The sequence below is a fragment of the Pygocentrus nattereri genome, chromosome 13 (assembly GCF_015220715.1).
Source record: "Pygocentrus nattereri isolate fPygNat1 chromosome 13, fPygNat1.pri, whole genome shotgun sequence".
In the NCBI taxonomy this organism is placed as follows: Eukaryota; Metazoa; Chordata; class Actinopteri; order Characiformes; family Serrasalmidae; genus Pygocentrus; species Pygocentrus nattereri.
This window is the reverse complement of record NC_051223.1, coordinates 34373626-34425448: the sequence shown is the minus strand read 5'-3', so window position 1 is coordinate 34425448 and position 51823 is coordinate 34373626. Positions and strand designations below refer to the sequence as shown.

Genomic DNA, 51823 nt, shown 5'->3' with positions numbered 1-51823 from the left:
TACCCTTCTGGGGACTTTAGCTCTACCCATAATCAACCCCACCAGATTTATCTTATTATTGCCTTCAGCAGTCAGCTCAAGTCTCACAGCATGGCAGAAAACAGTGCAAGTACTGAAACTGAAATAACTCATACATTTTAAAAGTCGGCACAAGACACCACACTTCAAAGTTTAGGGAGAAACAATTATTGTGCTTAATGTGACGAACAACATGAACTGACAAGGTAAAAAATGTCCATTTTTAAATTCAGGTTGGCTTAATAATGGCATAATTGAGAAAACCTCTGTTTTTTGTGTAATGTCTCTTTAACTGCAACTTATATTGACTTTAATATCAGTTAATATAATATTACCCCAGATTAAACGTACACAAGAAAGTGTGATGCGTTGCAACCACTGATTGTGCCACATTGCTGTTGTAGCTACACAGTGTAATGGTTTTAAAATTCAGGACTGAAGGGAGTGATACCGTGCAAGTCAGAGCGTATTTAATTTACAACCACAACAACGGCAAACATACCGATGTCTGAAGAGAGAGTGCTGCTTCACTTGTGAGTGAAAAGGGCGAGGCTAAACAGAAGGTGCTTATGAGTCCCAGTGACGACAGGAAAAGGCAGGCAACTCTCCAACATATACACGCCTCGAACGGACAAATTATTGGGTCAAACAAACTAGGCTTACCCTGCAAAGTTACATTATGGCACATTTTCTAATGATTTAACATTTGCATTGTATGTTTTTGATCTAGGATACTGACCTGAACTAACAAGGTAAGAAATGTAAATTTTGATTTCAGACTTTATTAAACAGTACTCTGCACATTTTGTTGGGGTGCAAATCATCATCATCATCATCCTCATCATCATCATCGTTAACCGCTTAGTCCAGATAGGGTCACGGTAGGGTGTAAATCCTCATATTGAATAAAAAAGTAGCAACTGCACATTTTACAGGTTAATTTTTAAAATGTGATGGAGGAAACCCCAAAACAATTCTTCACTGAACTGGGCTGTGTCCCTGCTGCAGGGAACACAAACAGGCTACTGGTCTGTATGCAGGCTGCGTACCACTGGTGCCAATGATGCCATTAGCAAGTGTACACTTGTTTAACTAACTCATGTTAGTATCAGACGTGCAATCTCATCTGTAAATGATTAACAGGGATCTCAGAAGTTAAATGGGAAACAGTCAGGGCGGTTTCAACATGCATTTTCCACCATTCTCCAATTGTACAGTCCTAAATGTGCCTTCCTGAATGCAGAAATGTGACATAGGCTTTGGTTTAGGAGCATAGCTTACGTTTTTATCATGGGTCAATGTGCAGTCATAGTTAAAGTGTAACTAAAGTGTTTGTGGGATGTTTGATTCAGTCTATGTACATGTCAGTTTTCAGTGTTGACATATAATCAAACAAACCATAAAAAGGAAGTTTTAAAAGCTCAGATTATTCCATTCATTAAGAAAAGAGTCAACATGAACCTCAGCTGACAAATACACTGATCTGGCCCATAATGCTAAATTGATGCTGACCCATGTGGTCAAATAAAACCACATCAGACATGCATAGGTGAGCAAGTGCTTGAGTGTGTGTGTGTGTGTGTGTGTGTGTGTGTGTGTGTGTGTGTGTGTGTGTGTGTGTGTGTGTGTGTGTGTGTGTGTTTAGTGAACCATTACAATGTATTGATTGTTTGTTTTCTTCAGGTGTCCTGAAATAAACAGGTGTCATTAAACCAGGCCTGAACAATTACATGTGAACAAAAATGTGGTCTTATCAGGTACGTTCACTGTTATCAGATAAGTCACATACTTCTGTATGACTGCAGTGCACACTGATAATTCTATGTTGACTTGATACTTTTCATAGAGGATTTTATTACTGCACCAGGTCCAATGTCCACTTCCTGTACTAGTCCACTCTTTGCATGTGTGGTTGTCTGGGAACCATCTTGCCACCTGAAGCTCATTAAAAGAGCAGGGACTTTTCCTCCCTTCCACAAGAACTCAGCAGCTGAAGTCTTTTATTCTACTTTTTTTCATTTTTGGTTGAATACTTATTTTTGTTTACTTTGGAAAGTGATTAGACAATAATTAGAACAAAAACCACAGTACAGAATAGTCTTAGTATTTAAAGCTCATATGTCGGGGATTTGGGCAAGGAGAAAATAGCTATGGCCACAACATCTGTCTACTCTCTACTGTCCCCACTGGAGTTGTGTGTTTCTGGTTATAATGTCATGAAAGTTTTGTCGTGGGTGGGATCTGTGGAAGTGCCAAGCTAAAGGACAGAAAGAATTTGGATGACTACTTCAGTCACTGCTGGTGACCCATTTATTCCTCACTGCAAGTCTCACATGCTGTGGGATGTTGGCACTAGCATCAGCACTGACTTTGCACTCAGTTATTTGTTATCAAGCAGAAATTAGAAGTAAAAAAAATGAAATAACATATTCAGAAGCCCTTTTATGAACTGTGCAGGGAACGACTTTGGAAAAGGAGACAATCTACAGTATTATTATGAGAGTTTTATAGCAGATTCAGACTATTAGTATAGTTTACTAAAATATAGTATTATAGATTATGTTAAGATAATATTACAAAACAGAAACAAAAGATGTGATGATCAGGGTACCCAAATTTTTGCACCTTGCTTATCAAATTAAACAGACTGTTTAAAAAACAAGCTGTTCTTACGGTGCAGTCTCAGAAAACTGTACCTTCCAAGATACAAATGCTGTCACTGGGGTGAAAAGTACGTCTTCAGAGGAAATAATGGCATCATATTCCATTGCAATTTTTTAAGTGCCACTGAATTCATACATCTTGCCTTCACTCCAGGATTTATATGCTATTTTTCTGTTTAAACAGTTATTTAAACCACATGTAAGGTACACAAGTGAACTATAAGATAAGATCTTGTACCTTTGAGGGTACAGTTACATTGCTGTAGTTCTGGGGACCTGTACAGTAGGACTTTTCTGACAATATAATTAAAACCTTTGCATACATTGTAACAGTTGACATTTATAAAACGTTGTTACCTCAAAATAAAGTTAAATTATATGGGCTTCACTGGAATGGACTTGGATCAAAATAAACAGGATTCATTCACTGAAATGTTCTTTCATTGATTTTTGTTCATTTTACAAGTTCATTCATTTAAGTTAACATAGTTTGTAAGTCACACAGCCCTGATGGTTATTTTTTCAGTGTTTGATATTAAAGCATCTTTTAAATACTTCAATACACAGTGAACTGCTTGTCGCAATGAGGGCACCAAATGAGGTACCCCACCAATCTGGGCTGATTTCATAGACTTCAGTCACCTGGATGACTTCATTTGCATTTCAGTTTTACCTCCACAGTGATAGAGGCCACATAAAGGTGTCTGATTCATCTGATTCAGGTCTGGTTCATCACAGCCTGTTTCAGCACAGGTAACAAAAATCAGAGCGTTTATGTTCAAGTTACATTGTACACAGACCAAACATACTGAGTTCATATAAACTCCACTAGACATAAGCATGAGATGAGCATGAATGAGTTTATGCAAGTGTGTGTGTGTGTGTGTGTGTGTGTGTGTGGTGTGCGTGTGCTATCTCAGTAAACAACTAAACTTTACTGACTGTTGTTTGTTGTATTGTTTTTAGATTTTAAACTAGACTGCAATAATAAAACAAGGGAAATTGTGAAATCTGCACCAATGGCCCCACTGCTAATGATACTTTTTGAAATGTGGTTCCCAGCCAATGATTCCTTTTGATTCCAAAACCATCAATGAAAACACACAGTGATGTTTGTTCTTGGTGCAGTCGAAGAGTAAATCTTTTAAAAAGAATCTTTATATACCACAAAGTTGAGTTGAGTCACATACTTTTGTACAATTGCAGTGTACACTGCTTTATTTATCTTAATCTGTCTCTTTTCACGGTGACACAGTGACACGGTGGGTAGCGCTGTCATCTCACAGCAAGAAGGGTCTGGGTTCGATTCTACAGCCAGGTGACCAGCTTCCTTTCTGTGTGGAGTTTGCATGTTCTCCACGTGTTGGTGTGGGTTTCCTCCCACAGTCATGCCAATAGGTCATGCTAAATTGCCTCTAAGTGTGAATGTGTGTGTCTGTCTGCCCTGTGATGGACTGGCCATCTGTCCAGGGTGAATCCTGCCTTCTGCCTGATGACAGCTGGGATAGGCTCCAGAACTCCCCCTCCTCGACCCTGAGGGAGGTGTTTGTGTGTGTTTGTGTGTCTTTTCACCAAGATCAGTGCTCTCATCCTGTCCTGTTTCCGAATTTATGCACCTTATATATCTACATTAGATTAAAATGAACTAATATCTTTCATCAGGACAATCCTTATATCACATCACCAGTGTAACATTTAATAATCCACAGAAAGAGGAAGGTTTTTTGAGCAGAGCAATAAAACCACTGCTGTCCCTCTGCCAAACGCCACAGCTGTATAAGAAGAACAAAAACACATGGCATTTTCTCAGGGCTTAACTCTATGTAGTCACATGGGACTCATGAGCTTTATGTTAGTTGGCACAATGTCTATAACGAACTTGTTCTAAAGGTACATAGTTACGATAAGCAAATAAGCAAGAAGCAAATGTTGTAATAAAAATGAGGTTTTACATAAACGCACCACATACAATCTTTAATTTAAGCTTACTTTGCAAATACAATATCATTGTCTGCTGTCCATTGTCTGCCCATTACATCATACTATATAAGTTGGGTTTTTTATTAGGACAAAATGATGTGTTGGTGAATTTGGTGAGCACCAGTTGACGCAGCTTCATAAAGGAAACCAGTTCCCATGTCAAAGCACTGTACTTTATACTGACCTGACCCAAAAGTACACATTAACCCCTTCAGAAATACACTAGATTTCTAAAGGTATTCTGTCACCCATCCAAATCATTGAATTCAGGTGTTCCAATCACTTCCATGGCCACAGGTGTATAAAGCCAAGCACCTACCCCTGCAGACTGCTTCTACAGTCATTAGTGAAAGAATGGGTCGCTCTTAGGAGCTCAGGGAATTCCAGCGTGGTACAGTGATCAGACGCCACCTGTGCAACAAGTCCAGTCGTGAAATTTCCTCACTACTAAATATTCCACAGTCAACTGTCAGTGGGATTATAACAGTGGAACAACAGCAACTCAGCCATGAAGTGGTAGGCCATGTAAAATGACAGAGTGGGGTCAGCGGATGCTGAATGCGGAGGCACATAATGCTCAGAGGTCGCCAACTTTGTGCAGAGTCAATCGCTACAGACCTCCAAACTTCACGTGGCCTTCAGATTAGCTCAAGAACAGCGTAGAGAGCTTCATGAAATGGGTTTCCATGGCCGAGCAGCTGCATCCAAGCCTTACATCACCAAGCACAATGCACTGGACTCTAGAGCAGTGGAGACGTGTTCTTTGGAGTGTCACACTTCTCTGTCTGGCAATACGATGGACGAGTCTGGGTTTGGCAGTTGCCAGGAGAACGGTACTTGCCTGACTGTATTGTGCCAAGTGTAAAGTTTGGTGGAACCCTTGTGAAAAACCATCCTAGAAGAGTTGAAGCTGTTAGAGCTGCAAAGGGTGGGCTGACATCATATTAAACCCTATGGATTAAGAATGGTATGTCACTCGAGTTCATATGCATGTGAAGGCAGACGAGTGGATATTTATATATGTAGTCTAGGTATACAATAACCATAAGTGAGTTTAACTAAGTCAGCTGTGAGTGTGAAGGGTATAAATGGATGAAAGACGTAAAAAAATGCTTAAATAAGGCACCACTAATAATGACATGTGGATCTGAGTCTCATGACTTGAACTATGAACCCTATGACTACAGAGCAAAATGTGGATAGGTGCCTGGCTGCAGTTTCTCTTCATTAGAAAGGATTTGTTTGCTGGCATCACTGAACCACATGTCAATTTGTTATATGGCAATGCACTGGCATAACCGGGAACAGGGTGGGCAGTTACACTGGAGCCCACAGTGAAAGGGGGAGGCTGTTGGAGTTCCTCCAGGCTAGACTGCCCCTGTGGAGTACCTGGATACTTTCCACAGAGAATCACATTCATCATTATGTGGAAGAACCTCATTCTCCCCCTGATCTTTTGCTCTGTTAGTCCTCTTCAAAGTACCGTCTGCCCACAGTCTAAATGAGACGTGTGGCACAATTAGCTGGCAAGCTAGCTTAGCCAGTAAACTAGCGTGCAGCATCACAGTTCATGTTCGCAGCCGCAAAATGGATAAAAGCAGGGAGAGAAAGGTGGAGCTGAGCGGTAAAGAGAGACCTGTTTCCTCAGAACAACTAATTCAGCAAGACAACCACAGAACCCTCTACTTGCTTCTTTACTTCGCACAGAGAATCACATTCATCAGTATGTGGAAAGAACCTCATTCTCCCCCTGATCTTTTGCTCTGTTAGTCCTCTTAAAAGTACTGTCTGCCGGAACACTTGCTGTTTCTCTTGGAGGCTGTTTCCCTGCATCAGAAAATTCCACATCAACTGCCAGTTTCTACCACTGGCACATTCAGTGCCTGCTTATAAAAACAGTCCTGGTTCTGATTCGCAGAACTTCTTACAACTGATTTTACACAAACAGAAACTACGAACATGTGGGACCTTTTCTTGCATGGACAGTTTCTGCTCAGGTCAATTAAAGGTTTGATTTTAAAATGTTTTTCATTCAGAAGCTGGGCGTCGTGTGAGGCTGTAACTCTTCTCTCCAGTCAAATAGATGGTGATGTCATTTTAAACCCTTATAATAAAAGAAGCTGAACTTACTTTTTTTTTTCTACTGAAAGTCGACCCGTTTTTCCACAAATCTGGGCTATAAACTACAAACAGATGGGGTCTCTTCAGTGGTCTGCTATGTGAAATAATTTTTAGAAAATAATACAAAGAGTATGTAAGATTTTTGGCTTTAAATTGTGAGTACATAGCATAAAACACATTTTCTGTTAATTTGAGGGGAACTTTTACAAATAAAATGTGTGTATATATATATATATTATATATATATATAATAAAAATCTACATTTATTTCATGTAGTTACTGAATAATTTGCCTAGCAATTTAATCACGTAAAGTCAGATGGACAAACCAAAATATACCCTACAAACAAATAAGGCTATTTACTATGACATGATACACATTTTATGGAATGGAATCAGGAATCAGGCTTATTGTAAACAAACAAGAACAGGCATTTTTAGAAATTGATCTGTGAATTTCTGTATCTAGGCAGTGTTTATTTGTTCCAGAAACACTGACATTAGAATACATACAAACTAAATTCACTGTGATTTGATTCACAGTACCATTTTCTAAATCTCGCCTGAGGAAGTCCAGGATTTACAGTATTTACCATCCAATACCGAGTTAAACACGCAGTTCTTCCTTAAATTAAATCAGGTCCTACTGATTTAATATAACAAGCAGAGCTATCACCCCATCAATTCTTTGTGAAGCCTTCCTTTGCAAAGACACTTGGTTTGTTGTTGGTATAGTGTAGTGGGTAGCACCTCTGCCTTCTATGCATTAAACTGAAGTTCAATCCATGCCTGGGTAAACATCCTACACTACACCAATAGGAATCCTTGAGCAAGACTCCTAACACAACCTTCACCTACCTGTGGTAAAATACTCTGGATAAGAGCATCTGCCAAATGCCGTAAATGTAGGTCTGAGTCTTATAATGCTTAATAAGACTATTCCTATGAACAGGACTTCTGTAGAACCTTCAGATTCTGAGGTCCAGATTGTGGACTCTCCTGTTTAGTTCATCCCATAGACAGTTAGGGGACTGGGGTGGCCATGGCAAAACCTAATTCTGTGGTCAGTGAACCATGATTTTGAGGTGTGCTTTGGATCATTGTCCTGCTGGAAGATCCAGTTTAAGTTTCCTGAGTGAAGCACTTTAAATGTTTATTTAGAATTATTTTGAATATTACTGTTGTCAGAAGAGGGGGGCACGGTGGCGCGATGGCGCGATGGGTGGTGCTGTCGCCTCACAGTGAGGAGGGCCTGGGTTCAATTCCCTGGCCGGGTGACCGGGGTCCTCTCTGTGTGGAGTTTGCATGTTCTCCCCGTGTCTGCGTGGGTTTCCTCCGGGTTCTCCGGTTTCCTCCCACAGTCCAAAGACATGCAGTCAGGCCGATTGGACATGCTAAATTGCCCCTAGGTGTGAGTGACTGTCTGTGTCTGTCTGCCCTGCGATGGACTGGCGACCTGTCCAGGGTGTATCCTGCTTTCGGCCCAATGACTGCTGGGATAGGCTCCAGCACCCCCCGCGACCCTCACAGAGAAGCAGCTTGGAAAATGGATGGATGGATGGATGTTGCCAGAAGAAAACTTCACATCTTCATTTTTGATGTTTTTTTCAGTTTTTGACATAATTTGAAATCCTGTTGACCTTGTACACTGTATGTAAATTTTATGATGAATGGGCTAAAAGAAATGACCCAAAATTACCTGGAAAAATTCTGGTTCTTACACTAAAAGTAAAGTAAGTTTTTTTCCATCTGTTGTAAAGTTACCATTTTGGAGATACAAGGTTTTCTTCCAACAAATAGCGATATGCTAATTGTTGTATGTCTTGTCAAGGAATACATTATTCAATACATTTTGGAATATGTATTCCGTAAAATAAATCAGTCATTTTTCAAAATAAGCCAACCATGTCCATTGTTTTTTTTTATTATTTGTTTTAAAAGAGGAATGAAAAACACCTGATATATTACAACATACTACTAACACATTCTTATGAAATTGGCTAAATTACTGTTACCATCATTTTTGGTGTTGAGTGTCAAAATGGCATTAACTTCCATAATGACTTGTTTAGGTAAGTGTAAATGTAGAGTGTAGAACATAGGACCTTGAAATTTATCTGTACTGACTAATTTTCCCTTTTCAGCCTGGAAGTAATATATTTCTTTATGATTGCAGTGCATATTGTTACATTCATCTTAATCTGGCTCTTTTCACAGAGATGTTCTCAACTGCACCAGATACAGTGTTCTCATCCTGTCCTATTTCTCTTTTTATCACACAAGAAAAATAATGGGTCTTACAAATTTACAGTAGGCTATAATCAGGGGAGGGAAGTGAAGAAATAAGTATTGTATAAGTACTGTACTAAAGTAGAAACTTTTTAGAAGTATCTGTTCATTTCAAGTCTATCACTGGATGTGTTTTACTTTTACTTACTACATTTTAAAAGAGAAGTCTGGGGACTTTCTACTGTTTATATATTTCTTCATTCTTTTCCAAGAATGAAGCAGCAGATGAGATAGATAAGTCATGAGATCTAAGAAGTGTGTCAAGCTGGAAAGAACTCCTCCATTTAGGGGAATATTTTGAGATATTTTTAGAATATTTTTTCACTTGACTTAAGGACAAATCTCAAATTAATATAGATTACTTATGTTTTATCAGGACAATTGTATATCATCACAGATGTATCTTTCTGCGAATAAACCACAAAAAGAAAGGGTTTTATTATAGGAGTTGACCACAATCAATGAAATCATGTTACATTTGTTGTGAGCGCTTTGCTTTTTGCTTTGTACGTATAACTATTTGCCTTTTACTGGACAAAATAAGGTTACTTAATCTTGCAGCCATAATTTTCATGTGCGTTGGCATCATTAATGTTTCAGCAGCTTCTGGGCCGTAAAAGGACACAATACAGTTATTCATAATCTCACTATCTGTATGGTGAGTGTTAAAACTGATTGCGTTTGTTTAGTGGAATGTCTGTTGCGAGGCCTGAGGACACAGAGATTAGATGCAGACTGAAAGCTCTGTTTATTCTTACACAACACAAAATCAACAAGCTTTTCAGCCCACATACAAAATAACACGCTCGCTGGGAATTTTCAGGCTTTTCTGTTCCGTTTACTTTCTGCTCTTACGTCTCCACTAGATGGTTATAAGTAGGCTGGCAGAAATGAGGCACAGGGTCATCATGCTCTGCCCTTTCCCCGCCTTCCCCATTAGTATCTTTGCCTGTCTGTAGTCTCTGGCTGCTCCCTCTCCTAGGTGTTCTCCATCTGTTGTAACCTTCATCTAGCCTTTTGTTTCAGTCAGTGTTTGTCTGGTCTACTCATCCCTCTGTCTGATGTGGTTCTTCTTTCCCTGCCTTGTGTTGTGTTTACTCTTTGTGTTTCTTTGTTTAAGCCCTATAGTTATTTTGTATTTTGCTAGTTTGTTTTGTATCACACTTAAGTGATTCTTCTAGAAGCTCACTCAAGACATCAGAATGTTAAAGTCGTTGGCTTACCAGAGAAGATCGAGAGATGACGTCTGGCGGAGTTCCTGACAGAGTTTTTGCTTGAACTGCTGGGTGCTAGAAATTTCCTCAAGCCAATCGTAGTGGATCGAGCTCATCGCCTTGGGAAGCAGCCCTCTGATGGGAATGCTCGACCACGCGTAATGATAGCCCGGATTCATCACTTCCAAATAAAAGAAAAGATACTACAGCTGGCTCATCAGCGGTTTCCACTGAGCTACAGGGGCAAAGCAATTCACATCTTTCCTGACTTCCCAGCGGAGGTTATGAAACAATGACAGGCGTTTGACGACGCTCGAAGGAGGCTTAAAGAGGCTGGCGTGAGGATTGGCTTCGTCTATCCGGCTCGTCTCCGGGTCTCGCTGCATGATTTGGAGAAGATGTTTGCCTCACCACAAGAGGCAATGGCTTTCGTTGAAACTTTAGCTTAAGCAGGTTCATTGCCGGACAAGTTTCGTCTGGTACGTGACTTTTAGCTAATCGCGTTGGTCAGCTCATTTTCATGGCCGTGTTTAATCATCTCGGACTATTGGAGAGGTAGCATCAAGGGCCTTGTGTTAGGGAATTGTATGTTAGTAACTCCTATGGTCCAGCTGCCTCTCTGTGAGTTTGTGGGGATCGTATTCTCACTTTATTTGGGAAAGTGGGACGGGGGGAGGGGGGAAATGTTTCTAATGTTCAGTTTTGAATGTTTTACTTTATATTCTTATGGTCGTTTGGCTGGGCCGATAGGTGTGCAGTTTGTTATTACTTTGATTAGAGATGCATCCTAATATTTCTCCGTGGTGGCATACCATTTGCCAGCTGGAATGTCCATGGACTGGGCCATGTCCTTAAATGAGCAAAAGTTTTTTCCCATTTGAGGTCACTGTCTGCAGACATACACTGTGTGCACAATTATTAGGCAAGTCTTATTTTTGAGGATTATTTGTATTAATGACCAACTACAGTGCTCTTGTTTAATCCAAAATGTTAATAAACCTCAAACATGAATGTTTAAGAAAAATAAAGTGAACTTTTGGCTTTCTTAGGAGAATATCTATATGTGCACATTTATTGTACAACTATAATGGTGCAGAATTATTATGCAGCTAAATGAAAAACAAACATTTTCCCATCTCTCTTTTTTATTTTCATCTGTTCAATTGAGAATTATAAACAAACAACTCAAAGCTTTCCAATGAACATTTCTGAGAAAAAAAATTAAAAAGTGACCAATATAGCCAGCCTTCTTTTCAATAACAGTGATAAGCCTTCCATTCAGTCTGTCAGTTTCTTGATCGGTTGACGATCAACTTTTTGTGCAGCAGCAACCACAGCCTCCCAGACCCTGTTCAGAGAGGTGTACTGTTTTCCTTCACTGTAAATCTCCTGTTTAAGAATTGCCCACAAGTTTTCAGTTGGGTTCAGGTCAGGTGAGGAAGGGAGCCATGTCATAAGTTTTTATCTTCAACGCCTTTACTGGCGAGCCATGCAGAGCAGTACTTGGATGCATGTGATGGAGCATGTCCTGCATAAAAATCATGGTCTTTTTGAAAGATGCAGATTCTTCCTGGACCACTGCTTAAAGAAAGTGTCTTCTAAACACTGGCAGTAGGCTTGGGAGTTGATTTTGAGCCCGTCTTCAACCCAAAAAGGTCCAACCAGCTCATCTTTAATAATACCAGCCCATACCAGTACCCCACCTCCACCTTGCTGGCGTCTGACTCGAAGTGGAGCTCTGTCCCGTTACTGATCCAGCTATGGGTCCATCCATCTGGTCCGTCAAGAGTCACTCTCATTTAATCAGTCCATAAAACCTTTAAAAAATCTGTCTTCAGATTCTTCTCTGACCAGTCTAGACGCTTCAGCTTATGTGTCTTGTTCAGTGGTGGTCAGGTTTCAGCCTTCCTTACCTTGGCCATGTCTCTGAGCGCTGAACATCTTGTACTTCTTGATATTCCAGCTAGGTTGCAGTTCTGGAATGTGACAGAACTGGAAAACAGTGGGTTCCTGGTAGCTTCACGCTTGATTCTTCTCAAATCCTTGGCAGTTAATTTGCGTCTTTTTTTTCTCAGCACGTTTCTTGCGACCCTGTTGACTATTTACAACAAAACGTTTGATGGTTCTGTGACCACGCCCCAATATCGCAGCAATTTCAAGAGTTCTGCATCCCTCTGAGAGACAAGCAGAGATTATTCATCCTTCTCACAAAGACACTCTTCTTTCTCAAGAATTGATTCTTAATTGATTCCAATTTGATATCGAATGTAATTTCCTCCAAATATCATAATATCCGATCATGCTCCTGTCTCATTGGTTCTTAATCTTAACCATAAGCAGCAGCAGTATAGGTGGCGATTTCGCCCTTCACTGCTTTCTGATTTATTATTTGATCAGTTTATATCCTCTAAAATGACGGAGTTTTTGGAATTTAATGACAATGGAGAAGTAACAGACTCCACTTTGTGGGAAATTTTTAAGGCTGTAATCAGGGGACATAACCTCAAGGAAAAAAGAAAAACAAAAAAAGGCTTCTGGAAATTGAAAAGGAGCTAACACAATTGGAAAAAACATACAAATTGGCCATTGACCCGCTCACCTTGCAAAACATTCTCAAGCTGAAATATGAATACAACAGCATTCTATCTGACCAAGTAAGTGACCAATTGTTCAAATTAAGACAAAAATATTTTGAACTTGTGGATAAGCCCCAGAAACTACTTGCCAGACGGCTGAGGGGTTTGCGAGCCAGCAGGGCCATACACCAAATCAAATCAAAAACTGGAGAGATGCTCACTGATCCTAAAGGTATAAATGAACGCTTCAGGGAATACTACCAACAATTATATACATCAAAAGCAAAAGGGAACATCTCCAACTGGATGGCACATCTAGATCTTCCTAAACTGAGCAGAGCAGCTAGAGAAGAGATAGATGCTGATATCACCAGACAGGAGAAGTGCTGGCCCAGATGGCTATGGCATAGAATTGTGTAAAAATATTCAGAACAGTTTGCTCCCCTACTGTTGAGAATGTACTCACTCATTTGAAGACCAGAGATTCCCAAGTTCTTTATATGAGGCCAATATCTCATTGATATTAAAAGAGGGTAGAGATGAGACAGATCCATCGTCTTTCCGCCCTATTGCTTTGTTGAACACAGATATGAAGATTTTTACTAAATTATTAGCAAACAGATTGAATAAAAACATTATCCACACTGATCAGACTGGGTTTATTCCTGGTAGATTTTCTTTTTTTAACGTTAGAAGGCTAATGAACATATTGTATCATAATTATGATAAGGACCATGTAGTAGCTGCACTTTGTTTGGATGCAGAGTGAGCATTTGACCAGCTGGAGTGGCAATATATGTGGAGAGTGTTGGAGGAATTTGGATTTGGCTTACGGTTTACTTCATGGATTAAAACATATGCCCACCCTACCTCTTGCATTTTAACTAATTAAGATAGGTCGATTCCTTTTTCGTTACATAGAGGGACGCGCCAGGGCTGCCCTCTTAGTCGGTTATTGTTTGCAATTGCGATCGAGCCTCTTGCTATTAGTATCAGGCAACACCCTGCTCTCAAACCCGTACATCTTGGGGAGGTGGATCATCTTTCTCTGAAAGCAGATTTGGTTATTGGTAGAAGAGCTTAAAGAGGACAGAGAGGTGGTGCACTCTCCCCCTCTTTAATGCGGTCAAAATGCTCACCCTGCCGAGATTCTTATATCTCTTTCAAAATCTCTGCATTTTTCTAACAAAGTCTTTTTTTTTTTAAACTTTAGATTCCATAATCATTCCCTTTATTTGGAATTTCAAAGCTCACAGAATATCAAAAGCTCATCTATATAAATCAAGAGAGAGGGGTGGGCTGGGTATATTATGCTTCCTGCACTACTATTGGGCGGTAAATCTAAGGGCTCTAGTCTACTGGCAGGATGATTATACAATGGACGTTTCAGAGGATACTCCTGCTTGGGCTGCCACTGAAAAGAGAACCGTCATAAATGGTTTACTTCCAGCACTTCTTTTTTCAGTACCTAGTCTGCCTGCAAACACAAAGCTGCATAACAGAATAATTTTGCATAGTTTGAAAATTCAGCAGCAAATTAGGAAGAACTGTGGACTGTTAGACACCACCATCCATGCTCCAGTTTACCGTAATCATGCATTTCCTCCATCTCTCTCAGATGCAACATTTGATAGCTGGAGGCAAAAAGGCATTGTTGCAATAAAAGAATTATACATTAACAAACAGTTTGCTGCTTTCACCCAATTAAAAGAAAGGTTCTCTATTCCATCAACTATGTCCACCAGAGTATATCAAACTTTGAGCATATCCCTGAGGAAAAAAGGTGTTATTCGGATTATTGTTGGACACAAATTTGACTTGCCCTGCAATGGACTGGCGACCTGTCCAGGGTGTATCCTGCCTTCCGCCCGAAGACTGCTGGGATAGGCTCCAGCACCCCCCCGTGACCCTGACGGAGAAGCGGCTTGGAAAATGGATGGATGGATGGACAAATTTGACTTCCAATTTTGTTAAGATATTTTCTGAACATACTAATTCTGACACACAATCTATTAAGACAGCATGGGAGGAGGAATTGGGGATACAGATCGATGATACTGCTTGGAGGGAGAGTCTCAAAAGAATTCAATCTTGCTCTGTGAATGTCAGACATCAGTTAATTCAATTCAAGGTAATGCATACACTGTAAACCCGAATATGTTCAATGAACCCAAAACATTTGGGGTAACACGTTGCCTCAAAAAAACTGATTTCTTAACCATTGAATAAACATAAAAGTTAAGGTTGACTGTACCATCATTTTAAGGTACACTGCATCGTTTGATTCAGTACAATAAACTATTGTCTCATGTTATACTAATCTATACTTACCGGTATTAGTTAGGTTGAAACTGATTGTTTGTTTACATAATTTAATATTATTTGTTATTTTTTCCAAACCTTTTCATTTGCCTAGTGCTAAATATGCACTTCATTTTACTACTAAACATGGGGTTGGGGTAATATGTGATACTGCTGAAGACTAAAGATTCACTCCTAGATATATTTGTATGTACTTCCACATTTACATAGCATTTTCTTGGTAAAGTTGTGGGTTCAACTCTAAATGGGGAAACCCTGCCAAACTAGAACACGCATACTTAAACAATTCCAAAATAACAGCACATCTATTGCTGTAAGAGCTATGAATAAAAAAAATAAATAAATAAAAAAAAAGATTGACTGGTTTTTGAAGGTTTATTGTAATGCAGTCATGTAAAAACTGACAAACAAGAAAACCATTCTACATTAGGGATATTATATTATATATATATATATATATAACAAAGGGTTTTTATGTTTTATTTATCACATACCCTTTTTTACACAAGACAGTGGTATCAGCTGTGTGTACTTTTCCTTTCAACTCCTCCCTACCCAAAGAGAACCTGCTGAACGAATTGAAGGTTGTGTTTACCATGCACCTTGGGTAGTTTGTGTACAGGTATGGTCATTTGACAGTGTTGGTGCTACTCTATTCACAGAACAAAGTAGCATAGAGTGCATATAAATAAAGTCACTGCCTTCCACAACAGAAACTCCGGCAACGGCACTTTGTAAAAACAACTTTTTCAAACTTTTTTTTTTTCCATTGTTCACACACCAAATGTAACATCACTTTTTTCAACAGCCTTTGTACCTTAAGAGCTCTGAAATGGTTGTTCATGACACTTAAAACAGAATTTAAAATAAAAATTACAAATAAAAAAAGATAGTTAGAAAAAATACAGCTACTCACCAACCACAAAAGGCCCATAATGATTAATTCAATAATGAAATTAACCAAATCGCCATACCCAATAACATCTTCCAAGGTCAAGTTGGGCATTTTACATCTACCACTATATGTTTGGACAGTTTGTTATGGGATAGACTGGTTAAGATTGTAATTTACACACATGCTACTGAATAAAGAATATAAAGAAATACTCTAAACAGTAGCATGTGTGCAAATCTCAATCTTGACCAGTATATTACACACCAAACTATCTGAAAACATGGTGGGAAGTGTAAAATACCAACCTGAAGTAAATCGTTTCTGCCAGCCTGTGAAGGATGTCATGCTTCAACTCTTGAGACCTTAAGGTATGTTCCCTCCTTGAGAAGTCAAATTCCCCTGATGGAGTCTGCACTCAACATCTACGGAGAATTTTGGAATTAAGAAGTCATCGGGCCATGGCTTCCTTGCTTCTGTCGACGAAGTGGAGAGCAGCTCGGTATCTGCTGTAGACACAGTGTCATTCAGATTTTCAGATAAGCTTGATGGAAGGGAGACCAAATGGAGCAATGGAATGATCTTTACTGTTGGCTTCTCCGGCAGTTCTGATAAATCTGTGAGGTTGCAAAGTTCATTATCAAACTCTGGGTCTCGAAACTGTAAGTTGAAGTCACATTCAAGTCCAAGTGAGTCTTTTATATACATAATCAAATCCGCAACTGAGCTAGGCCTTGATGTTAGCTTTAATTTTCGGACATCGGCTTCAGTTAGGATGACTCTCATGGGGGTTGATGATGCCATCTGCGAAGAAAAATAGGCATTCAACAGTGAATAAAATGCCTCACTGTTACCATTAATTTACCCTGTACATTGTAAGGTGAAAGAGGGAAAGGGTCATTCAGATCTGTAAGCTGAAGTACGCAAAATGTTGGATTGTCTGGACTGCAAAGTTCATGTGACCGAAGCTGTTCAGAGTACCAAGCTGTCTTGACCTTGCAAATGAACTTCTGTAAGCCAAAAGACCGGAACGTGCACAAACAGTCCTGGTGAGGGCAAGGAAAGGGTTCATTTCTAGAGTAACCTCCATGCTTTATCCTGTAATGTTTTAAAATCTGCCCCCTTTTGTCACAATTGAACTCGCAGTATTTACACTTCCAAATCATATTTTGTTCTCTGTCCATAAATAGGTCGCCATCGAACCCGTGCACGTGCTCACATTCCTAGCAACTAGCAGCTTAGCTGAAAAGTCTGCCTCTACTTGCTGAATAGCCTAAAACTGTGCGCCGCTAAAATAACCAGCGATACCACTTCACGAAGACTAGAAAATGATTCGCGATAATAACCTCAAATAAACAACAACGTGTTAACCATTGGAGACAAACAAGCAAGATGCAATGAAATGGCTACCTAACATTGCATGGTGGACATGCTCATAGCAGCTAGCAGCTTAGCTGGAAAAAGTTTCTGATCATTTGCAAGTATACCAGAACATATGCAAAGCTGAAAACAATACGCAACCCAATGATAAATACCTAAATACAAGTCATAGAAAATACGTTGTGGTCATAGCATAAACTAAACAATGGCACGATAGCACTCAAGAGACAAGAGTAACACAAACTGAAATGACTGACTGAAAACGGTGAACCGCGTGCACTTACCTCACCGTTCCTTGTCTTCTTTCCCTCCTTTTCTTCCTCCTCTTCTTTCTCTCATTTATCATTGTTATATTTCCCCCTTCCCCCTCGCTCTTCGTCCTCAAAAGCTCACACCTCCGCACCTTCTCGCTTCAGAAACATTGCGGAGCGGGGCAAATGTATTTGGCTTTCAAAATAGCCAATGAAATCTTTCCATTTAGCAATGGTGCAAATTGTTTGATTAATTCAGTCCAAAGATACAGGTTGTATGTACAAAGTGGTCAAAAAGGTTCCGTTAATCTAAAATGTTTGGGTTTCAAACGGGAAATTATATTTCTATATTTCATTATTCAAAAACTAAGTTACATAGAATCTACCCTACTGTCTCTCCCTTATGTGATCGATGTAAGTCTGCTGAGGGCTCTCTTGCCCACCTTTTCTGGACATGTCCAAATCTGTACAATTTTTGGAGTGAAATATTCAAGTGGTTTTCTGAAATGTATGAGACTGAATTTAAACCTGATCCCAACATAGCGCTGTGTGGATATTCCCTGTCCCTTCTGAACCAAAGCCTCTCTGTACGGAAGACCCTTATGTATGGAGTGGAAATTGCTAAGAGGCTGATCTTAAGACTGTGGAAATCAGAAACTGTGCCCACTTTTAAGGATTGGCTGTCAGAACTCACAGGTGTATTACACATGGAGAGACTCAGATATGGCTTATTGAACAAGCTTAAGGTTTTCTATGAGATTTGGTAGCCATTTCTGAACCAACTGGCCCAGAGTGATGGAGACTGACAGTTAACCTAGGTCAATTTATGCTACTCACTTTGTATGTATCTATGATGAGATATGTACTAGCAATGTAATGGTATTATTATTGTCATGTACACCTAGCTCCATTTTTGTTTGCTTGTTTGTTGGTCTGTTTTTTCTTATTTTGACTTATATCTATTGTATGTCTTATACCCTTTGTAAAAATTGAATAAATATACAATTTAAAAAAATAAGCTGATGAACAAGATGTCGACATCAGCCTCATCTCTATCTCTGTGTTAGGAAATGCTTCAAACATTAAACTATAAGTAGGATGTGTTGATAGCCAATCACCCAATTATAAAATGCTGCCAGCATTGATGTGGATAGGTAGGATAATGTGACAGGCTAAATGTCCTTATAAGAGAATGGTACTGGCATTAAAAGAATTATTCAGGTATTTTCACAGCCCAATGGTCTTATCAAGTCGTAAGTACTAATATTAAGCTGGATCTTTCCTGAATTAATATTAGAAACACAAAAAAAAATATTAAGGAACGCTACTTTACTTATGCATGGGACCACTGGATGGGTAGGAAAAGTTGTCCATAGGTTATCCCTAAATTTGCAATCAAAAAATTATCCACCTCACACATTAGTTCAGTGCTTTCTATGAGCATTTTTGCCCGGTGTTCAATAAAAGAGCATTTCTTGCAGCAGGTTCAGGGCCTCCTTTGTGTTTAACGCTACACAGCTGCCAAAATAAGTATGTATTGTATTACTTCTGCTTTGATCTGATTTCTGTGAAATTACAATCACACGCACACACACACACACACACACACACAATGAAGGGTTCTGGAGCCTATCCCAGCTGTCATTGGACTAAACAACCTGTACAACGGAACAACCACATACCGGAGTCTCACTTACTCACTGCGTCCTTTGGAGGCTGGTCTTATGTAACAGGGAGTAGGAGGCGGATGCACGTGCTGAGATAAGACGAAGACCAACAAAGACCAGCCAACACAAGGGGCAAACACGGGGCTTAAATACATGGGGAAAACGAGGGACAAGTGGAAAACAGGTGGAGACAATCAGGGGCGGAGTCATGAAACAAGGGGGCTGAACCAAAACATGAACACATGGACAGGACCGGGAGGAGCCAATCGTGACAGTACCCCCCACCCCCACCCACCACACACACCAAGGCGGGCACACCAAGGCGTGCCAAACAAAAACAGAACAGAACAAAAAACCAAACAGACACAAGGGACAAAAAACAAGGACCAAACTAGACAAGGACAGGAGCCGGGACAGGACACGGGACAGGCACAGACACCGGAACAGAATGCGGAACCATGGGCACAGAAGCAGAGGCAGAAACGGGCACAGAGACAGAACACTAGCGGAAGCCAAAGGCACAGAAACAGGAGACAACACCAGACACAGGAACAGATGAAACAAACAGAACGAGGGCGAAAAACGGAGAGAGGACAAGGAGGCACAACACAAGACGACGCCGAACAAGAGACAACTGGAGAAACAACAGGACGAGGGAAACAAGAATGGACCACAGTCCATGCAAACGAGAGGGGAACAGGAACCAAGACCCAAACAGGAACAGAAACCAACACACAGACAGAAACTGGCACAGAAACAAAAGGAGACACAGGAACGGGTACAGACACAACAGGACAAGATAAAACCAGGAACAGAACAGGGCAGAAACAAAGAAACAGAAACAGGAGACACAGAAGGAACAGGAGGCCCATGGGGAACAGCAGACGAAGGAACAGGAGGCCCACGAGGAACAGCAGACACAGGTGAGTGGCGGGAACAAAGGGCCTGCAACGACGTCCACGGGGGCAGGCGGGCCTGCAATGACGTCTGGAGGCGTGGCAACTGGCGGTGGGTCCGGAGGCGTGGCAGCTGGTGGTGGGTCCGGAGGCGTGGCAGCTGGCGGTGGGTCCGGAGGCTTGACGACTGGCGGCGGAGGCGCGGCGACTGGTGGCGGGTCTGGAGGCGCAGGCTTGCCGCAGGGTGCGGCCACGGGATCAGGCTTGCCACGGGGTGCGGCCACGGGATCAGGAATGCCGCGGGGTGCAGCGACTGGATCAGGAATGCCGCGTGGTGCAGCCACGGGATCAGGAACTTGGGCTGGGGACAGCTGCTCCAACCTGGAGGAACAAACAGACACGGGACCCACTCGGCCGCTTCCAATGCTCACTCGAGCTATTGGCAGCTCACATTGGCTCTTGAAAGGGAGCCAAGTACCATAGTAGGGGTTTTCTGTATGCTCTGTCCATCTAACCACATCTTGCACTGCAGGTCGCTCCTCCCTGCAGCGTTGCTCAAGATGGGCAGACCCAAGGCGCTTACCTGAGCGCTTGTCATCCCACTCGAAGACGGGATGGTCCTTCATCTTCCTTCGGGACCGACGAGACGCTCATATTCCCTCAGCGCCAGGGGATTTGCTGTCTCCGGCTAGGTGGCATTGGGACTGCTTAGAAACAGCCGGAGTTTCGTCCCAACAGAACAACCACATACCGGAGTCTCACTGCGTCCTTTGGAGGCTGGTCTTTATGTAATGGGGAGCGAGGAGGCGGACGCACATGCTGAGATAAGCGAGATTTATTAAGGGCAAATCCAAAATCAGGGTCGAGACAGTGCAGGGTCATAGAGCCAACACGGGTCGCACGAGAGTTAGACATGACGAGCAACACAAACAAATCCTAATCACCAAACAACAAAGATTCAAGCAACAATTCTGCCAACATACATCAAACAACACACAGTAACCAGAACAACCAACAAAGACCAGCGAAGACAAGGGGCAAACAGAGGGCTTGTATACACAGGGAAAATGAGGGAGAGGTGGAAAACAGGTGGAGACAATCAGGGTCGGAGTCATGAAACAAGGGGGCTAAACCAAAACAAACGCACATGGGCTAAAACAAAACATGAACACATGGACAGGACATGACATGACATAAAGACCAGCCTTTGGCATGTGTAGAGGGTTGAGAAATTGCCTCTTAAAGTTAAATAAGAACACACACCCCCCCTCACACACACATACGTACACACACACACACACCTGTTTTTTTTTATTTTAATTTGCTGTATTTTCATTTTATTTTCATAGTTACGGTAATAGCTTTTTCTGTATTTGCTGTATTTATGGTAAAGTTCCACTATTCAGCCAGTGGGTGGCGCTTTTGGCGTCAGTGGGGATTGATCGGAGAAACTAACTTTCAGCTCTGAGCATACTAAGTTCAGAAATAAACTGGCACTGGCTGGAAGAGACACTAATCACTGTCTCTTTTCTTCATTGATTCACAGTGGTTCACGGTGCTGTCCGGCCTGTGTACCACACGCTGTCGGCCCAGATAACCCCTAGGTCTGGCGCCGGCAACAATTGGGGGCTCGTCCGGGATCTAGCGCCACCTAGTGGTTTAGATGTGACCTGCGTTGACTCTTACTAGTGCTGGAAGCTTCAAGGAAGGCTGCGGTGCTGTGCGTCATCCTGAGGGTAAAGGCTACTGGTGTCCAGTCATAATGGCCACTTCCACACCACGACGTATGTTAATTTTCCAGATTCAGAAAAGACTTTCAGCGTTGAATGTTGAACAGCTGCAGACTGTTGTACATGCAATTGATGACGGTGAAGAGAGACTCAGCTCTGCCGATTTGTCTGAACCAGAACTTTATGAACTGATTGTTGCTTACATTAGAAGTGAGAGACTAAGAGCCATGGAAGATGAGGGCATGTCTCACCTTCTGTCCCTCGAAAAAATGCTCAATGACTTGTCAACCAGTGATGTTAATTTAGCCAGAACTGATGCTGTTCCACCCCAGAGAGATCAGACACCTACTCACCGGCCCGGGCAGGCTACTCCACCTCCCCACGCTGACATAGACATTCCAGTTTTACCCAGGGATAGCACCCCTCTGCCACCACTCAGACCTGTGACTAACAGCGTGGGTGGTGTTTCTGTGGGTAGGTCCAGTCCATCTTCCTGCCTTCCTGACCAGGTGGTGCGGTTCACAGATGTAGCTGCTCTGTTTCCACGGCGAGAATTTAAGCTACATGGTGGTCAAATCTCTGATACAGGGTCTGAAATCTCTTATAGTAGTCTGTGTAAACAACTAGATGAAGGGTTACAAGAGGGGTTTAGTGAGTCTGAGGTGATTCGTACAGTACTCAGGATAACTAAGCCTGGTACCTTCAGGGATATGCTCACTAATAAAGATGACTTGACAGTAGATGGATTGAAACGGTTGCTTCGTTCCCACATTCGAGATAAAAGCAGCACTGAGCACTTTTTAGAGTTAAGCAATGCTCGACAACAAGAAAAAGAGAGCCCACAGCAATTTCTGTACAGATTAATGGGTTTAAAACAGCGTGTTCGTTTTGAGTCACGACAGCCTAGTGCAGATTTTTGTTATGACAGTAAGCTGGTGCAGGGTACCTTCCTTCACACACTCTACCAAGGGTTAAATGAGAAAAGTAGCTATGTCAGACATGATCTTAAACCTTATCTTTCAGACTTACAGGTTAGTGATGACTGTCTTTTAGAACAGATCACCAAGTCCACAAGTGAGGAAGCAGAAAGGGTAAAACGCCTTGGAATGGCAGCAAAAACTCGAGCCGTTACTGTTAGCGTAGCCCAGCATAACAATGCTGAGCAGACTGAACCATCCAAACTGACCAAAGTTGACTCTGAGCTACAAGCTAACCGTGAAGCTATTAGGGAGTTGACAGTACAGGTGTCGTCACTGACTCAAAGCCTAGCTCAGCTGACTAAGCCTCCTGAGCCTTTATCCCCTGGGGTTGGGGCTTCATTTTCAGCTCATGATCCAGCACCAATAGGTGAAGTAAGGGGCAGATGTCAGAACTGTGTGCAGCGGAGTAGTGCAAGCTGTCCTCACTGTTTCATTTGTGGTCAAGAAGGACATAGGGCCATTGGCTGTCTGCAGAGGAAGCCGTCGGGAAACGGGGTTGGGTCACTGGAAGAGGGGCTCCCAGTGACCGTCGTCAGTAAAAAGCGCCCCATAAAGAAAATAGAAATTGACACTGTTCCCTCCGTGCAACAAAATATGCAGAATGTAACACCCACAAAACGTGTAGCGCAACTCATAGGCAAACGATGTATGGTGTCATGTGCTATCAATGATGTCCCTCTTCAAATGCTGCTTGATACAGGAGCTCAAGTGACCATTGTGGGGAAGGCATGGGTAGAGAAAACATTGCCGAAACTCAGAATACAGCCTCTCAAAACACTGTTTAATGATCGCTTGTTTGAAGTATTTGCGGTTAATGGTACAGAAGTGCCCTTTGAAGGTTGGGCTGAAGTTGACCTTCACATATGTAGTGAGAGTCAGGGACGTATAGCCATTCAGGTACCAATATTAATTGGTCAGAGCTCTTTTACGTGTCCCATTCTAGGTAGCAATGTGATTGCCGAGGTTATCAAAGAAAGTAAAGAACAGTTAAACAAAGTTGATATTACTGCTCTACTGAAAGAGGCTCTGAGTGTGAGTGAGAGTGTCGCAGAGTCACTGGTTTCGGCCCTCCAGACGCAGGAGCCTGATGACATAGTCTCCTCCTTTAGGGTGAGAGCTGGAAAAAAAGGGGTATCTGTTCCTGCTGGACAAATTTTTGAAATCAAGTGCCGACTCAGAACCAAGCAGAAGGGAGGAACAATGCTCTTCCAGCCTAGTCCTGAGAATGATTGTCCAGAGGGGTTGGAGCTGTTTTCCGCTTTAGTAAATGTCCCTTGTGGGTTCTCAAAACTGGTTGGAATTCCAGTTCACAACCTAACCAAGCACAACATCTACCTTCCTAAAAGAACTGTCCTAGGTACTCTTGAAGATTTTAGAGAGGTACAGCCAGTTCACTTTCCAGCTGCCCAGATCGGTGCCACACAGCTGAAGGAAAGTGAGCAGAGTAAAGTATGCAAGGGAGCAGACCAACTTTCTCATAAAGCCACAGTTAGGGGGAAGTGGAACCCTCCTGTCGACTTGTGTCACCTTGGAAAGGATGAACAACAGATAGTGAGAGAGATGTTGTATGACGAATCAGATGTATTTGCCAGAGATGATGCAGACATCGGATGCATCCCAAGTTTGCAACTGAAAATTCGTCTTCAAGATGAAACGCCTGTACAGAAGTGTTATAACTCCATTCCAAAGCCTTTGTATAAAGAAGTAAAAGATTATGTACAGAATTTGCTTGATCATGGTTGGATAAGGAGGTCTATCTCACCATATTCGTCTCCGGTTGTATGTGTCCGGAAAAAGGACAAGAGCTTACGTTTGTGTGTCGACTTCCGAGAGTTGAACCGCAAGACGATTCCAGACCGCCACCCACTTCCACGGATTCAGGATCTGCTTGACAACCTTGGGGGTTACTCATGGTTCTCAATACTCGATCAGGGCAGCGCTTATCATCAGGGCTTTGTTGATGAGGCTTCCAGACACCTGACCGCTTTTAGTACACCGTGGGGATTATATGAGTGGAATCGTCTGCCATTTGGACTCACGAATGCGCCTGCGGCGTTCCAAAGATGCATGGAACGTGTCCTCGATGATTTGCGTGACGATTGCTGTACCCCTTACTTGGATGACGTGCTCTGTTTTTCAAAGACGTTTCACGATCACGTCCAAGACCTCAGACGAGTACTGTGTCGCTTGCGAGAGTATGGTGTGAAGTTACGTCCAACGAAATGTGAACTATTCAAGCACCAAGTGAGATATGTAGGGCGTTTAGTGTCAAGTGAAGGTGTCCAAATTGACCCTCAAGACCTTGAAGCAGTGTTACAGCTTAGAGAGAGGGAGCCAAAGACTGTTGGTGAGGTCAGGGCTTTGTTGGGTTTTTTAGGTTACTATCGGTCCTTCATTCAAGATTTTTCGAGAATCGCACGACCACTGTTCAAGCTTCACGAGTGTCCTAGTGAGCCCAGTCAGAAACTTGTCCGGGGCAAGAACAAAGTCAGGAGCCACAGCCATGGTCAGCTTCCATCCAGGACACCAGTGCAGTGGACTTCCGAGCACCGTGCCGTCGTGTCTCGCCTTGTAGACGTGTTGACCAACCCACCCATATTGGCATATCCAAATTTTGAACTACCATTTGTCCTACACACCGACGCATCCAATGAAGGCTTGGGGGCTGTGCTTTATCAGCAGCAAGGGGGCAAGCTACGTGTTGTTGCATACGGATCAAGGACACTGACACCTGCTGAGAAGAATTATCATCTTCATTCAGGGAAGCTTGAATTTCTCGCTCTCAAGTGGGCAATCTGCGATAAGTTTCGGGATTACCTGTATTATGCGCCCATGTTTACAGTGTATACTGATAACAACCCCCTTACTTATGTCTTAAGCACAGCCAAATTGAATGCCATTGGACATCGATGGGTGGGTGAGTTAGCTGACTTTCACTTTAACATCAAATACAGGCCAGGCAAGACGAACACTGATGCGGATACCTTGTCACGGTACCCAGTGAAACTCCAAGATCACCTGAAAGAGTACACTGAAACAATGCCCTCTGAGATGGTGTCTGCTATATGGCGGGGAGATAAAGCTCAGCAAAACAATGATGTGCCATGGGTGGCTGCACTGCAGCTAAGATCAGGAGACACCGATGAACCTTCTGTGAGTGGGCCTGTCATTACCCCCGAGGATGTCAAAGCTGCCCAGATGGAGGATGATGCTATACGTGAAGTGGTAGGATTAAAGGAGAGAGGTTGGAATCCAAATGACAAAGACAAGCGACATATGGGACGAGAGACGCACAGACTAGTACATGAATGGAAAAGACTGAGACTGGACAATGGAATTCTTTACAGGCAGGTGGGTTTACGAAAGCAACTGGTACTCCCACGTAAGCTAAAGCCGGTAGTGTTGAAGCATCTGCACGATGACATGGGGCATGTCGGGGCCGATAAAGTGATCCATTTGGTAAGAGAAAAATTTTACTGGCCATCTATGCAACGTGAAATTGAAGACTATGTCATACGTCAGTGTTCATGTATTAAACAAAAACGACCAAACATTCCAGACAGAGCAGCAATGGGTTCTATTACAACCAGTTCTCCGTTCGAACTTGTCTCTGTAGACTATCTTCACTTAGAGCCGAGTAAGGGAGGCTACGAATATATCTTAGTCCTAGTAGATCATTTCACCCGCTTCGCACAAGCCTATCCGACCAAGAACAAATCAGGCAAAACTGCGGCAGAGAAGATATTCTCTGATTTTATCCCTCGCTTTGGGTATCCCGAAAAGCTCCATCACGACCAGGGCAGGGAATTCGAGAATAGCCTCTTCCAGCGACTTCAGCAGCTAACAGGAATTTCCCATTCTCGCACTACCCCTTACCACCCACAGGGTAACCCTGTGGAAAGACTGAATCGAACCCTTTTGCAGATGCTCCGTACTTTACAGGAAGAGAAAAAGACTGAGTGGAAGGATCATTTACCCCATATCGTGCATGCGTACAACTGTACAAGACATGATGCAACAGGATATTCCCCGTTTTTTCTCCTTTACGGGAGATCTGCACGATTGCCTATTGATTTAATGTTCAATCTGAAGCCTGTGGAAGAAGCACGAAGCAAGCAGGAGTATGTGCAAAAATGGGCATCAAGGATGCGGGAAGTGTACGAGATCGCAGCTGGCAACAGCAAAAAGAGTTCGGAAAAGGGAAAGAGGTATTATGACCAGGGGATTAAATGTGCCATGCTACAACCTGGAGATCGGGTACTTGTGCGAAACATGTCCGAAAGAGGTGGCCCAGGCAAACTGCGTGCATACTGGGAGAAAAAGGTGCACCGTGTCATTGAAAGGGTTGGAGATAGTCCTGTGTATAGGGTTCACGAAGAATCGGGAGAACGAACTCTACGTGTGTTACACCGTAACCTCTTGATGTTGGTAAATGACTTGCCATTTGAACAAGATGAGCGGACTGACAGGATACAAAAGAGGTCCCCGAAACAAAAGCACCCTCAAAGCAACCACCGAGTTGAGGAACAGTGCGCTGATGATTCAACTGGGGATGAAGAGTTCTTGTATAATCCACAACCTTTACCTTTGTATGAAAGAAGAATGGACCATGACCAGACCGTTCAACCAAAACTCCACAGTGGGTTAAGAGCAGGAGCACCAGAATTTCAGCATGTGACACAGGTAACGGGAACAGAAGGTATACAGCAAGACTCCGTACCAGTAGCCGAGGCGAGTCGGGCTCCAAGACAAGATGATACAGTGGTTTCAGAGGAAGTTCAGGAACCTTCAGGAAGGGACCATACTCCAGATAACATAACTTCAGAGCAGTCTTTGGAAGAGGATGACTCTGACAAGTGTCTGGAACAACCTGTGAGTAGGTCCACCCGAAATGTAAAACCCAGAGAAGTATTCACTTATGAGCAGTGGGGACTACCTTCATACCAGCCTTGGGGAACAGGAGTAAACGCAGTGTTTCCGTGTGTCCCTTACCCGGTGATGACTTACCCACCATTCCATGACCGTTCTTTTTTTCCAAGACCCATACTGTGGACTTACTAACTATGACATGGACTTTGTGTAAGAGATGACAGAATGACAGGATAGCATGCATACTGGATAGTTGACTTTCTTGAATGGTTAGCTAGAAATACAACATTTGCTAGTAAGTTCTAGATGTCAGGAGCCATCGTGTAAAGCAGGGGAGAGTGTAGAGGGTTGAGAAATTGCCTCTTAAAGTTAAATAAGAACACACACCCCCCCCCACACACACATACGTACACACACACACACCTGTTTTTTTTTATTTTAATTTGCTGTATTTTCATTTTATTTTCATAGTTACGGTAATAGCTTTTTCTGTATTTGCTGTATTTATGGTAAAGTTCCACTATTCAGCCAGTGGGTGGCGCTTTTGGCGTCAGTGGGGATTGATCGGAGAAACTAACTTTCAGCTCTGAGCATACTAAGTTCAGAAATAAACTGGCACTGGCTGGAAGAGACACTAATCACTGTCTCCTTTCTTCATTGATTCACAGTGGTTCACGGTGCTGTCCGGCCTGTGTACCACACGCTGTCGGCCCAGATAACCCCTAGGTCTGGCGCCGGCAACACATGCTTGCTTATTGTCTTCTTCGTGCTGACCAACCAACCCTCGACAGCGTACTGTGACTTTCACATGTATATTTATAGCAGCAGGAAGCTGTTTCTTTACTAGTATATAAGTTAATATAACGTCCAGGAAGGCCTACCTGGCAGCTCAATGTCTTTTTTGTATTTGTGCAAGTGTCACCATATACTTTGTAAAGGAAACTTTTCTATAAGTAAGAAGTTTTTTCTGTTTTTTTTTTTTTATTTCCTTCTTAAACCCAGCCACTTGTTTAATTTCTGATCTTGTTTCTCTTTGTTACAGAACATTTTTATGTATGACTTTCAGTGCAACACAGTCCAGGGAAAAAAGGGATGTTCATTGTCTCCATTAACCCCCCCCCCCCCCCCCCTACTTTTATCCCCCCTCTCTGGTGGGAGTTTCCTGAGATCAGTGTTACATGTCAGCAGAACATCGTCCGTATTGAATGAACACATCAGGCTGCAGGACAGAAGGACTTTTGAGGACCACTTCACTTTGGGAATACAACTATAACCTGAACACAGTGGAATTATTCTCAGTCAGAACACGGTACATCATGATGAAGCTATTGTTTTGATTTCCAGTGCAACACTGCGTGACTTAAGATGGGAAACGGAAGCTGGAGGTGATTCCCTCATTTCAGTGGGAGTTGCTTGGCGCAGTATTAAAATGTCGAAGTGAAAGTACCAGGCTGAAGAACTTCTAAACCACCACTGTTGACATCCTGTTTATTCCTCACTGTAAGTCTTCTCTCTCTCTCTGAATGAAATGTTTTGAATATGCAGCTTGAACTAATTTTATCTCAAGCTGCATTCTGAGCACCACTCAGAAAAGAAAGACTGCTTTTAAAGAGTGCTTTGTGGTTTGTGGCTTTGTACCTGAGCATGTATATTTTTTATGTTGCATAAAGATTTCACATTTTCCTTTGAAATATAATTGCATGGATATGGTTCCTTATGTAGTTCAGCTGTATAGGTACCCACACTGATCCCCCTTTATTCAGTACTTTACAAGAAAGGAATGGGAGTGTATAATTGTGTCATTAGTATAGATATGAAAATGTATCTGTTTTCTGGTGGCATTTCCAAGATTTACCATAAACAAAAAGAAAAGCAAAAGCCTTAAAACTGAACCTTGGGATGTCACGACTCAGTCTAGGGTCAGGCCGCAACACAGAACAAGAGTGGGCTCTCTCCCCAGACCTGCTGCCAGACCAGACACCAGACACCATTTAAACCAGAAAATGGCAGGTTTATTTCCTTCAAACGTTCAAACAAGTTGAGGTGATGGCTTCAGGGACAGGCAATTGCCAGAATAATAAACAAACACAACTAATGATTTCAAATCTAACTAAACTGGGTCTACAAGCAGGAGTACTCTCTCCTCAACAAGTTTCTAAAACTAAAACACAGCCCCCGTAACAAAAGTTAGGCTATGGAAACTCAGCAAATATGTGACACAAACCAAATTAAATTTCTCTAACAAAGGGAGGCAATAAAAAAAACAATTTCAAAATTTCACAAGACAAACATCCAAGCACATAAACATCCCCCCCGCTTAAAGAAACCTGCCAGCAAATCAATGATTTGATGAATGATTTCTGAGTGAAATCAAGAACTGTCTATTTCCTAAATATCATTTAAACTATACTAAATCCGTTAAATCCGTGTCTGAGAGGATTGAGGACTGAACTTTCAAGACAGGACTTTACAAAAAACATTTGACATTAAAAGCTTATTATAGTTGGAGCTAAATGAGCTGAGAACTGAAAATAATTTGGGTAACACTTTCTATAAATGTCATGTTTGTAAGCATCTATAAACACATATAATTCATAACATGTTATAATGCATTCATAAGGCATCATAAACCTGGCTATAAATATTTATAAAAATGCATTACATGTTATAACCATGCTTATTATGCCATATGAATTGTTAACATAATGTATTATAAGTACTGTTCATAACAAATTATAAGAGCTCATAAGCTGTATTTGTCAGCTCTATGCAAAGTAAAATGTAATTTATAAATTGTCTGTAAATTCAGTGGCTCAAGAGTAAATAAAGTCAATGACAGTCGTCTGTTGTGAGATGTTGCTTTGTAGAGAAGCTCGTTACAGCACAAAAATCTTTATGTACTATCCAGAATAACTAGTGAAGCTGGCTACAGTATGTTGTCTGAGACTTTGTATGAAATGATAATGATGGTTATTTAGTGGCAAAACTAGACAATGTTTTGACTACATGCCCTGCTTGTACCTCTCTACCATGAATGAGTTTAAGAAATACGTTTTAGTCCAGAGCCCGATCTCAAATCTGTCATAAAGTAACGCCAGGCAGCATACTCAGACATCCCATCTCTCAATATGTTAGGTAGATTTTTGAGGCATGTCTGGCTCTTATCACCATCACACCATGAACAATTCAGCCAGTATCTCTAGAAGGGTGCCTTTCACAGCAAACTCCTCTGAATGATATTGTTTACATGGTAATGCTAAGGCTGAAAATTAGGTGGAATTCACCCTTTAAACTATAACAAAAGTGTTGATGGAAAATTAGAATTAGTTTGTGTTTGTATATCATCATAAAAAATATGTCTCTGTGAAAAACGCTATATTTGTGTCTAAATGAATTAGTAGGAAACATCACCTGTGACATTTATAGATTTTTTTTTATTTAAGAATATGTAGTGCTGATATTGAACATCTTTTAAAGAAATTAGTAAACACAAATGATGCTGGAGGCATGTAGATCAGTTGCAAGTGCAAAATGGCTTTATTTGGAGTAGTCTGACCTTCAAAGACACAACACTCAGGAGAAAGAAAATAGAAAGAGTTAATGGTTTCTACATCACATGCAGCTGAGCAAGTGTGGTGTGGGTGGCTGGAGCCAGGAAGAATCCAATTGGAATATCCCCTCAGCGAGGAAGTAACATGGCAAACATAAACCACTTGGCTTCACTATGATTCACTAATCTGAGATCATTTCCCAGACCCCTGTCACTAAACCCATTGGTATCACATTCATGTCTTGCATTCTTGTCTGATGAGTTGTTCAAATGCAATTCCAGAGCAAAAGAGGCCATGGACAGATGGTGTCTCCTTCAGTTGATTCAAGTACTTCTCATCACACCCTGTTTCTGTAAAGGTAAGGAAAATCAGCTCACTCACATTCACCCAAGTCCAAAAAGTACATTTAGTATGATAAGTAAAAATGCTGCTGGCTTTGTTCCAGCTGGTGAAATTATTTTATACTTACTTACACACTGGATGATCTAACAGATCCTTTTGCTTCTTCTCTAAATATTTTCTATCAGCAGAGAGAAACAGACATCCTATGTGTTTTGAGCTCATTTATAGGAATCATTTAATTCCAGAGAAAGGATACTTTAGCTGCTTTTTGTAGTGGTCCTCAGTCTCCAATATCTTCCTACATTTTTCTTTACTTGAGAAAGACCCTGAGAAAAAAATCTATGTCTGACTTATTCGTTATGACTGAGAATTATTCCTTGACCAAAGCGTAAAGTTAGTATAACTTGGGAATATATATACACACAGTACTGTGCGAAGGTTTTAGGCATCTAAGCCAATTTTTAAACAATATGCCTCATCAGTGAGTTTATCGCAAGATACATTAGAATAAAGTCACATTCATAATTTAAAAACATTCATTATTAATTGTTAATTAATTTTGTTTATTCAAATATTAATACTTTTCTCAGCAAATAAACTCATACTACACAAACAGATTTCACAAATGTGTCTTGGGGGTCTATATATAATTTTATATTTATATATAAGTATATTTTATATATATATATATATATATATATATATATATATATATATATATATATACACACATACATATACATATACATATATATATACATACATACATATATATATACATATATAAACATACGATTTTAGCCATGTGCTTTAATGACATCTAACCCTTTAAAACAAAAAGATTGTTGTTCCTAACAGTTTGTGGACTAAACTTTAATGTGTGGACTGCGTGTTGTTTGGATGCTCCACTGTAGATGCTTTGTAAATGCTCAGTCCATCTTTAAGTAACATTCAACTTAATATGAATTGAATGCAACTGGACTTCAATGCAACCCTAACGTTAACCTCAAGGCAAAACCTTCATCTATTCCTAACCCTAACCCTACACACAATGTTGTTGTTAATTAACCGAACATCACCAGAAGGTTTGTTAATGACTTAAGGATCTGTAGAGCATCTATAGGGGACCATCCAAATACAATGTGACCCAGATTTCAGACCAGACATGAAAAGGTTAAAGATAACATCATCACACAGTGCATGGATATATATGCAGGTGTTTGTGTGCGTGTTTGTGTTCAGTAAACTGTTAGAATTTACTCACTGTCTTTGTTTGTTATTACCTTTTCAGATGCTGAACTTGACTGTCCTGACATAAAAATGACTGTTGGGCAGCCATTAAATTTAACCTGCACAGTTACGTGTGAAGACTGCAAAGCAATCCTATATAAATGGAAGAAGGACAACAAAACACTGAAACATGAGAATAGTACTGGTCAGCTTCAGTTTTATTACCCAATTCAGAATCTGTCCATGGAACATAATGGAACATATACATTTTGGGTGCAGCTGAATACTAGCTCTCTTACAAAGAACTTCAGTGTGATCTTATCAGGTAATTTTCCTTCACTGCAGTGTACACTGTTAAATTAATCTCAGACTGACATTTAACTGACTTTAATTACCTGAAAATAAATAAAATTACAAGACAAATATATACAGTAGAATATCAGGGAGCACTGTATGTCGTCAGGGCAGCATCTCATATAGCATCATAAGTGTAAATCAGCAAATTATCCACAGAAAGAAAGATTAGAAGGAAGAAAATAGTTTTGTAGAATACAGTAATAAAACATTTGTGGTCTCATTAACTGCCAAAATACTACAATTCAACTAAGAAGATAAAAACATGTTGTTTCTGTATATACCTAGAGTTTTAGCTCTGGTCAAATGGCATTTTTTGAGCTATGCATTAAATAAATAAATAATATAATATAATATACACTATATTGCCAAAAGTATTCGCTCGTCTGCCTTCACACACATATGAAATTGAGTGATATCTCATTCTTAATCCATTGGGTTTAATATGATGTCACTCTGTCATTTTACGTGGCCGACCACTTCGTGGCTGAGTTGCTGTCGTTCCCACTCGCTTCCACTTTGTTATAATCCCACTGACTGTTGACTGTGGAATGTTTAGTAGTGAGGAAATTTCACGATCCGATCACGGTACCACGCTGGAATTCCCTGAGCTCCAGAGAGCGACCCATTCTTTCACTAATGTCTGTAGAAGCAGTCTGCAGGCCTAGGGGCTCAGCTTTATACACCTGTGGTCATGGAAGAGACTGGAACACCTGAATTCAATGATTTGGGTGGATGAGTGAATACTTTTGGCAACATAGTGTCCTTCTAACTGGTGAGCGTCAGATCAGGCACATACATGCATGGCATGTTCACTTGAGGCTTAAAAGGAAATTCCAACAATTTTATACGTTTCTGTATGATTAAATTACTATGATGTAAACAAAGACATCCAGACTGATTTGATGTGAAATGCTCCGTTATAGAGAAACTTGCAAAGTCAGAATGGTTCACAGTGGTGATGATAGGAACCAGACATTTGAAGCGTTTGACTTTAATATTTACTTCACAGAAACTCTTACATGACATGCTTATAAATATGCTGCCTGATGCCCTGTACATTGTTTTACCACAGTTCTGAGATAAAGTTTGGGCTTAAAATGGACTTTTTTACTATTCATTAAAGGGGAGGAGATACATGCAGGGTGTTGTGAGGCATAATAGTCCTCAATGAGGACGTATTAAACTACCTTACCGTTATCAGCACTGTATAGATTTTAGAAATTTATATACATTTTATAAGACATGTAGATTTGTTTACTGGTAATTTTTGATCAATAAGCAGCCGGTCCAGGCTGCATAATAGTGTCACCCAAACAGCCAGTCCAATAAGTCTCTGAGCTAGAAAGTCACTCAGTAGATAGGATGGCAAGCATCAAAACAAACACACAAACAATGCAAAACTCTTAGGAAACCAATGTAAAGTGGCAGCAATAGCATACTTACAGTGGAACATATGAGCCTTACACTAATAATGTAATACTCTTTCCGTTTCTTTTCTTTTCTACAGAAAAAGAATATTTTGGCAGCAGCGGTCTTCATAATCATCATATAAGTGTAACTTTTGTGGCCCTCCTGTCTGTCTTAGCCCTCATTGGTTTGGCAGTTTTCTTCAGAAAGTATATAACAGTGGTTTTTCAGAGACTCCAAGAGAGCCTGAACATGAACATCTGCAAGAAACAAAACATATCGCAGGGAGTAGTGTGACAAGTTGAGCACTAGTGCTAATCAGTCAATCATAACGAAAAAGTTTATGCAATCATCGACCATCTCTTCTCCATGTCTCCTTTCTAGTGTTCTATACATTTACAATTTTTATACATTTTAAAACATTTTTAGAGGTCTGCAGGGTGACCTGAACCTGAAGCGGTCATCAAAAGATTTTTATGTACAGCATCTGGCCTGGTTTGGGCTGGTTGTCAAAGTGAGTGATTTTTTTCGTACACTAGAAAAAACAGATTTGGAGTTTCAACTAAAAAACAAGGCTACCTTAAATTTTATTTTTATTACAGATAGTAAGAGGAAAGTGGGCTGCTATTACAGTCAGCAGGGTGCCGATCAAGCTTAAGAGACCCTTATTAGTCCCACAATGGGGAAACTTCACCTCCACATTTGACCCATCCATGCTGTGAAACACCACATACACACTAGTGCACACACACACACACACACACACACACACACACACACACACACACACACACACACACACACACACACACACGGGAGCAGTGAGCAGCCCTATTCACAGTGCCCGGGGAGCAGTTGGGGGTTAGGTGTCTTGTTCAAGGACACCTCAGTCTTAGACTGTCGGCGCTGGGGATCGAACCGGCAACCTTCCAGTCACAGGGCCAGTTCCCTAACCTCCAGCCCATGACTGCCCCAGCTAATGGATCTATATGTGCCGACATGTGCTTGCTATGTGGGATACTTTAAATAATGAGTCAACACAATGCAACATAGGATAACTCTGTTAACTTACTGTTTGATGTAATTCTGACACAATGTGGTCATTGAATAAATTAGCTCAAGGGCCAATTTTTATAAAGCTGCTCTCTACTGTGACCCCTGGAGTTCTGTGTTTCTGCTTGTCAGGTCTTATCAGTGCTAAATTTATTTTCCACTTAAACGTTTCACTATTGTACATCATTACCCTACTGTACAATGGAATAACTGGAAACAAACGTGATACAGAGTGGCACTAAACTACTGAATTAAGCTTATGTCATTTGTTTCATTTTCTATTTTGTTGTATGTGTTTGATGTACAGTTTTTGATAAACATAGATAAACTTAAAGCTTAAAGTAAAGTAGTACTAAGGGTTTCTGTGTTGAAGCAACTGTACGTATGAATGAATGTGGTTTTGGCTGGAATTTGAAAGAAAGGCTTTCTTTTTTGTCTTCATAAGTTGACATGAAACAGATATGATGTTCACAAAAACTGTGCATAATAAATGTTATAACTTTAATAAATGTACAGAATTCAAAGCTGAATTCTTGGGTGTTTATTGCTATATTGCATGTATTGTATTTTGCATTTACACAGCACTGGGAAAAATATCATGATATTCATGTAATCAGCAGCGCACGTCTCCTCATCATGTTTGATCCAGATGTGTTGAGGTATTCATGACCATCAGCAGAAAGCCAGTAATGTGGAAATTATGCTTCCTGGCAGTGTGAGATGATGGAGGAAGCTCATTTGCCTTCATCTTTTCATATGACACCATCCAGATGAGAAGGCGCTCGATTACTGTTGTGTACAGCTTCAGAGCTGCTGCCATGCTTTACTATTATTTTCTCTCTTTTCTGGTCCTTTCTCCGTGAGATAACAACATGCCATCTTGGAAGTTGATTTCCAGATCATGAAGAAGAGGAGCTGGATCAGCAGGAAGAAGCAGTAACTTTGGGATATTTGGATGTATCCATGGAGAGGCACAACATGGGCACCAAGAGGACCCAACATCAAGCTATGCGGGACGCCAGTTGAGTGTCCAGATGTTGTTATTACTCTCCACGGATATGTCCAAATACCCCAAAAGTTACTGGGTCTTCCTCCTGGACCTGCTTCTCTCCTGCTTCTCTGAACTTTGCATTTTCTGCTTCTCATGACACAAATAATCTCAAACATGTTCACTGGTGTTGAGGTTTGGGCTCTTGATTGTTAATGGCTTTTTTGATTGGAATTTGAAAAAATAAGAGTGGTCTCTGACTTCTGCACAGTACTTTTCATTTTGTTAGCTAATACAAATTTTCGATTTTCTTTAAAGACTTAGACTTTACAGCTTTTCCTTGAAGTTCCAGACCAATAAGCATCTTAAACATGTTGGTCTTCTGATCAGACTCTTCTATACTGCTCTTCTACTCTTTTATAATTGTTGTTTATTAACTACTTTCAACTAGATTTTGATAGTAGTGAAATATGGTACAGGCATAGGGGCTATGATGAGGTGTTTATTCCATCAAAGTGAGGCCGAAAGGAGCAGTTTCAGGGTTACAGGACTGTTTCAGCTGTTCAAGGATGCTGCTACATGGGTAATTCACATAGACCTGGATGTATATGCATTTCTGGACATGCAATGTATTATTATTGTAATGTACACCTAGCTCCATTTTTGTTTGCTTGTTTGTTGGTCTGTTTTTTCTTATTTTGACTTATATCTATTGTATGTCTTATACCCTTTGTAAAAATTGAATAAATATACAATTTAAAAAAATAAGCTGATGAACAAGATGTCGACATCAGCCTCATCTCTATCTCTGTGTTAGGAAATGCTTCAAACATTAAACTATAAGTAGGATGTGTTGATAGCCAATCACCAAATTATAAAATGCTGCCAGCATTGATGTGGATAGGTAGGATAATGTGACAGGCTAAATGTCCTTATCAGAGAATGGTACTGGCATTAAAAGAATTATTCAGGTATTTTCACAGCCCAATGGTCTTATCAAGTCGTAAGTACTAATATTAAGCTGGATCTTTACTGAATTAATATTAGAAACACAAAAAAAAAAAAATATTAAGGAACGCTACTTTACTTATGCATGGGACCACTGGATGGGTAGGAAAAGTTGTCCATAGGTTATCCCTAAATTTGCAATCAAAAAATTATCCACCTCACACATTAGTTCAGTGCTTTCTATGAGCATTTTTGCCTGGTGTTCAATAAAAGAGCATTTCTTGCAGCAGGTTCAGGGCCTCCTTTGTGTTTAATGCTACACAGCTGCCAAAATAAGTATGTATTGTATTACTTCTGCTTTGATCTGATTTCTGTGAAATTACAATCACACGCACACACACACACACACACACACACACAATGAAGGGTTCTGGAGCCTATCCCAGCAGTCATTGGACTAAACAACCTATACAACGGAACAACCACATACCGGAGTCTCACTTACTCACTGCGTCCTTTGGAGGCTGGTCTTATGTAACAGGGAGTAGGAGGCGGATGCACGTGCTGAGATAAGACGAAGACCAACAAAGACCAGCCAACGCAAGGGGCAAACACGGGGCTTAAATACATGGGGAAAATGAGGGACAAGTGGAAAACAGGTGGAGACAATCAGGGGCGGAGTCATGAAACAAGGGGGCTAAACCAAAACATGAACACATGGACAGGACCGGGAGGAGCCAATCGTGACAGTACCCCCCACCCCCACCCACCACACACACCAAGGCGGGCACACCAAGGCGTGCCAAACAAAAACAGAACAGAACAAAAAACCAAACAGACACAAGGGACAAAAAACAAGGACCAAACTAGACAAGGACAGGAGCCGGGACAGGACACGGGACAGGCACAGACACCGGAACACTAGCGGAAGCCAAAGGCACAGAAACAGGAGACAACACCAGACACAGGAACAGATGAAACAAACAGAACGAGGGCGAAAAACGGAGAGAGGACAAGGAGGCACAACACAAGACGACGCCGAACAAGAGACAACCGGAGAAACAACAGGACGAGGGAAACAAGAATGGACCACAGTCCATGCAAACGAGAGGGGAACAGGAACCAAGACCCAAACAGGAACAGAAACCAACACACAGACAGAAACTGGCACAGAAACAAAAGGAGACACAGGAACGGGTACAGACACAACAGGACAAGATAAAACCAGGAACAGAACAGGGCAGAAACGAAGGAACAGAAACAGGAGACACAGAAGGAACAGGAGACCCATGGGGAACAGCAGACACAGGTGAGTGGCGGGAACAAAGGGCCTGCAACGACGTCCACGGGGGCAGGCGGGCCTGCAATGACGTCTGGAGGCGTGGCAACTGGCGGTGGGTCCGGAGGCGTGGCAGCTGGCGGTGGGTCCGGAGGCGTGGCAGCTGGCGGTGGGTCCGGAGGCATGACGACTGGCGGCGGAGGCACGGCGACTGGTGGCGGGTCTGGGCTGGGGACAGCTGCTCCAACCTGGAGGAACAAACAGACACGGGACCCACTCGGCCGCTTCCAATGCTCACTCGAGCTATTGGCAGCTCGCATTGGCTCTTGAAAGGGAGCCAAGTACCATTGTAGGGGTTTTCTGTATGCTCTGTCCATCTAACCACATCTTGCACTGCAGGTCGCTCCTCCCTGCAGCGTTGCTCAAGATGGGCAGACCCAAGGCGCTTACCTGAGCGCTTGACATCCCACTCGAAGACGGGATGGTCCTTCATCTTCCTCCGGGACCGACGAGACGCTCATGTTCCCTCAGCACCAGGGGATTTGCTGTCTCCGGCTAGGTGGCGTTGGGACTGCTTAGAAACAGCCGGAGTTTCGTCCCAACAGAACAACCACATACCGGAGTCTCACTGCGTCCTTTGGAGGCTGGTCTTTATGTAATGGGGAGCGAGGAGGCGGACGCACGTGCTGAGATAAGCGAGATTTATTAAGGGCAAATCCAAAATCAGGGTCATAGAGCCAACACGGGTCGCACGAGAGTTAGACATGACGAGCAACACAAACAAATCCTAATCACCAAACAACAAAGATTCAAGCAACAATTCTGCCAACATACATCAAACAACACACAGTAACCAGAACAACCAACAAAGACCAGCGAAGACAAGGGGCAAACACAGGGCTTGTATACACAGGGAAAATGAGGGAGAGGTGGAAAACAGGTGGAGACAATCAGGGTCGGAGTCATGAAACAAGGGGGCTAAACCAAAACAAACGCACATGGGCTAAAACAAAACATGAACACATGGACAGGACATGACATGACAGCTAAAGACCAGCCTTTGGCATGCTTGCTTATTGTCTTCTTCGTGCTGACCAACCAACCCTCGACAGCGTACTGTGACTTTCACATGTATATTTATAGCAGCAGGAAGCTGTGTCTTTACTAGTATATAAGTTAATATAAGGTCCAGGAAGGCCTACCTGGCAGCTCAATGTCTTTTTTGTATTTGTGCAAGTGTCACCATATACTTTGTAAAGGAAACTTTTCTATAAGTAAGAAGTTTTTTCAGTTTTTTTTTTTATTTCCTTCTTAAACCCAGCCACTTGTTTAATTTCTGATCTTGTTTCTCTTTGTTACAGAACATTTTTATGTATGACTTTCAGTGCAACACAGTCCAGGGAAAAAAGGGATGTTCATTGTCTCCATTAACCCCCCCCCCCTACTTTTATTCCCCCTCTCTGGTGGTAGTTTCCTGAGATCAGGGTTACATGTCAGCAGAACATCGTCCGTATTGAATGAACACATCAGGCTGCAGGACAGAAGGACTTTTGAGGACCACTTCACTTTGGGAATACAACTATAACCTGAACACAGTGGAATTATTCTCAGTCAGAACACGGTACATCATGACGAAGCTATTGTTTTGATTTCCAGTGCAACACTGCGTGACTTAAGATGGGAAATGGAAGCTGGAGGTGATTCCCTCATTTCAGTGGGAGTTGCTTGGTGCAGTATTAAAATGTCGAAGTGAAAGTACCAGGCTGAAGAACTTCTAAACCACCACTGTTGACATCCTGTTTACTCCTCACTGTAAGTCTTCTCTCTCTCTCTGAATGAAATGTTTTGAATATGCAGCTTGAACTAATTTTATCTCAAGCTGCATTCTGAGCACCACTCAGAAAAGAAAGACTGCTTTTAAAGATTGCTTTGTGGTTTGTGGCTTTGTACCTGAGCATGTATATTTTTTATGTTGCATAAAGATTTCACATTTTCCTTTGAAATATAATTGCATGGATATGGTTCCTTATGTAGTTCAGCTGTATAGGTACCCACACTGATCCCCCTTTATTCAGTACTTTACAAGAAAGGAATGGGAGTGTATAATTGTGTCATTAGTATAGATATGAAAATGTATCTGTTTTCTGGTGGCATTTCCAAGTTTTACCATAAACAAAAAGAAAAGCAAAAGCCTTAAAACTGAACCTTGGGATGTCACGACTCAGTCTAGGGTCAGGCCACAACACAGAATAAGAGTGGGCTCTCTCCCCAGACCTGCTGCCAGACCAGACACCAGACACCATTTAAACCAGAAAATGGCAGGTTTATTTCCTTCAAACGTTCAAACAAGTTGAGGTGATGGCTTCAGGGACAGGCAATTGCCAGAATAATAAACAAACACAACTAATGATTTCAAATCTAACTCTCTCCTCAACAAGTTTCTAAAACTAAAACACAGCCCCCGTAACAAAAGTTAGGCTATGGAAACTCAGCAAATATGTGACACAAACCAAATTAAATTTCTCTAACAAAGGGAGGGCAATAAAAAAAACAATTTCAAAATTTCACAAGACAAACATCCAAGCACATAAACATCCCCCCCGCTTAAAGAAACCTGCCAGCAAATCAATGATTTGATGAATGATTTCTGAGTGAAATCAAGAACTGTCTATTTCCTAAATATCATTTAAACTATACTAACTCCGTTAAATCCGTGTCTGAGAGGATTGAGGACTGAACTTTCAAGACAGGACTTTACAAAAAACATTTGACAATAAAAGCTTATTTTAGTTGGAGCTAAATGAGCTGAGAACTGAAAATAATTTGGGTAACACTTTCTATAAATGTCATGTTTGTAAGCATCTATAAACACATATAATTCATAACATGTTATAATGCATTCATAAGGCATCATAAACCTGGCTATAAATATTTATAAAAATGCATTACATGTTATAACCATGCTTATTATGCCATATGAATTGTTAACATAATGTATTATAAGTACTGTTCATAACAAATTATAAGAGCTCATAAGCTGTATTTGTCAGCTCTATGCAAAGTAAAATGTAATTTATAAATTGTCTGTAAATTCAGTGGCTCAAGAGTAAATAAAGTCAATGACAGTCGTCTGTTGTGAGATGTTGCTTTGTAGAGAAGCTCGTTACAGCACAAAAATCTTTATGTACTATCCAGAATAACTAGTGAGGCTGGCTACAGTATGTTGTCTGAGACTTTGTATGAAATGATAATGATGGTTATTTAGCGGCAAAACTAGACAATGTTTTGACTACATGCCCTGCTTGTACCTCTCTACCATGAATGAGTTTAAGAAATACGTTTTAGTCCAGAGCCCGATCTCAAATCTGTCATAAAGTAACGCCAGGCAGCATACTCAGACATCCCATCTCTCAATATGTTAGGTAGATTTTTGAGGCATGTCTGGCTCTTATCACCATCACACCATGAACAATTCAGCCAGTATCTCTAGAAGGGTGCCTTTCACAGCAAACTCCTCTGAATGACATTGTTTACATGGTAATGCTAAGGCTGAAAATTAGGTGGAATTCACCCTTTAAACTATAACAAAAGTGTTGATGGAAAATTAGAATTAGTTTGTGTTTGTATATCATCATAAAAAATATGTCTCTGTGAAAAACGCTATATTTGTGTCTAAATGAATTAGTAGGAAACATCACCTGTGACATTTATAGATTTTTTTTTATTTAAGAATATGTAGTGCTGATATTGAACATCTTTTAAAGAAATTAGTAAACACAAATGATGCTGGAGGCATGTAGATCAGTTGCAAGTGCAAAATGGCTTTATTTGGAGTAGTCTGACCTTCAAAGACACAACACTCAGGAGAAAGAAAATAGAAAGAGTTAATGGTTTCTACATCACATGCAGCTGAGCAAGTGTGGTGTGGGTGGCTAGAGCCAGGAAGAATCCAATTGGAATATCCCCTCAGCGAGGAAGTAACATGGCAAACATAAACCACTTGGCTTCACTATGATTCACTAATCTGAGATCATTTCCCTGACCCCTGTCACTAAACCCATTGGTATCACATTCATGTCTTGCATTCTTGTCTGATGAGTTGTTCAAATGCAATTCCAGAGCAAAAGAGGCCATGGACAGATGGTGTCTCCTTCAGTTGATTCAAGTACTTCTCATCACACCCTGTTTCTGTAAAGGTAAGGAAAATCAGCTCACTCACATTCACCCAAGTCCAAAAAGTACATTTAGTATGATAAGTAAAAATGCTGCTGGCTTTGTTCCAGCTGGTGAAATTATTTTATACTTACTTACACACTGGATGATCTAACAGATCCTTTTGCTTCTTCTCTAAATATTTTCTATCAGCAGAGAGAAACAGACATCCTATGTGTTTTGAGCTCATTTATAGGAATCATTTAATTCCAGAGAAAGGATACTTTAGCTGCTTTTTGTAGTGGTCCTCAGTCTCCAATATCTTCCTACATTTTTCTTTACTTGAGAAAGACCCTGAGAAAAAAATCTATGTCTGACTTATTCGTTATGACTGAGAATTATTCCTTGACCAAAGCGTAAAGTTAGTATAACTTGGGAATATATATACACACAGTACTGTGCGAAGGTTTTAGGCATCTAAGCCAATTTTTAAACAATATGCCTCATCAGTGAGTTTATCGCAAGATACATTAGAATAAAGTCACATTCATAATTTAAAAACATTCATTATTAATTGTTAATTAATTTTGTTTATTCAAATATTAATACTTTTCTCAGCAAATAAACTCATACTACACAAACAGATTTCACAAATGTGTCTTGGGGGTCTATATATAATTTTATATTTATATATAAATATATATATATATATATATATATATATATATATATATATATATATATATATATATATATAATATATATATATATATATACATACATACATATATATATACATATATAAACATACGATTTTAGCCATGTGCTTTAATGACATCTAACCCTTTAAAACAAAAAGATTGTTGTTCCTAACAGTTTGTGGACTAAACTTTAATGTGTGGACTGCGTGTTGTTTGGATGCTCCACTGTAGATGCTTTGTAAATGCTCAGTCCATCTTTAAGTAACATTCAACTTAATATGAATTGAATGCAACTGGACTTCAATGCAACCCTAACGTTAACCTCAAGGCAAAACCTTCATCTATTCCTAACCCTAACCCTACACACAATGTTGTTGTTAATTAACCGAACATCACCAGAAGGTTTGTTAATGACTTAAGGATCTGTAGAGCATCTATAGGGGACCATCCAAATACAATGTGACCCAGATTTCAGACCAGACATGAAAAGGTTAAAGATAACATCATCACACAGTGCATGGATATATATGCAGGTGTTTGTGTGCGTGTTTGTGTTCAGTAAACTGTTAGAATTTACTCACTGTCTTTGTTTGTTATTACCTTTTCAGATGCTGAACTTGACTGTCCTGACATAAAAATGACTGTTGGGCAGCCATTAAATTTAACCTGCACAGTTACGTGTGAAGACTGCAAAGCAATCCTATATAAATGGAAGAAGGACAACAAAACACTGAAACATGAGAATAGTACTGGTCAGCTTCAGTTTTATTACCCAATTCAGAATCTGTCCATGGAACATAATGGAACATATACATTTTGGGTGCAGCTGAATACTGACTCTCTTACAAAGAACTTCAGTGTGATCTTATCAGGTAATTTTCCTTCACTGCAGTGTACACTGTTAAATTAATCTCAGACTGACATTTAACTGACTTTAATTACCTGAAAATAAATAAAATTACAAGACAAATATATACAGTAGAATATCAGGGAGCACTGTATGTCGTCAGGGCAGCATCTCATATAGCATCATAAGTGTAAATCAGCAAATTATCCACAGAAAGAAAGATTAGAAGGAAGAAAATAGTTTTGTAGAATACAGTAATAAAACATTTGTGGTCTCATTAACTGCCAAAATACTACAATTCAACTAAGAAGATAAAAACATGTTGTTTCTGTATATACCTAGAGTTTTAGCTCTGGTCAAATGGCATTTTTTGAGCTATGCATTAAATAAATAAATAATATAATATAATATACACTATATTGCCAAAAGTATTCGCTCGTCTGCCTTCACACACATATGAAATTGAGTGATATCTCATTCTTAATCCATTGGGTTTAATATGATGTCACTCTGTCATTTTACGTGGCCGACCACTTCGTGGCTGAGTTGCTGTCGTTCCCACTCGCTTCCACTTTGTTATAATCCCACTGACTGTTGACTGTGGAATGTTTAGTAGTGAGGAAATTTCACGATCCGATCACGGTACCACGCTGGAATTCCCTGAGCTCCAGAGAGCGACCCATTCTTTCACTAATGTCTGTAGAAGCAGTCTGCAGGCCTAGGGGCTCAGCTTTATACACCTGTGGTCATGGAAGAGACTGGAACACCTGAATTCAATGATTTGGGTGGATGAGTGAATACTTTTGGCAACATAGTGTCCTTCTAACTGGTGAGCGTCAGATCAGGCACATACATGCATGGCATGTTCACTTGAGGCTTAAAAGGAAATTCCAACAATTTTATACGTTTCTGTATGATTAAATTACTATGATGTAAACAAAGACATCCAGACTGATTTGATGTGAAATGCTCCGTTATAGAGAAACTTGCAAAGTCAGAATGGTTCACAGTGGTGATGATAGGAACCAGACATTTGAAGCGTTTGACTTTAATATTTACTTCACAGAAACTCTTACATGACATGCTTATAAATATGCTGCCTGATGCCCTGTACATTGTTTTACCACAGTTCTGAGATAAAGTTTGGGCTTAAAATGGACTTTTTTACTATTCATTAAAGGGGAGGAGATACATGCAGGGTGTTGTGAGGCATAATAGTCCTCAATGAGGACGTATTAAACTACCTTACCGTTATCAGCACTGTATAGATTTTAGAAATTTATATACATTTTATAAGACATGTAGATTTGTTTACTGGTAATTTTTGATCAATAAGCAGCCGGTCCAGGCTGCATAATAGTGTCACCCAAACAGCCAGTCCAATAAGTCTCTGAGCTAGAAAGTCACTCAGTAGATAGGATGGCAAGCATCAAAACAAACACACAAACAATGCAAAACTCTTAGGAAACCAATGTAAAGTGGCAGCAATAGCATACTTACAGTGGAACATATGAGCCTTACACTAATAATGTAATACTCTTTCCGTTTCTTTTCTTTTCTACAGAAAAAGAATATTTTGGCAGCAGCGGTCTTCATAATCATCATATAAGTGTAACTTTTGTGGCCCTCCTGTCTGTCTTAGCCCTCATTGGTTTGGCAGTTTTCTTCAGAAAGTATATAACAGTGGTTTTTCAGAGACTCCAAGAGAGCCTGAACATGAACATCTGCAAGAAACAAAACATATCGCAGGGAGTAGTGTGACAAGTTGAGCACTAGTGCTAATCAGTCAATCATAACGAAAAAGTTTATGCAATCATCGACCATCTCTTCTCCATTTCTCCTTTCTAGTGTTCTATACATTTACAATTTTTATACATTTTAAAACATTTTTAGAGGTCTGCAGGGTGACCTGAACCTGAAGCGGTCATCAAAAGATTTTTATGTACAGCATCTGGCCTGGTTTGGGCTGGTTGTCAAAGTGAGTGATTTTTTCGTACACTAGAAAAAACAGATTTGGAGTTTCAACTAAAAAACAAGGCTACCTTAAATTTTATTTTTATTACAGATAGTAAGAGGAAAGTGGGCTGCTATTACAGTCAGCAGGGTGCCGATCAAGCTTAAGAGACCCTTATTAGTCCCACAATGGGGAAACTTCACCTCCACATTTGACCCATCCATGCTGTGAAACACCACATACACACTAGTACACACACACACACACACACACACACACACACACACACACACAAGGGAGCAGTGAGCAGCCCTATTCACAGTGCCCGGGGAGCAGTTGGGGGTTAGGTGTCTTGTTCAAGGACACCTCAGTCTTAGACTGTCGGCGCTGGGGATAGAACCGGCAACCTTCCAGTCACAGGGCCAGTTCCCTAACCTCCAGCCCACGACTGCCCCAGCTAATGGATCTATATGTGCCGACATGTGCTTGCTATGTGGGATACTTTAAATAATGAGTCAACACAATGCAACATAGGATAACTCTGTTAACTTACTGTTTGATGTAATTCTGACACAATGTGTTCATTGAATAAATTAGCTCAAGGGCCAATTTTTATAAAGCTGCTCTCTACTGTGACCCCTGGAGTTCTGTGTTTCTGCTTGTCAGGTCTTATCAGTGCTAAATTTATTTTCCACTTAAACGGTTCACTATTGTACATCATTACCCTACTGTACAATGGAATAACTGGAAACAAACGTGATACAGAGTGGCACTAAACTACTGAATTAAGCTTATGTCATTTGTTTCATTTTCTATTTTGTTGTATGTGTTTGATGTACAGTTTTTGATAAACATAGATAAACTTAAAGCTTAAAGTAAAGTAGTACTAAGGGTTTCTGTGTTGAAGCAACTGTACATATGAATGAATGTGGTTTTGGCTGGAATTTGAAAGAAAGGCTTTCTTTTTGTCTTCATAAGTTGACATGAAACAGATATGATGTTCACAAAAACTGTGCATAATAAATGTTATAACTTTAATAAATGTACAGAATTCAAAGCTGAATTCTTGGGTGTTTATTGCTATATTGCATGTATTGTATTTTGCATTTACACAGCACTGGGAAAAATATCATGATATTCATGTAATCAGCAGCGCACGTCTCCTCATCATGTTTGATCCAGATGTGTTGAGGTATTCATGACCATCAGCAGAAAGCCAGTAATGTGGAAATTATGCTTCCTGGCAGTGTGAGATGATGGAGGAACCTCATTTGCCTTCATCTTTTCATATGACACCATCCAGATGAGAAGGCGCTCGATTACTGTTGTGTACAGCTTCAGAGCTGCTGCCATGCTTTACTATTATTTTCTCTCTTTTCTGGTCCTTTCTCCGTGAGATAACAACATGCCATCTTGGAAGTTGATTTCCAGATCATGAAGAAGAGGAGCTGGATCAGCAGGAAGAAGCAGTAACTTTGGGATATTTGGATGTATCCATGGAGAGGCACAACATGGGCACCAAGAGGACCCAACATCAAGCTATGCGGGACGCCAGTTGAGTGTCCAGATGTTGTTATTACTCTCCACGGATATGTCCAAATACCCCAAAAGTTACTGGGTCTTCCTCCTGGACCTGCTTCTCTCCTGCTTCTCTGAACTTTGCATTTTCTGCTTCTCATGACACAAATAATCTCAAACATGTTCACTGGTGTTGAGGTTTGGGCTCTTGATTGTTAATGGCTTTTTTGATTGGAATTTGAAAAAATAAGAGTGGTCTCTGACTTCTGCACAGTACTTTTCATTTTGTTAGCTAATACAAATTTTTGATTTTCTTTAAAGACTTAGACTTTACAGCATTTCCTTGAAGTTCCAGACCAATAAGCATCTTAAACATGTTGGTCTTCTGATCAGACTCTTCTATACTGCTCTTCTACTCTTTTATAATTGTTGTTTATTAACTACTTTCAACTAGTTTGCCTTCACTGTGAGTCCAGTTCACCTTTTTTGATAGTAGCGAAATATGGTACAGGCATAGGGGCTATGATGAGGTGTTTATTCCATCAAAGTGAGGCCGAAAGGAGCAGTTTCAGGGTTACAGGACTGTTTCAGCTGTTCAAGGATGCTGCTACATGGGTAATTCACATAGACCTGGATGTATATGCATTGTCTGTCTCTGGCTATCTAAGCAGGTGACCTAACAGGTGATCTAGCCCTTTTGGGCAGTGTTTATCTGGTCTATTCGTCACTCTGTCTGATGTAGTTGTTCTTTCCCTGCCTTGTGTTGTGTTTACTCTTTGTGTTTCTTTGTTATTTTGTATTTTACTACTTTGTTTTATTAAAGTCTGTTCACACTCATATCCAGCCTCCCTGCACATTCCATACATGACAGTCAGGTGTAGCTGATAAAGTAATCAGTGAGTGTAGGTTCAAGGAACTGGCAACTCTGTGTATAAACTTATAAAAGTGGCATTGTGACTGAAGTTCAAACAATATATGGACAAATTCTTATATCACTATAAGGTAATGAAGACAACGCTGTGTATTTTTTTTTTCCATTGTGCTGTTCGTGTGCAGAGAACTGAGGGTAACCGAAGGCCTGGAAGGATGCGTCTGTTGCATCCTCGAAATCACTCCAAACATGGCCTGCATTTCTAGGCTGCAAAGGGTTCTTCACTTTGAAATGTCCCTCTATGACGTAGCGGCCAAGAAATGCAGCCAACCCTGGCTGCAGCCTAGGCTTTGGAACACAGCTACGGGAGACTGTTTATCCACAGACTCACATCTCATCTCTGGAGCCCAGCTCTCCACGTCTGCTCTGGTTCTCTCTGTCCCCAAAATATAAACACACAGCCAGCACACAAGTCTCTGCAGAAAAACCCAGAGAGTGCACTCTGTAGAACAGCCACTCCAAAGCTAATAGGAAAACATTTTTCAAACAGGGTTAATAGAGAACGAGCATTTGAGAACTGCATGCTGTTCAGTTTCACCATGTGTGTTGGTGCTTGCAGTAGTTTCTGGAGAAGGTGAGTTGGAGCATCCAGTGGTCTGATGAACTGTCCTACTGTAGTGCATATTTACATTACATTAATGGCATTTGGCTGATGCTCTTATCCAGAGCAACTTACAATTTGATCATTTTACACAATTGGCCTGACTGTGGGAGGAAACCCACGCAGACACAGGGAGAACACGCAAACTCCACACAGAGAGGACCCCGGTCGCCCGGCCAGGGAATCAAACCCAGGCCCTCCTTGCTGTGAGGCGACAGCGCTACCCACCACGCCACCGTGCCGCCCGCGGTAGATCTCTACATAAAACTGTGGATAGGATATTTTGCCTAAGCAGAAGTCAGCATCTTGTTCAGATTTTCCTATTCCACCTCAAATGGTGCAGCAGTTGCATTCTGGCAACTTAGGCCCCTGAGTAGAAAATGCTACAAACATTAAACTATAAGTAGGATGTGTTGATAGCCAATTACCCAATTATAAAATGCTGCCAGCACTGAAGTGGATAGGTAGGATAATGTGATGTCTTAATCAGTGAATGTTACTGGCATTAAAAGAATGATTCAGATATTTTCACAGCCTAATGGTCTTATGAAGGCGTAAGTGCTAATATTAAGCTGGATCTTTACTGAATTAATATTAGGAACACAATAAAACTTTTTAAATATTAAGGAACGCTACTGTACTTATGCATGGGACCACTGTATGGCTAGGACAAGTTGTCCCTAGGTTACTCCTAAATTCGCAATGAGCTCGGTGCATCAGTATGAGCATTTTTGCCTGGTGTTCAATAAAAGAGCGTTTCTTGCAGCAGGTTCAGGACCTCCTTTGTGTTTAACTCTGTACAGCTGTCAAAATAAGTATGTAATGTATTACTTCTGCTTTGATCTGATTTCTGTGAAATTACAATCACACACACACACACACACACACATGGGTTCTGGAGGATATCCCAGCAGTCATTGGGCTCAACACCCTATACTGGTCTCCAGTCCATCAAAGTAAAATAACAATCAATTACAAACTACAAATAATTGGGCTGAGCTGTAGGCCCCATCAGTGCCATCAAAATTCCCATAAATAATCATAACCCCTTATTGTGCATTTAATACAAATGCTGTGGGAAGTGTAAAGACTGAATTAAGCATTTCAGAGCAGCACAAATTAAGGTTTGAGTATCATAGTTCTTTAAAATGTTAGTCAATAACTGTTCTTGCTGTGTTGCATGAGGTACGTCAGAGGAATGATATGGTAAGTGAACTTGACAAAGCAAATAGCACTCATCACTGATTAGGATGACAAAGTACTTAGAAGTGGGCGTACCAACAAAACAAAGTGTTTATGAACAATGCCTTGATAGGATCTTTGAATTTAAAAAAAAGTTTAGGTGTTCACCTATTTTAGCAGGTTGGTTATGATTGGCAGCTGAGAGGGCAGAACTAGATAAAGAAATCTTAATAATATATATTTTTTTTAATTATGCATTGCAGACAGTAGCTATGGCATGAGGACAGGCAGAGAGGGAAAAAAGAAGTAGAAAGAAAAGAAAAAGACAGGGAAAGGAAGGAATATTTCAGTACAACCAGTTTCATTCTCTAAATGAAAGTAGTGAAAGAGTAAGGTCTAAGTCGCTTTATGACTGCCTAGAAAATGTTGGATCTCGGACAACAGATGAATATACAGTAACATCTTCATGGAATGGGGTCAGATGTTTAGAGTAGCTGCCAAGAGATGACCAAAGGCCTCAATTCCTGAAAACAGGGCCCAGGGGACGGGCACATGCCACACTCTCTGAATGGAATTCTTCTCTGTGTTTCGCCTGGCCTGGCAGAAGACTGTAAAAGCAGCTAATCTGCCCAGGGCCATGACTTTCATTGAGGATGTGGTCATCTCAGAAAGATTATTCCAAGGCCTGCCAGAGAGTGCATGGTAATGTGAAAGCCTTAAAGGCCACAGAGGACTGGATGTGCTATTGCCAGTGTAACTCATGGCATGATGAAACCCATGGAGAGTAATTATGTCTGTGATGACAATGGTTACATCTGCAAAGACTATGTTTGGAGGGAACAAAGGACAAGATCTAACAGGATCAGACTAGATGAGATGTTATGGCCCAGATACTGGAAATGTCATTGTTTTGTCATGTATAGTTTTTTTCTGT

General features: G+C 40.8%; 2 long non-coding RNA genes across 2 annotated transcripts; both read left to right on the top strand.

The window, feature by feature from the left end:
* The first annotated feature begins 29036 nt into the window (after nucleotides 1-29036).
* Nucleotides 29037-35461, top strand: LOC119265035. The gene is made up of 4 exons (XR_005131355.1): nucleotides 29037-29348; nucleotides 31681-31757; nucleotides 33033-33296; nucleotides 34836-35461. It is a non-coding gene; the product is annotated as an uncharacterized LOC119265035 (long non-coding RNA).
* Nucleotides 35462-40505: 5044 nt separating this feature from the next.
* On the top strand, nucleotides 40506-46892 carry LOC119265033. The gene is made up of 4 exons (XR_005131353.1): nucleotides 40506-40815; nucleotides 43123-43199; nucleotides 44465-44728; nucleotides 46268-46892. It is a non-coding gene; the product is annotated as an uncharacterized LOC119265033 (long non-coding RNA).
* Nucleotides 46893-51823: the final 4931 nt, after the last annotated feature.